The 72,089-nt window shown below is 33.9% G+C and overlaps 4 protein-coding genes and 2 pseudogenes across 4 annotated transcripts; 2 read left to right on the top strand and 4 right to left on the bottom strand.

Moving 5' to 3' along the window:
* Window positions 1-2,062: 2,062 nt before the first annotated feature.
* LOC141562459 (large ribosomal subunit protein eL39-like) lies at window positions 2,063-2,648 on the bottom strand (annotated as a pseudogene).
* Window positions 2,649-2,883: 235 nt separating this feature from the next.
* Window positions 2,884-3,840, top strand: LOC141562458 (olfactory receptor 52E4-like). The gene has a single exon (XM_074302491.1). The coding sequence runs from the start codon at window positions 2,884-2,886 to the stop codon at window positions 3,838-3,840; it is 957 nt and encodes a 318-aa protein (XP_074158592.1).
* Window positions 3,841-27,840: 24,000 nt separating this feature from the next.
* Window positions 27,841-28,770, bottom strand: LOC141559885 (olfactory receptor 52J3-like; annotated as a pseudogene).
* Window positions 28,771-39,158: 10,388 nt separating this feature from the next.
* Window positions 39,159-40,094, bottom strand: LOC141559884 (olfactory receptor 52E2-like). The gene has a single exon (XM_074297540.1). It carries the CDS (start codon window positions 40,092-40,094, stop codon window positions 39,159-39,161), a length of 936 nt encoding a protein of 311 aa, XP_074153641.1.
* Window positions 40,095-49,780: 9,686 nt separating this feature from the next.
* On the bottom strand, window positions 49,781-50,722 carry LOC141559883 (olfactory receptor 52E2-like). The gene has a single exon (XM_074297539.1). It carries the CDS (start codon window positions 50,714-50,716, stop codon window positions 49,781-49,783), a length of 936 nt encoding a protein of 311 aa, XP_074153640.1. The 5' UTR covers window positions 50,717-50,722.
* Window positions 50,723-68,430: 17,708 nt separating this feature from the next.
* On the top strand, window positions 68,431-69,372 carry LOC141559882 (olfactory receptor 52E2-like). The gene has a single exon (XM_074297538.1). It carries the CDS (start codon window positions 68,437-68,439, stop codon window positions 69,370-69,372), a length of 936 nt encoding a protein of 311 aa, XP_074153639.1. The 5' UTR covers window positions 68,431-68,436.
* Window positions 69,373-72,089: the final 2,717 nt, after the last annotated feature.

The raw sequence follows: 72,089 nt of genomic DNA, 5'->3' as shown, positions 1-72,089 counted from the left end.
TTAAGCATAGATTAAGCCTAAAATTGTGGAGAAGTTATGGATCTACACTGGTAAAAGAATGACAGATCCAGTCCTTATTCTATTCTGTCTGTAGCAGCAATATTTCCCAACAAATTAGGATAAGTCAGGACTGTAACTTTGGAGTTACCCTTTATTCTTTTGTCTCTCAAGCTCCATATTCAGCTTATATCTTACAAGTTTTCATCTCTATAGTAGATCTTGTGTACTCTTCCCTTCTAATTTGTATTCCCAATGCAATCAATTTATTTCAAGTCCTTGTCTCTTCTTACATTCAATATATGCCACCATTAGTTTATCCTTTTCAATATTACCCAACTCATAGTCATGATAATCAGTTTACTATATTAATCAAAAAATGGCTGTGGCTCCCCACTGACTGAAAATTATAGCATATAAAGTTTTCATCTTCAGTCCAATAGCTAATCTTAACCTACATTTCCAAATTTATCATGTATAACCATTTTTAACTTTCTATGTTCCTACAGAATTTGCTGTCCTCCCTTCTATTTCTGTTCCTTTGCTAATGCTGTCCCTATATTTAGAATGCACTCTATCATCAATTCATTGAAGTCACTGTCTGTGTCTAGGGTGATCAAATTAGACATTACCATTTTTAGTGACATTTCCCCACTCATTCCATTCTTTTTCTCCTGCTTATGCAACATAGAAGTGATCTCTCAATTTTTTAACTTTATTTTAGCACCTTGCTTCATCCATTCCATGGAATACTTTGTTTTCAGCTTTATAACACAGATAGCTGTATTTATGTCTTTTGACCCTGTCATTAGATTTTTTTGAGTTCCATGATTGTAAGAACTTTATATATTATATGCTCAGTATCTCATGGTTTGTATAATAAAATTCTTGAATTCATTAGAGAGTTATGGATTAAGACATATTTGTGCCCACAGACATGTTTGGCAATAGTTTATCCTTTCCCTGTCTTTATCAGTACAGGAAATGTATATATAGTCAAGATCTCTGTTTGTTCTGGTCTTCTTCTAGAAGTTCTTTTTTTCTAATTAAATAAATTTCATGCTTTACTATTTAGCCTTTTGGATTTTCCACAACATGACATCATCCTGCCTTGTCAATTTTAGTAAATATTTTCTGCCATATTAACATTTGATTCCAGCCAAATCTAGACAGTGTAATGTCTTCCAAACATATCTTGTGCTTTTATGTGTCTATGCCTTTCCTCATGTGGTTTAATTTACTTGAAGTACACTCTTTTGATATATATTCACTTTTTGCAGAAGCCCTTTATTTGCAGAATTGCATCTTCAGAAAATTGTGAAGCCATTCACCTGAACCAGGTTTAGTTCCAAAAAACATTGAGCTATCCCAAACACACAAATAATCAACAACTTATAAGTTTCCAACACTTCAAATATCATTTCTTTTAGCTGGGAACTCACACTGCTTTTTGTGTGAAATAAGCAGGGGGTCAACAGGTTACTTCTCTGACTGTGAGTTTGATAAGTGAGCAGTCAGTTATGAGGAATCTGATTAAGACAGCTCCAGATTAGCAGGCCTGGACTTGCAAATCTTAGATCCCCACAACAACCTTGTGATGTAGGTACTTTCTTATAACTCCTTAGAACACAAAACAAAACACAGAGAAGTTATTGTGATGCCTCATTCAAGACAGGGTTTGAGCTGATTCCTCTTAACAGGAATACCTTGTTTCACTATGATTTTTGCTTCTTAAATATAACTTCAAACATACACATGCTATGCAGAGATGCAGATAGCAGCAATTTAAACTCTATCATAACATACATCATTACCCAAAGGCATGGATGCAATTTATGAAAACATTCAAGGGCAAGACAAATTTTACAGTTTGTTGAGGGTTTTTTTTTATATCTGTGCCATAACAGACAGTTTTAGAAATTAGAGGGTAGTAATAGAATTTATTTTTAATTGTGGCAATGAGGTGATTGAATGATTGATGGATGAGTGAATGGATGGATGATTGGATAAGGAGGTGGGGAGAGATATCTTGGTATAGAATGTGTTTCATTGAGCTAGTTATTCTTTATAACCTGAGCTTGGTCCATCTCCAGTTTCTTCTCTTTGAGTTGTACCTGATCTTATTACCACTTTTCATTCATATCCATTGAAGAATAGGATGATTATGCTTCTGTTTCCTGACCAGGAATATTTTGATTCTGAATGTTTTATGAGAGGATATGATGATGAGATAACAACTGAGCTTCCACCACAATGGATGGATGGACAAAAAAGGGAGAAAAACTGGTAGTAACTCATTATTAGAGAACTTGACACATATTCATTAAAAAATACAACTTGAATATCAATTTTGTTGACTATATTTTGCAGTTATCTTTATATTTATCATGTTATACTATATTATGGTTGTCTGCTTTCACCTAATATTCTTTAGTAAAGAAATGTAAGAAGGTAGAAATAATATAGACATTACAGGTCTTCTGTTACACAACAAAGGACTGCAAAACAGGCACTGGGAAAATATTTGTTGTTTAAAATTGTTTTAAACAAAATGAAGATGTATGATATATCAAAAGGGTATAATCTATTTTCACTAAGCAACTTTCGACATTTTAAAAAGAATGTACCCTTATCCATCTGAACACTAACATGTTTGAAGTGAAGGACATTTCTCAGGAAATGGAGGCTGTGGTTTAATATTTTTATTCTTTATGAGATCAAATGGCAGGCTAATGAAAAGAGGATAAATACTCCAGTGATTAGTTTAAATGAGGAATTTTATCCTTACAGAAGTAACAACTGAAATTTACACCAAGTTCACACTGTCCAGCATAAACCAAGTGTGGAACACAGAAAGAGAATCCACATATAGCCAGTGGGACTATAATGTTTGACTTTAACTCCACTGGGTTCATCAATCCTAGTACATTCATACTTCTGGGAATCCCTGGACTAGAGGCCTTGCACATATGGATCTCCATCCCCTTCTGCTCTGTATATGTTGTTGCCCTTTTGGGAAATGTGAGCATCCTCTTCATTATCAAGACAGATCCTTCTCTTCATGAACCCATGTTCTACTTCCTCTCCATGCTGGCCATCACTGACATTATTCTATCAACATCAACTCTGCCTAAGATGCTTGGACTATTCTGGTTCAGTGATCATGAAATCAACTTCCATGCCTGCCTCACTCAGATGTTCTTCATTCATGCTTTTTCTGGAGTAGAATCAGGACTCCTGGTGGCCATGGCATTGGACCGATATGTGGCCATCTGTAACCCGCTGAGACACTCATCTATACTCACTAACCCTGTGGTGATACGGGTGGGCATGGTGGCACTTTTTAGAGGCGTAATACTCATGACTCCCCATCCCTTCCTGGTGAGAAAATGGCCATATTGCCGGACCAATGTTGTCCCACACACTTACTGTGAGCACATGGCTGTAGTGAAATTGGCTTGTGCTGATATTTCTATCAATAGTCTCTACAGTTTGGCTGTTATCATTCTGATTGTGGGCACAGATGTAACATGCATCTCTCTATCCTACATCCAGATTCTCCGAGCAATCTTCAACCTCCCCTCCAAAGAAGCACGCTTAAAAACCCTCAGTACCTGTGGCTCACATGTTTGTGTTATCCTCACTTTTTATATTCCTGCCCTTTTCTCTTTTCTTACCCATAGATTCAGTCAGCAGATTCCTCATCACACCCATATTCTCTTAGCTAATATGTACTTGCTGGTGCCCCCCATGCTTAACCCCATCATATATGGAGTAAGGACCAAACAGATCCGGGACCGTGTTTTGCTTTTATTCAAAACTAAGACCACCTGGAAAACTTGAACCTGACATCAACTAATAGTTTAATACCCATATCTATGTGTTAGCCTGTACATATAAACTATCAATCAATCAAAATGTGTATTAGATACCTATTATGGGCTAGGCATAATTTTTGTTGTAATTTTCATTTATAAATAAAAAAGCATGAAACTATTTCTGTTCTGATAGATCTTATATTCTATGTGCTATTCAACATTTATTACACTATATAGTGCAAATAAGTATAAATATGCATAAAATGCTTAAATACAAGATACTTTGAGAAGGATATCCTTGTCAATTAAGGTCAAGAAGAGATTTCTTGTAGCAGATGGTAGATATTATTTTGATAATAGATTTTTATTTTCAAAATTCATGCAAAAGTAATTTTTCACATTCACCCTTGCAAAACTTTGTGTTCCAAATTTCTGCCTTCCTTCCCCCACCCCAGCCTTCTCTTCTCTTCTAAGCCATACAATATATGTTAAACAATTCTTCTAAACATAATTCAAAATGTAAAAATAATATTTTGTGATAGACATTCAGTCCCTATAGTCCTTCAACTGGTTGCAGAAAGTTCTCTCCCTCATTGGAATTGGCCTGAATCACCTCACTGTTGAAAATAATTAAGTCTATCACAATTGATCATCTCATAATGTTATTGTTGCTATGTACAATGCCCTATTGGTTCTACTCACTTCACTTAACATTAGTTCATGTAAGTCTTTTTAGACCTTTCTGAAATCATTCTGCTGATCATTTCTTATACAACAATAACATTCTGTTGTATTCACATACCATAAGTTATTCAGCCATAATGAATGGCAACTCATGGGCATCCTCTTAGTTTCTAGTTTTGTTTTGTTTTGTTTTGTTTTTTGCTATTACATAAAAAGGCTACTAAAACGTTTTTGCACATATGGGTCCTTTTCTCTTTTTAATAATCTCTTTGGGATACAGACCTAGTAGACACTGTTGGATCAAAAGGTATGGACAAAGTATGTCTTTTTTTATCTTGAATTTTGTTTTATTTTATTTTTTATTAATTTTATAATTTTTGACAGTACATATGCATGGGTAATTTTTTTACAACATTATCCCTTGTACTCACTCCTGTTCTGAGTTTTCCCCTCCTTCCCTCTACCCCCTCCCCTACATGTTAAATGTGTTACAATATATCCTAGATACAATATATGTGTGCAAAACCGAATTTCTTTTCAGAAGGCAAAAGTAACCTGGGAAGAAGGACAATAGTGCAGACAGTTTACACTCAATTCTCAGTGTTCCTTTTCTGGGTGTAACTGATTCTTTCCATCATTGATCAACTAGAACTGAATTAGATCTTCTCTATGTTGAAGATGTCCACTTCAATCAGAATATATCTTCATACAGTATCGTTGTTGAAGTGTATAATGATCTCCTGGTTCTGCTCATTTCACTCAGCATCAGTTCATGTAAGTCTTTCCAAGCCTCTCTGTATTCATCCTGCTAGTCATTTCTTACAGACCAATAATATTCATAACATTCATATACCATAATTTACCCAACCATTCTCCAATTTATGGGCATCCATTCATTTTCCAGTTTCTAACCACCACAAAAAGGGCTGCCACAAACATTTTGGCACATACAGGTCCCTTTCCCTTCTTTAGTTTCTCTTTGGGATATAAGCCCATAGTTTGATAACTTTTGTGCATAGTTCCAAATTACCCTCCAGAATAGTTGGATTCTTTCACAACTCCACCAACAATGCATCAGTGTCCCAGTTTTCCCACAACCCCTTCAACATTCATCATTATTTTTTCCTGTCATCTTAGCCAATCTGACATGTATGTAGTAGTATCTCAGACTTGTCTTAATTTGCATTTCTCTGATCAATAGTGATTTGGAACACTCTTTCATATGAGTGGAAATAATTTCAATTTCATCATCTGAAAATTGTCTGTTCATATCCTTTGACCATTTATCAATTGGAGAATGGTTTGATTTCTTATAAATTAGAGTCAGTTCTCTATATATTTTGGAAATGAGGCCTTTATCAGAACCTTTAACTGTAAAAAATATTTTCCCAATTTGTTACTTCCCTTCTAATTTTGTTTGCATTAAGAGCTTTTTAATTTGATGTAATCAAAATTTTCTATTTTGTGATTAATAATGATCTCTAGTTCTCCTTTGGTCACAAATTCCTTCCTCTTCCACAAGTCTGAGAGGTAAACTATCCTATATTACTCTAATCTATTTATGATCTCATTCTTTATGCCTAAATCATGGACCCATTTTGATCTTATCTTGGTATTTGGTGTTAAATGTGGGTCCATATATAATTTCTGCCATACTAATTTCCAGTTTTCTAGCAGTTTTTATCAAATAATGAATTCTTATCCCAAAAGTTTGGATCTTTGGGTTTGTCAAACACTAGAATTCTATAGTTGTACACTATTTTGATTGGCATAGCACTAAATAAGTAGATTAGTTTAGGGAGTATTGTCATCTTTATTATATTCCCAGAGTTCTTTTGCTGGATGTAGCTGGTTCAGTTCATTACTCCTCTATTGGAACTGATTTGGTTCATCTCATTGTTGAAGATGGCCACGACCATCAGAATTGATCCTCATATAGTATTGTTTAAGTATATAATGATCTCTTGGTCCTGCTCATTTCACTCAGCATCAGTTCATATAAGTTTCTCCAGGCCTTTCTGAAATCATCCTGTTGGTCATTTCTTACAGAACAATAATATTCCATAATATTCATATACCACAATTTATTTAGCCATTCTCCAATTGAGGGGCATCCATCAGTTTCCAGTTTCTGGCCAATACAAAAAGGGCTGCCATAAACCTTTTTGCACATACAGGTCCCTTTCCCTTCTTTAAAATCTCTTTGGGATATAAGCCCAGTAGTAATACTGCTGGGTCAAAGAGTATGCACAGTTTGACAAAGTTTTGAGCATAATTCCAAATTGCTCTCCAGAATGACTGGATGTATTCACAATTCCACCAACAATGTATCAGTGTCCCTGTTTTCCCACATTCCCTCCAATATTAAGCATTATCTTTCCCTGTCATTCTAGCCAATCTGACAGGTGTATAATGGTATCTCAGAGTTGTCTTACTTTGCATTTCTCTAATTAACAATGATTTGGAGTATCTTTTCATATGACTAGAAATACTTTCAATTTCTTCATCTGAGAATTGTCTGTTCATATCCTTTGACCATTTATCAATTGGAGAATGGCTTGATTTCTCATAAATTAGAGTTAATTCTCTATATATTTTGGAAATGAGGCCTTTATCGGAACCTTTGAGTATAAAAATGTTTTCCCAGTTTATTGTTTCCCTTCTAATTTTATCTGCATTAGTTTTGTTTGTACAAAAACTTTTCAATTTGATATAATCAAAGTTTTCTATTTTGTGATCAGTTATGATCTCTAGTTCTTCTTTGGACATAAATTCATTCCTCTTCCACAGATCTGAGAGGTAAACTATCCTATGCTCCTCTAATTTATTTATAATCTCATTCTTTATGCCTAAGTCATGAACCCATTTTGATCTGAGCTTGGTATATGGTGTTAAGTATGAGTCAATGCCTAGTTTCTGCCATACTAATTTCCAATTTTCCCAGCAATTTTTGTCAAACAGTGAGTTCTTATCCCAAAATCTGGGGGTTTTGGATTTGTCAAACACTAGATTATTGAAGTTACTGGCTGTTTTTTTCTTTGAACCTAACCTATTCCACTGATCAGCTAGTCTAGTTCTTAGCCAATACCAAATGGTTTTGGTAACCGCTGCTTTATAATATAATTTTAGATCTGGTACAGCTAGGCCACCTTCATTTGATTTTTTTTGTCATTAATTCTCTTGAAATTCTTGACCTTTTGTTTTTCCATATGAACTTTGTTGTTATTTTTTATAGATCATTAAAATAATTTTTGGGAGTCTGATTGGTATAGCCCTAAATAAATAGATTAGTTTAGGTAGTATTAGAGCATGTACTTCTAAAGGTCATGTTGGGGACACAAACCTCAACTCCTACCCTGGAAGTCTTGCTTTTGGAGACTTTGTCTGATTGGTGAATATTCCATCTCCAATTCTCTTTTTAATTCTTCCCATTCCATCTTATTGCTATTGATCATGTGGATACATTCTTTACCTATTCCTATCCCTGAGCTGCTTTCTAGGTCTTTAAGAATAACCAAACCAATACTGCCTTTTATACTAGAAAAAGAATTTAAATCAATCTATCTCTGTTAGTACTTACTATCCATATGGCTTTTAAAAATATAATAATATATCCTTTCCTGATTCTATTCTTCTGTTTGTATGATGCTGATCTAGCAGAATGGAAGTTCCTCAAGGACAGTGACTCTTTGTCTTTTATATATATTTTACTCAAGTGCTTAATCAAATTGTTAGCATATTACAAGCACTTAATTAAATTCTTTTATACATCCATTCATTCAAAAAGTAGAAAAGGTAGGATTTAAATTAAGATCTCCTCCTCCAAAATCATCAAGATCACAATTGTGTCTGTATTCGTGTGAATTCAATAATACCATGTTAAAAAGAATAGATAATAGTATTCAAAGTCTTAAGAAAACCATGCCATGAAATGGTAGCAATGGGGTGTTTGTCCAGAAGAAAAAAAAAACTGAACATACAATTTATAATTGGGAGCTGATGATATTTAATGATATTGGGAACAGATATTCCTTCCATCAATCACATTTTTATCACAGGCTAATATTACACATCTAGTTCAACAAAATTCAGCAAAACATTTAATAGTCTTTCATGTAACCCTTATGAATTATATGGAAAATATATAGACTAGATAATAAAGCATTTAGGCAGATTTGGAAGGGGTTGAATAATTTGATTAAAAGAGAACCATTAATAAGTAAAATAACTTTTTAGTGGAGAGGCCCAATCATAAATGTTTGGTTTTACACTGTTCACATTTTAAATAATTATCTGCATAAAAGTATAAATGGCATATTTTTCATATTTACAAATGATTGGAACTATGGCATAGATAATGAACACATTGCATGGCAGGATCAGGATCCAAAAATATCTTGATATACTAGAATAACAAACTGAAGAGAGTAAGATAGAATAGAGTGTGGATAAATATGAGAATCTCAAACTGAGTTTAAAGTAATTTTCACAAATATAACATTGAGGCATATCTAGACAATGGACAACTAGATGGTGCAGTGGATAGAGTAAGAGCTGTAGAGTCAGAGGGATACATCTTTACAAAATCAATTCTGACTTCAGGAACTTACTGGCTTTCCTTATCTACAAAAATTAGCTGGAGAAATGTCAAACCATTCCAATATCTTTGCCAAGAAAACTGCAATTATTGTCATGAAAAGTTGGATATGACTGAAAAGTGATTGAACAATAAATAGCAAGTGTCACCACAGTAATTCTTGTGAGAAAAATCTGGGAAATTTAACAAGTTGTAACTTCAATCTGAAATAACAAGGTTCCATGGCAGCCAAAATATCTAATGATATTTTGAACTGTATCAATAAGCACATGATGCTAATAGTGAATTAGAAAATTCCTTTATGCTCTATCTTGGTCACATCCTATCTGTACAATGATATTTTATTCTGAGAATATTGTAGGAAACACATTAATAGGTGCAGAAGTGAGCAATCGATATGATAAGATGTCTGGAAAACATGTTACAAAAACTGATAGTTCAAGTTTTGCTTGAAGTCCAGTAAATTATCTAGACCATTTTCCAGACAAACTGATATCTAACCATTCTTCCTCTATCTCGTACTTATGAAGTATATTTTTGAAGCTAAGAATAACACTTATCCCAATAGAATTTCATTTTATTAAATTCAGCTAAAAACTCACATCTATCTTTTTGAATATTTACTGCCATTTTTTATATTAGCTCTCCCTCTTAGCTTTGTGTTCACCTGTAAATCTAATGAAGATGCCATTTTGTTTTTATCCAATTTAGTGTTAAAAATCTTAATGAACATCTAGTTAATTGCATTGGCACACACATTGCACAACAAAAATGAAGACTAGTGTTCTATCTAATTTTAAACCTCCTTACTATATTATTATATAACTTTACCTATTTCTATCATTTTCATAAAAATAGCACAATAGATAGTTTCCAATATTTTGCATAAATCTGTAAAGGACTGAAACTCTGAATAGGTGCACTGGAATCAGACAACCAAGCACTTAAGGCTAATTACCTATTGGACAATACTCTATTAGCATATGCTTGGAAAATGGCCCTTCTCACTATTCTGTGCTGGCTCCATATTTTGGTGTATACAGATAATTGTAGGAGTGTAATGTGCTATTGTCTCCAGAAGCTGCCGATCACTCTCCGGGAGGAGATCTGCTGTGTCAACTTAAATCTCTCGGACAGATTCTTCTTCCTGTAGAGAGCCGACTTCTCTTCCTGCAGAGAGCAGCCTCAAGTCTGGTCCAGAAACAACTCCCTTTTTCCTCCAGAGCTGCCCTCTTTATCCTCCCAGAGAATAGGTATGGGATAATGCAAGGGCTTCTGGGAAGAATTACTTCAACCAATGAACTTGCTCCTCCTAAGCATGCAAGCTCTTCCCCAGGAAAGGCTGGAACTAGAGAATTGTCAAGTACCGACTTAGCACTTAGTATGAATCTAATATCTCATTATCTCATTAGCACTTAGTAAGAACCTAACATCTCCCCCTTTCTTTTATTAATGTTAATTAATATCCTTAAGTCTTTTCTTTAGTCATCACCTAAGTGTTGAAATATATAGAGCATCATTGCAATCAAACTTCTAAAAAAATTACTTTGTAGAGCTAGAAAAAATAATAACAAAATTCATCTGGAAGAACAAAAAGTCAAGGATATCAAGAGGACTAATGAAAAAGAAGTGCAGATGAAGTTGACCTAGCCATGCCAGACTTAAACTATATTATTATTTGGTACTGGCTAAAAAATAAAGTAGTAGATCACTGGAATTGGTTAATACACAAGGCATAATAGTCATTGACCATAATAATCCAGTGCTTGATAAACCAAAAAAGAGTACAGCTTCTGGGATAAGGACTCACTTCTTGACAAAAATTGCTGGGAAAATGGGAAAATGGCATGTCAGAAATTAGACATGAACCAACATCTACTATACCTAGCACCCTAAATCATGGGTTCTTGATTTATACATAGTGATACTATATGAAAATTAGGGATAGTCTCCCTGTAAACTCTTTGTGGAAGGGAGGAATTTATGGCCAATGAAAAAGTAGAGAACATTACAAAATGCAAAATAGATAATATTGACTAATTAAATGTAAAAGGGTTTGTGGAATAAAACCAATGCATCTGAGATTAAAAGAGAAACAGAAAACTGGGAAACATTTGTACAGAAAGTTTTTTTTTTTTCCCTAATAAAAGTCTCATTTCTAAAATACATTTACAAATTATTCAAATTTATAAGAATATGTCATTTCCCAATTGATAAATGGTCAAAAAATATGAACAGATGATTTTCAGATAAAGAAATTAAAGCCAATTTTCTACAATGAGATGAATCAGACCAATTCTAATAGATTTGTGACAGAGAGCCATGTGCATCCAGAAAGAGGACTGTTGGACTGTATGTGGATTAAAAAAAAAATAGTATTTTCACCTTTTTTATTGTTGTTTGCTTGCTTTTTGCTTTCTTTCTCATTTTTTTTTCTTTCTGATCTGATTTTTCTTATGCAGCATGATAAATGTGGAAATATGAATAGAAGAATTGCACATTTTAAACATACATTGAATTATTTGTTTTCTAGAGGGAAGGAAGAAAATTTTGGCACACAAGGTTTTGAAGACATGAATGTTGAAAACTATCTTTGCATATATTTTGAAAATAAAAAGCGATTATTTAAAAAAAAAGAAATTCCAAGGGGCAACTAGGTACCACAGTGGATAGAGCACCAGAACTTAGGTCAGGAGAACCTGAGTTCAAATTTGACCTCAGACACTTAACACTTCCTAGCTGTGTTACCCTGGGCAAATCACTTAACCCCAATTGCCTCAGGGGAAAAAATTGTGAATATTTAACCTGTATTATATTGCTTTCTGTCTTGGGGAGACAAGAGGCAAAGAAGGGGGAGAAAAAATTGGAACACAAAGTCTTACAAAATTGAATGTTGAAAACTATTTTTACAAGTACTGTAAAAATAAACTACTATTGAAATTTTAAAAGTAAACATGTGAATAGATCAGTTCTGTATTATATTGGAGCCCTTGCAAGTTGACAGTAATGATTACTCCTTTACTTGTGTAAAATGCAATTCAAGTCAATTTTCAATTAAATCAAATTTAAGCATCTAATAGGTTTTAATAATTGTGCTAAGCACTAAGCATATAAATAATAATTTAAAAAAATAAAGTGATAGTTTATTGCCCCCAGAAAGTTTACAATATAATAAGGGGAGACAAAATAACAGAGGAGGCTGAAAAGTGGAGTTAAAGGGGGCAGGAAGGAGGACAGAATAAAAACCAAAAAATTACCTGACTTGGAGTCACAAGGAAGCTGCTTCCTAGTGGTTAATGGGAAATAACTGGGCTATGAGGCCACTTGGACTTCAATTTGTTTTGTGTGGTCCCACTGGTAACACTATGACCTTTAGGTAAAGAAATCATAAAAAGAAAAATTTGAGCTTCAAATAAAAAAATAATTTCCTAATTATGTGGATTAATATTGAAATAGAATTGCCAGTTTCACTCTTTGGAGAACTTGAAATGAAGTTTGTTTAATAACTAATAAGATATACTGTACGTGGTTCCTAACATTTCTTAGTTGTCTTAGCTATTCAACAATTCCCAAATCCCTCTACAGTTATTATTGTTTAGCATACATGTTTCCACTTTTGTTGCACTAGAACAGCATGTGAATATTTGCTAAATAGCTTGCCATGATCTAATCAATATGTTTTTATAGCAGTTCCTTTAATTAAGACCTTTATGTAACCAACTAGTGCTGAGACCTGGCATAGATGACTCCTGATGAGGCTCCTTTTCAGTGTGTGTGTATTTGTGTGTGTGTGTGTGTGTGTGTGTGTGTTTCTGTTGTGAGGAGTCATTACTTGGGCTTCTTTGAACTGAAAACCATTATGAACAATAGGTTTTCTTTCAAGGGACAACCTGGAATAGACAAGTCACATCACTCCTTCAATAGATCTTAGAATAAGCAGCATAATATAGCCTATTATTTTGTATCCTAATTTAATTTAGCTAAACTAGTATTTATTCAGAATTGAAGCAAGCCACAGAAGGCAAAAAAACTGATGTGGTGGGAGTCCTCACAGATGTTATTCACTATGGGAGATTCATAGTTGGGAAATACATCCAACAAGGTGCTGGAGTCAACTGTTATTGATTCACTAAATCCAATTGTTAAATTCTCAGTGTAAACATTAAAGCTTTGTAAATTCACAAATACGAAAAATCAAGAACTTGGTTAGTTGTCTTGTTTGTTGATATTTAAGAAATAATACATAAAATGTTAATAATATAAATGAAAATTTTAAGTATTACAGTTAAAGCATTATTAGAACATAACTGATTATAACATATCCAGATCATACATGATGAGAGAGCTGTGTGATACAGAGGATAGAATGACAAACTTGTAGTCTGTAGACAGACTTCAAGATTGGAGTTCAAATCCAGCTTCAGACACTTACTATGTAACTATTATTACCTGTAATGATTCAGCATCATTACCTGTAAAACTGGGATAGCAATATCACTAAGTTTTAAGATTGTTGTGATAACAATTGAAGGGCATTTAGCACAATGCCTGCCACATAATAAAACTATCATCATTATCCTTATTTTATGCTTATGTTACAAAATAAAAAGTCAACTAAGGTAAGATTCTGACAAAGGTTGCTAGCAATATTTAAAGAGGAGAACCCCATTAAGTTAGGTAAAAGAACATCTACTAATAACTTCAAATTCTCAGATGAAGAAATTGAAACTATTTCTAGCCATATGAAAAGATGCTCCAAGTCATTATTAATCAGAGAAATGCAAATTAAGACAACTCTGAGATATCACTATACACCTGTCAGATTGGCTAGAGTGACAAGGAAAGATAACGTGTAATGTTGGAGAGGATGTGGGAAAACAGGCACACTAATACATTGTTGGTGGAACTGTGAATACATCCAGCCATTCTGGAGAGCAATTTGGATCTATACTCAAAATTTACCAAAACGTGCATACCCTTTGATCCAGCAGTGTTACTACTGGGCTTATATTCCAAAGAGATTTTAAAGAAGGGAAAGGGACTTGTATGTGCAAAAATGTTTGTGGCAGCCCTTTTTGTATTGGCCAGAAACTGGAAACTGAGTGGATGCCCCTCAATTGGAGAATGGCTGAATAAATTGTGACATATGAATATTATGGAATATTATTGTTCTGTAAGAAATGACCAACAGGATGATTTCAGAAAGGTGTGGAGAGACTTACATGAACTGATGCTGAGTGAAATGAGTAGGACCAAGAGATCATTATATACTTCAACAACAATACTATATGATAATCAATTCTGATGGACATAGCCATCTTCAACAATGAGATGAAACAAATCAGTAATAATAAAGTGAACCAGCTACACCCAGCAAAAGAACTCTGGGAAATCATTATGAACCACTACATAGATTGCCCAATACCCCTATTTTTGTCCATCTGCATTTTTTATTTCCTTCATAGGCTAATTATACACTATTTCAAAGCCTGATTCTTTTTGTACATATATTGTATTTAATTTATACTTATTATACATTTATTATTATTTATACATATTTAACATGTATTCATCAACCTGACATCTGAGGGAGGATATGGGGGGAAGGAGGGGAAAATTGGAACAAAGGTTTGGCAATTGTCAATGCTGTAAAATTACCATGCATATATCTGGTAAATAAAAAGCCAAATAAAATAGTTTTAAAAATAATAATTTCAGAAGAGGTAGTTCTAGAGGAAAACTGATCCCTGATTGAAGGTTAATATTCTGGATCACTCACTCGGAGAAGGGAATTTGTTTCATCCATGGAGAACATCCTGTGCCCAGGAAAGGAAACGACCAGGTTGAGTTTGGGAAGTACTTAACAGGACAGTTGTCTTGGTCTATAGAGTTCTTGGTGGGAAATTAAATAATACTGAAAAAGGTAAGCTATAGATAGACTGTGGAAGATTTTAAACACCAGGCTAAAATGTGTGAATTTTTATTTTATATTGAAAGATAAGGTTTATTGACAATAGATCATTTAGCATATGTTTGAAGAGATGAAAGAAGAGCAAGTTCAGAATCTAATTCAAACAAATTATTCACATCATAGATTTACAATTTGAAAGATGCCTTAGAAAATTTCTCTTCTATCCTTCTCATTTCATGGCTAAGGTGATTAAGGTAAGAAGAGGCAAATGATAACTTGTAGGAGAAGACTCATTCCCATCCAAGCCTTCTGATCACAAATTCAATATTCCACTAATTCTCCCATTCCATGATAATTCTCTCTATGGAAAAATTTAAGATCATAATTTTATGAAGGAAATTCCTGGAAAAGTCAGGCATATTATTACTAGATATAGTAGATGAGAACAGGGAAGAACCATAGTTCTATATCTATATCCCACTCAAGTCATGACTTATATAATCAGCAGTGCCTATATTAAGTAGGACCTCTAAAAAGGAAGAGTATAGCTCATTATAAGAAGACAAAATAATTCGCTAATTTTCTTTTCATGTCTCCAGCATCACGTTGCTTTGTAAACATTATAGTATTACCAAGAAATCATGTTGACTAAGTTAGAATTATACCAAGAAATGGTTCAACAGTGGAAAAGCAATAAGCATAATCAATCATGGTCTTATTTAGCTGTTTCAGACTTTTTGTGATCCCATTTGGGGACTTTTTTGGCAAATAAAATGACAGTGTATTCCATTTCCTTCTCATCCTCCTTTTACAAATGAGGACTTCAAGTAAACAAGATTAAATGACTTACCTCAAAATGGGTAGTTAATAGTTTGTTCCAACAGTCATGAAGGCTGCTGAAGCAGATACTGTTAATTACTTAGAGCTTATTCAGACATTGAAAATAAAAAAAAGTCATCCACTGCATACAGTATAGAAATGGAGAGGTTTTTTTTTTTTAATATTATAAAAATAATATCTAAAATCAAAATTATGTAATGGGAGTATGTCAAAACTTTTTCCAGTTTTTTCTAATATATACAGAAGCAAATCAAGGATGACCACATTCTCAAATATGTCTTGATATATTAACTAGATATATAGATAGATAGATATAGATATAGATAGATATGAAAAGAGAAAATAACTAAAGATATAAAAATGAGGCAGTTATGTAGCATAATAGATAAAATTTTGGGCCAGGATTTAAAAAGACCCAAATTCAAATTCTATCATAGACATTTATAGCTGTGTGGTCTTGGCCAAGTCATTTTACTTCAATAGGATTATTGAGGGGAACAAATGAGATAATATTTGTAAAACATTTAACACAGAACCTGTCACGTTATAGATATGTAAATGGTTATTCCCTTCACATATCTTTTTCCTTCCTTTCCAAAATACAGATAAAAATATTTGATAGTGTACTAATAAAATAGTTGGAAGATTTTAGAGAATTAAAAAAAAAAACTAATTGAGACAATTGATAAAGTTACATGCCCAAAAATAAACCCCTAAAATCTATATTGCTATATAATTATAATGATGATTATGATGATATCCAAAAGTGATTGCATGACAAATAACTACAAAATTAATAACTGAAACCATTTCATGTTGGCTAGAAAAATAGAGGGATAGATCAATAGAAGTATTTAAACCAGCACCTTACAACACACTCCACAATACATCTTAATATTAATGATTATATTTTTTAAATGACAAAAGAAATAGAATACATATATCTTGTAGCTATGGGTACAAAGATACATTCTTAATAAAAGAAGGGAAAAATGTAACTAAAAAGGTCAAAAAGATAACTTTCCTTGAACCATAAATTTCTGTACAGACTAAATTAATACATCTGGGATAAAAAGGAAAATGATCAAATTGGGAAGGAAACATTTGTATCAAGTTTCTCCACTAAAAATTTGTTATCCAAGATACACCATTAAATTATAACCTTCTTCAGGACAGAGACTATCTTTTGCATTTCTGTTTACCTATCATTTAGCACAATGCCAGGTACATAATAGACATTTAATAAATATTTATTGAAATTAATTATTGAATATATAAATATTAATAAATATTTATGATAAATAGCTATCTTTTAAAAGATAAGAAGTCAGAGATTAAGAAAAAATGTTACTCAAAAGAATTGAAAACTACGCAAAATCTCATTTAAGAATTCTCTAAACCACTATAAATGAACTGTAAATGACAATAAGCCCAAAGTTTCATCTCACAGCCTACAGATTGATAGATAAGGGGAAAAAAATATGGAATGATAAGCACACTAAAACACTATAGACCTATACAATAGTACTACCATTTTGGAAATCAATTTGGATTTATGCTAATAAAGGGACTAAAATGCCTATATTCTTTAAATCAGACAATCCAATACTATTCCTATACTCCCAAAAAGCCATTGATAAAAATAAAATCATCATGTATACAAAAACAATTATAGAATTACATGATTATGATAGTAAATAATAGAAAAATGTGGATGCCCATTAATTAAGGAAAGGCTAAACAAATTGTAGCTCATGAATACAATAGAGTACTACTATGTTAAAAGAAATGATAAATGGAGAGAAGCATGTTTTTATATGAATAAATGTAAATTAGTAAGTAGAGCTAAGAAAGCAATAGATGAACAGCAACTACAACAATTTAAATGAAAAGAACAAATACATTTCTACAAAATCTAAAAATGAATGTTACAAAATTATATGAATCAAATAAGACTTAAATGAAAAAAAAAGAATATTCACAATGTATCCCTTCAGTTGAGAATTCTATAAGTTAATATGTCATATTTTCCCAAATTTTCAATATGATTTAGTGGGCTGATTTTCTTTTCTTTTTTCTCTTTAAAATTCACTATTTATTAAATTTAAATGCAGACAAGGAAGTTCAATCCTCTAATTTTGCATTCGAAGAAAATAGAGATTAACTGATTTAAAAAGTTCAGTCAACTAATCAGAAATAGATTTTTGGATTTCAATCTTGATCATCTGAATCCAGGAAGACTTTTCCTAATCTTCCTGTCCCTGTTATCAAAAATATTGTGCAGGTGTCAGGGACAGCAACAATATCTTGGAGCACTGGAACTTTACTTAAAATCTATATCATCAATGACTGCAGAATTTTCTCTTCATCTAAAAGTTGGCATTGTGAGTCTAGGGATCTAAAATATGTTATCCAATGAAGAAGCTCATCAAATGATATTAAGTTTATTTATTTGCAAGGAAATTGGGGTTAAGTGATTTGGCCAGGGTAACACAACTAGTAAATTTTAAGTGTCTGAGATATGATTTGAACTCAGGCTCTCCTGACACCAGGGCCAATGCTCTATCACACCATCTAGATACTACCAACAATATTAAAACTAGAGTAAGAGCTTTTTTTTCAGCTTTTTAATAGTATTTTTTCCAAATACATGCAAAGATAGTTCTCAGCATTTGCCTTTGCAAAACCTTGTATTTCAATTTTTCTCCCTCTACTCCACTAAGCCACCTCCTCAAGACAGCAAACAATCCAACATGTGCAGTTTAAGTTAGATTATTTAGCTGTCACCAAGATGAATCCCCTTCATTTTTCAAAAGATTAAAGTAGGAACACATTGGCCAATTAGTCCAAGACCACACAGATTCCATTACTGTTGGAATTCAAAGCCAGGTCATTTATTTCCAAACCCAGCACTCTTTTTGATGGACCACATTGCTATTAAATGGATACAAAGAGAGTTTTCTGTCTTATAATTTACAGCAGTTTTATTGTTGTTGTTTAAAAAAAAAACTCCCTATTGTACACAATCAGCTATATGTGTAAGAGTCTTGACCATAGAGTTATGGAAGCTCTGAGTTGAAACCCTTCATCATATACAACTAGCACTGTGATCATTGGTCAGTTATTTATTTATTCTTCATCTCATTTTCCTTCTCTGTAGAAAGGAGATAAAAATAAGATCAACCTCCGAGGGTTGTTGTGAGAAGGCAATGACATGGTATTTGCAAAATAGTTTGTAACCTTAAAATGCTAGCTATTATTCAGACACAGTTACACTAATGTTCATACACTTCATGAATTTCCTTTATATGACACTAAAAGCTAGACTGTTGAGGATAGGGAAGAAGAAAAACAGAGAGATGAACAGGGAAACACATAGAGTCTCCAAAAGTCACAAAGAAACAATAACTTAACCTATTAGTTCAGAGTAAAATGTAAGAGACCTGGAAGAGGTAGAATTCCACACAAAAATTCCCCAACTAATCATGTGTGCCATCTTTCTGTAGACTAGAAGCTGGAAACTGGCTAGAACCTAGAGGCTGAAGAATATTACTCTCCTTAGAATTCTAGTTTGGTTAAAATTCTATCATCTTTTTTCTTCAATAGAACAAGAGCAGCCTGGTGGATTTGGGGTGTTTGTCTCTAGCAGGCACTGCTTCTAATATTAATCCCTTCTAAATCAATTTTGATTCTTTCCCTCCCCTCAGTCTTCTATGGGGATAAGGACTCTTAGTTAACTAGGAGCTCTTCCCCTTGCAAGATCTTCATAAATATTACCCAAAATTTCCATCTAAAACTTTTGTTTCACAGGAGGATGGAAAATGGTTTTGTTCCAAAATCAAACAGTAGATCTGATGCTTATCTAAAGCTATGATCAACCTATATTTCTCAGGGTGTTACTGCATTTTTAGGGAGCTCTAAAATTACTGAACAATAAAGAAATTGAATCATAAGTTTAGAATTGGAAGTAATCCCCATAATTCATCAATATTTTAGATATTACCAGCAAAGATCAGAAGCAAAAGATATAAAGAAAAGTCCCATTCAAAATAACTATAGATAATATAAAACAAAATATTTTGGGTCTATCTGTCAAGACAAACCCAAGACCTATAGGAACACAATTGCAAAACATTTTTCACACAAATAAAATCAGATCTAAATAAATGGGAAAATACCAATTTCTCTTATGTAGGCCAAGCTAATATAATTTAAATGGCAATTCTACTTAAATAAGTCTATTTAATTCAGTGCCACACCAATCAAACTGCCAAAAAAAATTTTATGGAGTTAGAAAAAAACAATTAAAAATTAATCTAGAAGAACAAATAGTCAAGAATATCAAGAGAATTCATGAAAAATGACACAAAGAAAGGTGTCCTTACAATATTAGGCTTAAAGTGGCAGTCATCAAAATTATATGATACTAGCTAAGAAATAAAGTGGTGTATTGGTGGAATAGATTAGATATACAAGATAAAATAGTTAACTACTGGAGTTAATTTATGATGGAATAAACCCAAGGACTTTAATTTCTGGGATAAGAATTCACTATTTGACAAAAATTGCTGGGAAAATTGGAAAATAGTATGGCAGAAACTAAACAGACTAACATCTCACACTCTGTACTCAGATAAGATTGAAATTAGTTCATGAATTAAACACAAAGTGGTGATACTATAAACAAATTAGGAGCAATTTATGACAAAATGAGAACCAGAGAATTAAGAAATGCTAAATAGATAATTTTGATTATATTATATTTAAAAGTATCTGCATTGGGCAGCTAGGTGGTACAGTGGATAGAGCACCAGCCCTGAAGTCAGGAGGACCTGAAATCAAATCTGGTATTAGACACTTAACACTTTCTGTGTTACTCTGGGCAAGTCACTTAACCCCAATTGACTCAGGGGGAAAAAAAAAGTTTTTGCACAAACAAAATCAATGCAACTAAGATTAGAAGGGAAGCAGAAAGTTGGAAAACAATTTTTTGAACAGTGTTTCTCATAAAGACTTCATTTCTGAAATATATAGAGAAGTAACTCAGATTTATAAAACTATAAGTAATTCCTCAATTGATAAATTATCAAAGGATATTTTCAGTTGAAGAAATTAAAGCCATCTCTATTCAAATGAAAAATGCTCTAAATTATTATTGATTAGAGAAATTAAAAACAATTCTGAGGTACCACCTCATATCTATCAGATTGGCTAAGATGATGGAAAGAGAATGATAAATGTTAAAGAGGAATGTGGGAAAACTGGGCAATGTTGGAGCTGTGAATTTATCTGGTCTTTAAGAGAATAATTTGGAACTCCAAAGGACTATCAAACCATTACTGATTCAGCAGTGTCACTGCTTTCCCAAACAGAGCATAAAAGAGAAGAAAGGATTCACATGTGCAAAAAGGTCTGCAACACTTTTTCTGGTTTAAAGGAATTGGAAATTAGAATTGGAAAAGCTATCAATTTGGGAATGTTTGAATAAATTATAGTTTTTGAGTGTTCTGGAATATTATTCTTCAATAGAAATGATGAGCAGACTGATTAAAAAAAAAGCCCTGTAAAGATTTACATGAACTGATGCTGAATAAAGTGAAAAGAACCATGAGAATATCTTTCATAAAAAGAACAAGATTATGTAAAAATCAATTATGATAGACTTAGCACTTCTCAGAAATACAGTGATCCAAGATGATTCCAATAGACTTGGGATGGAAAATGCCATCAATATCAAGAAAGAGAACTATAGAGACAATGAATATTGAGCCAAACTATTTTCACCTTTTTTGTTTGCTTGATCTTTTCTAATTTTTTCCTTTGTTCTGATTTTTCTTTCACAATATGACAAGTATAAAAGTGTTTTTAAAATGATTGTGCATGTATAACCTATATCAAATTGCCTGCTGTTTTGGGAAGGGGAAAGATTAGGGAGGGAGGGGAAAAAGTTTGAAACTCAAAAATCTTACAAAAATAAATGTTGAAAGCTATATTTTCATATAATTGAAAAAATAAAATACTATTGAAATAAATCTTTAAAAATCCTGAAATGAACCTTAGAGGAATACTGGTTAACTTATTAGATGATTAGAGTCCACAATCCAGACAAAGTCTGAAAGCCCCCCACAGCCTAGAATAATTCTATGTAGCCATGCCTGTTCAGGCAAGAAAGAGAGGTTTTTAAAACAGGGTGTTAGCCTCCCCAGAATCCCAGCTTTAAAATGAAACTATTTGAAAAATATTTCCTTGTGCTGAGTGAAACGAGCAGAACTAGGGGATCATTATACATTTCAACAATGATACTGTATGAGGATGTATTCTGATGAAAGTGGATATCTTCAACATAGAGAAGAGCTAATCCAATTCCAATTGATCAATGATGGACAGAATCAGCTACATCCAAAAAAGGAACACTGGGAAATGAGTATAAACTGTGAGCATTATTTTTTTGTTTTGTTTTGTTTTGTTTTTCTTCCCAGATTATTTTTACCTTCCGAATACAATCCTTCCTTGTTGTTAAAAAAAAAAAAATTACCTATGCATATGTACTGTCAAAGAAAATGTTATAATTATAAAAATTAATAAGAAAGAAAGAAAGAAAGAAAGAAAGAAAGAAAGGAAAGAAGGAAGGAAGGAAGGAAGGAAGGAAGGAAGGAAGGAAGGAAGGAAGGAAGGAAGGAAGGAAGGAAGGAAGAAAGGAAGGAAAATACTTCCTTGTCTCCAAGCCTCCCAGCCCCTCTTGGGATAACTCACAACTTCTGCCAATGAGACAAACAGAACTAAGAAATAGAAAAGTAAGCGCACATTTATGCGCACCTAGAGTTAAAAAGAGTTAAAAATACAGCAACAAAAAAGATACACATATGTATAAGCATATCCCACAGGTTGCTTAGCAAAAATAGAGCCCCATACTTGGAGAAGGAAATAGCTAAATTTGACTCCTCCCTCAGACTTGCTATGTGGTCCTAGGTAAATCACTTAATCTCTCAATTTTGACTTTCTGTTCTATAAAATTGGGGTAATACTGGAAGCTTCCATAAATTTTATGTAAAGATAAAATGAAATATTTTTAAATTACTTCAAAATATCAAAGTGGCAGCTAGGTATCACAGTGGACAAAGCACTGGATCTGGAGTTAGTAAAGCCTGAGTTCAAACATAGCCTCACATACTTACTAGTTGTGGGGCCCTACCATTTAATCTTTGCCCCATTTTCTTCAGCTGTAAAACATGAATAATAATAATGTTTATTCTTACTCGTGAAGCTCAAATGAGGTAATATTTGTAAAGCTTTGACTAAATTCAGTTTTAAACATAGAGGTCCTTATCTACTCCCCACATAAGCACCAACTTTTGCCAATTGTGGTTACTTTCCCCTTATTTTATTATGTTTTCTTAGTCTCTGGTTTCCTCATCACAAATGATAATTTATATCTTTGATGTTCAGAAAAAAATCTTAAAATATGATTTTCCTATGAAAGGAAAACTTCAAAGGTTGGTAGGACTATGATATGTCCATCATGTAGGATAGAGTCAGAGGAAAGAACAATAATTTGGGTTGATATTTAATATCCCAAATAGACCACCAGCATCTTGAAGGATAATTCCCCCCTATTGGAATATAGTCAGCTTCTTGGTATCATTTGCATTTTTTCATTAATTACTTTGAAATTATTGACCTTTTGTTCTTCCAGATGAACTTTGTTATTATTTTTTCTAGTTATGTAAAATAATTTTTGGGAGTTTAATTGTTATGGCACTGAATAAATACATTAATTTAGGTAGTATTTATTGTATTAACTTGGACTGTCCATGAAGACTTGATATATTCCCAAGAATTTTGACCAGACTTCATTTTTGTGGAAAGTGTTTTGTAATCGTCTTCATATACTTCCTGACTTTACCTTAGCAAGTGTACTTCCAAATATTTTACATTATCAATAGTTTAAATGGAATTTCTCTTTGTAACTCTTGCTGCTGGACATTGTTGATAATTATGAAAATGCTAATGATTTATAGATTTATTTTGTATCCTATAACTTTTCTAAAGTTATGAATTTTTTCTAATAGTTTTTTAGTTGATTCTCTAGATTCCCTAAGTATATCATTATATCATCTGCAAAGAATGATAATTTGGTTTCCTCATTATCTACTCTAATTCCTTTAATGTCTTTTTCTTCTTTCTTTCTTCAAGGATATACAAGGGTCAATGTTATCATTATTCATGCATATGTTTTGAAAATAAAAAGCTTTATTTAAAAAAAAAGAAAAAGAAGGAAAAGAAAATAAAGGCACATTTTCCCATTTAAAAAAAAGCACAGTTTTTTTTCTTCTGTTTATCTTTTGATGTTTCTCTTAGGTCTTATATTTGGTGATCAAAATTTCTGTTCAGTTCTGCTCTTTTAATCAAAAATGATTGAAAAGCCCTATTTCATTGAATGTTTATCCCTTTTCCTGAAAGATCATGCTTAGTTTTGCTGGATAGCCAATCCTTGATTTACCTCTTGGAATACTATGCTTGAGGCCCTTCAACCCCTTAAAGAATCTATCAGGTCCTTGGTAATCTTTACCTTGGCCCTCAAGATTTGAATTGTTTATTTCTGAAGGCTTGTAATATATTCTCCTTGATCTCATAATTCTTGAATTAACTACAATAATCCTTGAAGTTTTTGTTTGGGGGTTTGTTTCAGAAGGTGATTGTTGATTCTTTCAATTCCTATTTCCCCCTCTTTTTCTAGGACAACAGGGTACTTTTCCTTGATCATTTTTTTGGAGGATGTCATCCAGACTTTTTTTTTCCATTGTCACATTTATGTTGTCAAATGATTGTTATATTGTCTCTCTTGGATCTATTTTCCAGGTCAGATGCTTTTTCAATGAGATATTTACATTTTCTTCTATTTTTATTTTTTGTTGTCACTGCTGTCTATTTTTTTTTACTAATTCTTGATTTCTCAATTAAATCATTCACTCTCAATTGTCCAATTCTAATTTATAGTGAAATTTTCTTCAGTTAACTTTATTGCCTCCCTTTGCATTTGGTTAACTCTACTTTTATTTTTTTTTACTTTTTTTAACTATTATTTTTTAAGTATTTGATAATTTTATTAAAAACAAACTAATTAATTAATTAATTTTCAAGAATTCCATTGCTTTATGAATCATAATGGAAAAGAAAAAATCACAATAATAGGGAAGCCATGGGAGAGAAAAAAGGAAGAAGAAGAAGAAGAAGAAGAAGAAGAAGAAGAAGAAGAAGAAGAAGAAGAAGAAGAAGAAGAAGAAGAAGAAGAAGAAGAAGAAGAAGAAGAAGAAGAAGAAGAAGAAGAAGAAGAAAATAGCTTGTGTTGATTTACATTCAATCTTTTTCTGGATGCAGATGGCATTTTCTATTCAAAGTTTACTGGGATTGCCTTGGTTCACTCAACTACTGAAAATCAAGTCTTTCATAGCTGATCATCACACATTCTTCCTGTTTCTGTGCATAATGTATTTCTGGTTCTGCTTGTTTCTATCAGCATCAGTTCATGCAGATTGTTCCTGACTTTTCTAAAATCAGATTGTTTATTATTTTTAATAGAACAATAATATTCTATTAACTTTGTATACCACAACTTATGTGGCCATTCCCCAGTTAATGGGCATCTACTTATTTTCTGATTCTTTGTTTTCACAAAAACAATTGCTACAAACATTTTTTGTACATGTGGATCATTTTCCCCCTGTTATGATTTCTTTGAGATATAGACCCAGTAGTGGATTGCTGGTCAAAGAGTATGTACAGTTTGATAGACCTTTGGTTATAATTCCAAATTGCTCTCCAGAATGGTTGGATCATTTCATATCTCTACCAACAATACATTAGTGTACCTGTTTTTCCTATATTCAGAAGCCATATTTTTTTTTTCAAAGAACCTAGAAATCATTTTTCAAGGAATTATAAAGGAAAACCATCCTGGATATCCTACATGATTAGAATGTATTCTCTCTTCATATTTGTCTCTTAGAATCCCTCTTTTCCTTAAATAATTAGTAAATGATTATTTAATGATGCATTGATTTGTATCATTTATTTTACTATTCCTCACAAATTTTCCATGCCCACAACATTGAAATTCTCCCATCTGATTATTAGCACTTGCTGTTCTAAGCTTTCTTTGTACCTTACTTCTCCAAAATAACCCCTTATCCTCACAACAATTTCAATTAATTTCAACGATCCCCAGTTTCCCAAACTAGAATTGAAATACTGGAACACTACACTTTAAAATACTATTTTGAAAAAAAGATTGCATATTTTTACTGCAGTAAAAACTGAGTTATTATTAGAGAATAAGGTTCAAATGCTTTACAATTATACTTGATATTTAATAAATGTCTGTTTACTCCCTCCCTTCCATATAAATGTAAAAGGTGGTTATTGGCTTGTGAATATTGTTTATAAAATTATTTTTGGAAGAGCATATATACTGCTTGTTATAGTTGAGCAATGAACAAAGAGAGATCATAGGCTGCTACCTAAGAAAATATTTAGGTGAATCTCTTCATCCTGTATATATTTATTTTGGCACAATAGATATGTTCTTGGAGAAGCTATATTATAAATGAGTCTCTATAATACCATATTATAGTAGTTTTGTGTGGATAATCATATATATATTAAAATCAATAAATAAATTTGCATTACATACGAAAGGACATGGCTTCTTTATGTGTTATACAAAACTGGATATTTGTATATGAAAGTTTTCCTCATATTAATTCTACTTATATTGACTCACAAAATGGAAAAGTAACAGTCATTGGAGATGAATTTCAATTTCCTCAATATTTGGTCCTAAACTACATGTATCATTTAAGTAGTTATTTTTAAAAATGCCAAAATTATCCTTCATAGTCACATCAAGTCTTAGAATCCTAGTAATTTCAGAGCTGTCACTTAAAATTATATAGTTTCAACTAAAGCTAAGCTGATATCTCTAAGAGATTCTCCCTTCACACTTGCACCATCTGTTATCAGTATTAATCTCATGCACTCTATCACCAACTTCTCCCTCTATAACTAGTAAAAGCATCACTTCTTCTAGTATAGTTGACTGAACCAATACTCTCAATTAGTATACTTTCTTCTGTCCCTAATAGAAAGTAAGAGGTAAAACTTTTAAGAAATGAATAGTCTTTTTTTAAATATCCATATAGATCTAGATCCCCCCATAAATAACATATTTTTGAAGCTCATTATTTAAAATATAGCAGTTAAGCAATATTTACATACTGGTAAGTAGCTAAGAAACACTAGACCTGGAATTAAGGCCTGACTTCAAATTTGACCTCAGACATTTACTAATTGTGTGACCTAGAGTAAATGATTTAAGCTCCTTTTGTATCTATTTCCTCATCAAGAATATGGGGATAATAACAGTACCTTTTTGCTAGGCTTATTGGGAGGCAACTAACTGGTTCAATGGATAGAATACTAAGATTGGAGTCAGGAAGACCTGAGTTCAGATTTCATCTCAGACACTTACTAGTTACCCGGGTAAACCACTTGACCCTATTTTCCTCAATTTCCTCATCTGTAAAATGAGCTGGAGAAAACAATGGTAAATGTTTCTAGTATCTTTGCCAATAAAGCCTCATGCAGATATAACTGAATCAGATATAACTGAAAAACTGAACAGCAACAACCTAGACTTTCTATGAGGATCAAATGAAATAATTATTACAAAGTGCTTTGCAGTGATTGGAATGTAATAATCATTTTATGAACAATAGTTATTAGGAGCAGTCATAGTAGAAGGCTATGTAGTCATTAGAAGGCTAAGAAAAGGCTTTTAGGCCTGCAGGAGTTTAGATGTTTATGTACACTTAGCTATCAGTCACTCAAACTGCAAACAAATACCAAATGCTCTACCAGGGGGCCTAGCCTATTTTGATCTAGGACACATGCACTCTTTAGGGCATTCTCCATGGTCTTCAAGAAGGTTCTGGGTTCTATTTGATAGTGAAGAACCAGAGTACCTACTCCCGAATCTGCTTGGTTCTCACACCATAGATAACAGGGTTGTGTGCTGGTGGGATAATCATATAAAGATTGGCAATAAGTATATGAACATATATGGGAATGTGGTGACCAAATCGATGAGTGAGGAAGGAGAATATGGCAGGTATGTAGAAGATATGCATAACCCCTACATGTGAACCACAGGTGCTCAGTGCCTTGAGCCAGGCATCATGGGAAGGAAGACAAAATACTGCATGGAGAATAAAGGCATAGGAAACACCAATTCAAATGAGATCCACAACAAGAAAGAAAGCAGCAAAGAAGCCATAGATGGCATTTACACGAATGTTAGCACAAGCTAACTTAATAATACCCATGTGTTCACAGTAAGAGTATGCAATGACACGAGCATGGCAATAGGGCAGGCAGTAGGCCAGGATGATGACAGGTATCATAAGCAAGACAGGGAGGAGCACAGTAACTACTCCAGTGCCAGTCAACACTGGAACTGTTAAGATACTTGTGTAATGAAGAGAGATGCAGATGGCCACATAGCGATCAAAAGCCATGCCAAGTAGGACACCAGACTCCATGCCAGTGAAATTGTGGATGAGGAACATTTGGGCCATACAACCTCCAAAGCTTATCTCATGGGCCTGAAACCAGAAGATTACAAGCATGCAGGGCACAGAAGTTGTTGGGAATGCAAGGTCAATTGTGGAGAGCAGAGCCAGGAAATAAAACATAGGATCACGGAGAGTCTGTACAATCCATATCACTAGTAAGATTGTGACATTGCCCAAAATTATGTATAAGGAGCAGAAGGGCAAAGACAGCCAAGAATGGATATGTTCCAGCCCAGGAATACCCAGCAGGAAAAAAGTGTTTGGGTGAAAGGCAGTGGCATTAGGTTGTGACATCCTGCCATAGACTGAAATGTCAAATGAAATTGTTCCTCCTTGGAAAAAGACCAAAAAAAATCCTATTATTATAATACTAATAGAGATGGCTATGTAATGGTTAACCCAAGTATTATTACAGAGAAGATATTTGCTATGTTGCTATTTCCTTCCCTATTCTTTTTTAATTTTTACCCACCTTACATAAGTTACCTACCACATACTCTATGATTTACTGAAATTGACTTCCTTGCTGTTCCTTACACATGACACTTAATATCTTCACTCTTTGCATTTTCTCTGTTTATCCTCTCAAACCTAGAATGCTCTCCTTCCTTGTCTCTGCCTTCTGGATTCCCTCCAGATTCCAATTATAATCCCTACTTCTATGAGAAGATTTCCTGAAGTCTACCTTCTGTTAATTATCTTCATTTTATCCTGGATATGGTCTGTTTCTATGGAATTGATTATATGTTATGTCTCCTATTATTACATAAGCTACCAAAAAGCAGAAACAATTTTGTCTTTATTTTGTATCCCTAGTGCCTTGTGCAGTGCTGGCACGTAGTAGAGACTTTTAATAAATTTTTGTTGATTTTATTTTACTTGACCTGGAGATAAGAAAGTCAATGTTACTGATTTGATTATGCAAGAATGTATTAGTTAATGAATTACTAAGCAATGTGGTTGTTCAGTCATTTTTTAGTCCCATTCAACTCTTTCTGCCTCTGTTTAGAGTTTTCTTGGCAAAGATACAAGATGGTTTGCCATTTTCTTCTACAGTTCATTTAACAGATGAAAAAATTCAGGCAAATAAGGTAAAAATTAATTGCCCTGGTTTACACAGCTACTTATTGTCTGAGGCTAGATTTAGAACTCAGGAACATGAGTCTTCCTGGCTCCAAACCCAGAATTCTATCCACTCTGCCACTCAGTATCCCTTATCTGGATAAAGATTGAACTTTAAGATCACTGATACTAATCACAGATATACCCATAAGCTTTGTTTTTGATGGTGAATTAATCCTTAACCTGTGTCTCTACTGAACAATAGTCCTGACCTAAGACCTTTATTCTAGTGAGAAAGTATGTCACTGAGCAAGACAATGTGGAAACCTTAAAGTAGTTAACTCCAGTTCAGAAAACTGTGAAGAAAAGTTATAGATATTCTCATGGAACAACAAGCAAACAAACAAACAAAAACTCCATTTAATAATATTATGTACCATTCTAGAGTTACACCAAATCTCTGTAAAGGGGAATTTCTAGTACATACTTTAACATAACAAACAAACAAACAAACAAACAAACAAATAAATAAATAAATAAATAAATAAATAAATAAATAAATAAATAAATAAATGAATGAATAAATAAATAAATAAATAAATGAATGAATAAATAAAAGAATGGATTCCCATATAGTCCAGGGCTAGGATTTCTCAGAATTATTATTCCTAGGTGAATTCTCTAAATGTCAACACTAGAGTTACCACCTTGGGGAAAAAAACAAACAAACAAACTGGGCAATCATTTTTAATAATTTGATATGTATTTATATGCACTTATAAATAAGCTGACCTTTAGCTATGTTGTTATATAACACTTTTTTTTCTTAATTTTCTGACCACTTTCTATTAGATTCTGCTTTTGAGATTCCTCTGCATTTACTTGAGCTTCATCTAGATCTGCCATTTTTTCTGCTCTTTGTGCCTTCTATGTATTTGCTGAACTAGAGACACACCAGCTGTTTCCCACACTGTGATGGTTTATAATATTCTCACCATCATCATCCTAGTGTAGTAAATGCAAATGCTGACCTTTGAAATTTTTATAAAAAGATACCTAAAACTCCAAAAATGATCTCTTCCATTTTTCTGTACTGTCTCTCTATTCTTTACTGAGCTCACTATGATCAAAGAATCACAGAATCCCTAACACTTAAATCTTTTAAGTGAACTGAGAAACTATCCATAGTACAATTCCTAAGTTAAAAGAATTTCCTTCACACAATAGTCAATTTGTCAAACTTCAGTTTGAAAACGTGAGTCTCAGAATCTTGTAGTTCTTAAGAACTCTTATAATCTGTCTGTTCTAGCAAACTACACACAGACATACACATCCATTGCATTTCTCTCAACTTGGAACATCTTCTGTTTCCTCCAGATATATTCATGTTATCCAACTTCTGAGCTTTATCAAAAGTCATGCCTTTTATGGGAAGCCCATCTTGACTACCGAAGCCCACAGTGATGACTTCTGTCTTAGTATAAATTATCAATAATGAATGTATTAAACTTAGATATTTTGGTCCTTAGTTGAAGTCTCTTGGTTTAGCTAGTTACTTCAGATAAAAACAGTCTATAAAAAGATAGGGACAGTAAACTATCACTGTGTCATGGATAGCTAATGACTGTATATTAAATTATATTGAGAGTAGGCAAAAGAAAGTCAGACCTAAAGAAACAAAAGATAAAATATAATGGAAAAAGAGAAGATAGAAACAAAAAAAAAAAGAAATAAATAGAGGTTACAGCTGTTGTGATCAGGATATCAGAAGACAAGGAAAGAATTAATGTTAGAAAAAAAAAAAACTTGTTCACAATTAGAGTTAAGCAAAACACAATTCTCTGCTTTACAAAGAAATGAGTTCCTATTATTTGGTAGTTTTCAAGTAAAAGCTAGTTACCATCTCATGAGGGAATCCTATTCAAGTTCTTTGGACTAGATGCCCTTTGAGTTTTTTTTTTCCTAATCCTTAGATTTTAATTATGAGAGCTGTAATATATGATCACTTCTTGTTTATATAATTTTATCACAGGAAAATTGTCATAAAATGATAACTATAACTGCAACAGCTCATTGCCCTCTACTCATTTTTGTCATGGTATAAAAGGATTGAAGGTTATTTTGACTGATTGATTGAAGGGATCTATTTCTGGCTTAGTTGTTTTATCATAGGGGAGGAAAAGCAAGAGAATTTAAGGCATTGCAAGTGAAGGTATCTAGAACAGGGGTTGGGGAAGGATTCTTGGAAGATGGCAGAGTAGGTCAGAAAAATCCAAGCTCTTCATTATCCCCCACAAATAAACAAACAAACAAACAAACCAAAAAAAAAAAAAAAAAAAATGTGCATCAAGGCATACCGAAAATGGTACAAAACAAATAAGAACAAGGATCCTCCTGGGATGACCAGAGATGACCAGAAGAAAGCCTCTAGGACTCAAGTTTAACTCATGTGAAGTGTAAAAACATTGGAGGATAGCTCCCAAAAGCAGAAGGTGGGGAGGCTTAAGGCTAGCTAGGTTTAGAGGGAGCTTCAAGTAGAATTACAGGAAGTTTTACCACTGAGTCAATTTGTAGAGTTGCGGTCAAAGTTTGGAAAGATTGAAGGAACCTCTGCTGATAAGTAACAACAGTCTCAGCTGTGCTGCAGAGACATGACCCTGAATGAGAAAGAAGAAAAATACTGGCGAGTGGAAGAAGTAGTGAAGCAGGCAAACTATGGGCAATTGTAGGAGGGTGAAGCTTTTAGTTTGGGGTTTTAGGTCAGAAAGAAGAGCTGAAGTGAAGGCTGAGGACTATACTCCCATCCAAGAATCGAAAGTGCTTACACTAATAGTTGTCATTTGTTTAAATAAACACAAAAAGGAGAAAGAACTCAACCATAGAAACTTACTTTTGGAATAAGGAACACTAAGATTCATCTTCAGCAGTAAATATTTAAGTAAAAAAAGCCTCTTCTACCCCAAAGAGTAATGTTGGATGGGTACCTAACAAGGAAAAATATATAAAAGGACTCAAAAAAGACTTCAAAATCAAATGCAAGAAATTGAGGGAAAATTTTTTAAAAGAGAATCATCCAAGAACTAGAGACATCAAGCTGGAAGGAAATTCTGAAGCCATCTAAATCAATTATCATATTTTAAAAATGAGGAAACTAAGATACATTGAGGAAAAGTATCCTCCCCAGGGTCATACCAATAATGTGATCCAAGATATCAATTCAAGTTTTCTTGCTTCAGAGTCATTGTTGAATTGAATTGAATCCAAGAATAAGAGAATATACTTTTTAAAGATAGACTCCTTTAAAAATCTGAGATGATAATTCTAGAGCAGGGATTAGAGAGTGGTGGGATAGCTCTTGTTGATCCTCTGAAAAACAGGAAACAAAGAGGCAAAAATGTTTAATCCTCCCTCAGAAAATTATTATCTTTTTGGCCCTGGGAAGTTATTCTGGGCCTTGATTTCCTTATCTATGAAATAAACAATAATAGCACCTCCTTTACAAGATTATTGTGAGTATCAAAGGAGATAATATTTATACTTTGAAGTGTTATAGAAATGCTAGTTATCATTATTGCCATTTTATGAAATGCATCTCAATATATAAAATATATTAACATAATTGATATAATAATTTTCTTGATTTAAAATCATGTAATCTATTATTTATAAAATAAACTAACACCATTCTTTTATTACCTATATTTTCATTGATTTCAAAATGTCCAAGTGTGTGATCTCACAGTTAGATTTTTGTGAAAAAAATTTTGACAGTCCTGTCAAAATCTCCTTTAGTCTATTTTTAGCTTTTGCCTTAATGATCCTTCTTTTATCTTTAGAGAATTAGATAAGTACCCAAAAGCCTTTTTCTTATTGCCAGGGACTAATTTACTAGATCTGGTAGCAAAAGGTGTCTTTTCCAGGTTTCTATCAGCAATCCCATTTAATCAGTCTCAGAGAAGGAGGTTTTATACTGGAGCAAAAGCCCTCTATGGTGTGATGTTCACATGAGCCAGGCATATTTAATAGGGAGGGATGTGAGTATCAGGACCCAGATATCTTAAGCTAACCTTAAAACTGCTGAAAGTCTTTGTCACCAGGAACTAAGATTTGGCAGTTGGGAATTTAGTTGGTTATGGATATTGTATCTGCGGCAAATGAAATTTTGTTTCTTCTTCTTTTGCGGTTCATGAGGAAGGAAAACCGTCATGAGTGGTGATTGGGACATTGCTGAATGTCTAAATCCAGCTGCCTTATGGTTCAAAGAATGAAGCTGGGTGAAATCAAGTCATATTCCTTTCTTCACTCTGACATGGAAGATATGTGACCCCAGAAAAATAGGACCCAGTTCCAGGAATAAAGGGGACATTGTTAGATAGGTATATATTTTAAAGCTTCAAAAATGATGGAAGAAAGGGAAGGAGTAAGAACAGTATTCATTCTTGTATGAAAAGGTACACAATAAGTGAAAGGATTCCCTGGGATTTTTCCAAGTACAATTAGCTTAATTTGAACAAAAAATGCTAAAGAAAATTCACTAAAATTAGAATGAGAAAGCATATTGGTACCATGGAGCAATCTCTCTTCCTTCTTCTGGAAAATTTTCCTGATTCCAGGTTTAAACTTAACAAAAGGCTTCCAGCTGATTACATCAAATTAAAAAGCTTTTGTACAAACAAAACTAATGCAAACAAGATTAGAAGGGAAGTAACAAATTGAGAAAATATTTTTACAGTTAAAGGTTCTGATAAAGGCCTCAGCTCCAAAATATACAGAGAATTGACTCTAATTTATAAGAAATCAAGCCATTCTCCAATTGATAAATGTCAAAGGATATGAACAGACAATTTTCAGATGATGAAATTGAAACTATTTCCACTCATATGAAAGAGTGTTCCAAATCACTACTGATCAGAGAAATGCAAATTAAGACAACTCTGAGATACCACTACACACCTGTCAGATTGGCTAAGATGACAGGAAAAAATAATGATGAATGTTGAAGGGGTTGTGGGAAAACTGGGATACTGATGCATTGTTGGTGGAGTTGTGAAAGAATCCAACCATTCTGGAGGGTAATTTGGAACTATGCGCAAAAAGTTATCAAACTGTGGGCTTATATCCCAAAGAGATACTGAATAAGTAGACTCATTTAGGTAGAATTGTCATTTTTATTATATTATCTTAGCCTACTCATGAGCAATTTGGTATATACCTAATGATTTATATCTGCATTTGTGTGAAAAGTATTTTGTAATTGTGTTCATATAGTTCATATAGTTTGTCTTGAAAATGAAAAGTGGGGGGAAAAAGCCTGAAGTTCCCAGAGGTAAAATTGCCTCATTGTAAAGTCAGTTAGTACTTTACCTATTTCACAGAATAGTTCTGAGGAAAGTATTTTCCAATTCTTAGAAATGATATTTAAAAGGAATTATTTTATATAATTATTGTTAGAAAATTTGCTTTATCTCTCATCCTAACAGAAAGAATTTTAAGTTCTCATTTATTATACTGAACACTTGTACTTTAATTTGAATAGTCATAGGTAGCATTAAAGATACAAAAGTTTTGATGTAACTAAATAAATTCTATTGCATTAAAGGGAGAAATGTTTGAATACTGTGGTTTCAGTGTTTCATTTTGTTTCACTTAATATAAATAAATAAAAATAAGTACTTAATTCTGACGTATATGTGGATACTATAGGCCTAATATTTTGTTGGGTCAAACAATTTATCCATTCTATTATCTATTCCTTTTTTTATAAGGGAATGCAATTCAAGTGCTATAAAAGATATTGGCAACTAATTAGATGAGTGAAAAAGAAGATACTGTGATTACTTGATGAGAATAATGATAGCTGAGGAAACCAATAGAAAAAAAAAAAAAGTTCCTGAGCACACAGGTGAGAAGATTGTTGTGAGCTTTTATAGGATGTGCAAAATAGTTTCATGGGATGTACATGGAGAGGATACCTGGCATAAATTTCACACATATTATATTCTAGGCTTATTATACAGGTAGAGTGTTATATTTAATCAATAACTGGGAGAATTTGATGTTCTATAAAAAGATATTCTCCATGCTTTTGTCTTGGAACTGTAAGTTTATCATTGAATAATGGCATTTGGTAACACATAATAAAACCAAATGAATACCAAATTGCCAGGTGGCACTTAAAATTTTAGGGTATCCAACAGGAATTTCATAGTCATTAAAAGACTATGTCAAAGATCCTTTTGTGATAATTTCTGCATGGGTCACTATCTATAGGAAGTTTCACTGAGACCTCTCATTCTTTTCCTGGGAGTTCTATAAATTTTACATATATATATGTATATATATATATACATATATATACATAAATAATTGTATTTTCATAAATGTAGTTTCATTTATAATTATCTAATATGGCATATTATTTATATATTTTATATTTATAGTGTATATATATAAAACATAGATAGATAGATAGATAGATATGGATAATATTTGATATATATCTATGTTATATATAATCTTCAAGAGATACATGCCAGAAAAAAAGAACAAAAACATCTGAAATCTATATTTCTAACTCTATTCTCTTATGTCAGTGGGATTAGTGATTGCCTATGAATTGTGGCAGAGAATGAAACAATGAAGTATCTATCACTAGTTATTCATTTTCCTCATAACAAACCCCCACATTTTGTATTTATATGCATGTGTGTGAATGTGTGTACTTATGTATATCCTTAAGGATATGTGTATTCTTTTTGTGTATATGTATTTTAAATGAGCATTAACTCCCAAATACCCCAATAGCAACGACTTTTTGAAAACACTTGATAGGAGTCTTGAAATGTGATAGTACAAAATTATTCTCCACTAAGTTGTCAAAGGGATTTTCCCAAAGCATGGTCCAGACTATGTTACACAGATATCCATCTATACTTCTCTATGCACAGATACCCATTCTTATTCAACAAAATCCAGTGACTTTTTATCCCCTTCATAATCAAAATCAAATACAAATGCTCCACTGGGCTTTCAAAGCCCTTCATAATCTTTCTAGTATTCTTATAACTTATATTATCCTCTTCATTCCACGTGTAACTAGCCATCCAAAGACACTGGACTCCTTACTATCTCTTTCACAACACACTTTCTATGTCAATGTTTTCCCTGTCTGTCACTCATGTCTAGAATTCTCTCCTTACTGATCTGTGTCTAATGACTTCCTATGCTCCCTTTAAATTTCAACTAAAATCATATCTCCAAAAGAAGTTTTACCTCACTCTTTTTAATAATAATGCCTCCCCAATATTTTTATTTACAATTAACTGTATATATTTTTCCTTTGCACATAGTTATTTGTATGTTATCTCTCACATTAACTTGGGAGTTCCTTAAGAAAAGGAACATGATTTCTCTCTCTCTCCTGTCTGTCTCTCTATTTCTTTCTCTCTTTCTCTTTCTCTCACTGCCTCTCTTTGTCTCTGTCTCTGTCTCTGTGTGTGTGTGTGTCTCTCTCTCTCTTTCTCTGTGTGTCTCTGTCTCTCTGTCTCTGTCTCTGTCTCTCTGGGGGTGGGTGGGAGTGTGGGGGTGTAGGTGTGGGTAGGTGTGGGTGTGTGTTTTAACTTTCCTTATTTCTGCATAGGCATGTAATAAATATTTACTTGTTATTTATTGACTGTCTTGCAAACATTGTAGAAAAAAGTACAGTTAAAATCCTTGAAGATCTTTTTTAAAAGTTTTGCAAAGTTTTTACATATTAACTCATACAAAATGGGAGCATGGCAACAGAGGCAGGAGATGATTTTCACTTACCTCATAATTGTTATCAAAATATTTAGTCCATGAAATCATCTTTCATACTTGCCTTAAATGCTAGAATCTTAAAATTGCAGGGTTGTCATTTCAGGTTATATAGTCTCAACTAAAACTCAGCCAATATTCCTTAAAAAGATTCTCCTCTTAGACTCGCACCCTCTGGCATCAGCATCAATTTCACAAGTATCCTAATCAGCAACTTTCCCCTACACAACTAGTTGAGAAAACATTACTTTTCCCAGAATAGTCCTCTAGACTTTTTCACTCAATTACTGGTCTGTTTTCTGTCTTTTATAGGAAGTAAGAGGTAATCCTCTAAGAAATGAATAATCACTTTTTAAGTATTCACAGGCCATGTAGAATTAAGCTGTCCAGCAATGTAGAAATCATGATGTTCACAATTATTTGAGATCCAGTAGTGAGGCTACAGAATACTAGTAGGCAGCTAATTGGTACCAGGCCTGTAGTTTTCAAATTTGATCTCTGACTTATTAGCTATGTGAATCTAGGTTAATTACTTACCCTTTATTTGTTCCTGTTTCTTTACCTATGAAATGGGGATAATGATAGTATCTTCTAGACTTATTAGTAGAAAGCTAGAAGATCTCAAGAATAGAGAAATGGGTTTGGAATTCAAATTTAAAATCAGATACATACTAACTGGGTGACCCTGGGTTAGTCATTTAATCTCTATTTGCCATCAATGAAAAATCTGCCACAATGAAAAAAAAAAAAAAAAAAAAGCACTCCAGTATTCTTGCCAAGAAAATCCCATAAACAGTATGAGGTGAAGAATCAAACATGACTAGTGATTGAACATTGGACTTATGATCAATACTTAGGATAATAATTAAAACATGTTTAACATATTTCCTGGAATGTAGTAAAAAAAAGTATAAACAAATAATAGTTGTGGTAGGCCATGAGATAGTTAAGGAAGATCAATCAGGTCTGCAGAGCCATGGATGCTCACCTGTCCTTGGCTATCCTTTAGCCACTTAAACATAGAACTAACACCAAATGCTCTACTAGGGGCCTAGATTATGTCAGAATTCAGTACAAATGCACTCTGTAGGGCATTCTTTCTAGGCTTTAAGAAGGTTCTGGGATCTATTTGTCAGTGACAGCCCAGAGTACCTGCTCCTGGATCTACTTACACTTAAAGGACAGGAATGAGTGCTTGTGAGCTGATCAAATAGAGGTAGGCAATAATAAACATAGATATATTAAGGGATACATCAACCAAACTGAAGAATGCAGAAAGGTAAAAAGGCAGGTGTGTAGAAGATACATATAACATGTACATGTGACCCACAGGTGCTCAAGGACTTGAGTTGGGCATCATGGAAAAGAAGAAAGACTGCATGGAAAAAACAGGCAAAGGAAATACCATTAAGAATGAGATCCTCAATAAGAAGGAAAGTAGCAAAGAGGCCATGGATAGCATTAAAATGAATGTTGGCATAGGCCAACTTAAGAAAACCCATGGGTACAAAGAGTGCAAAATTAAATGACATTGGTAGACGAGACGGCAGGAAGCCAGGGTGATGACAAATATCATGAGTAAGATAGCATGCAGCGCAATAATCATCCCAATGCCAGCAAACATCTGTGAAATCAAGATGGTTGTGTAGCAAAAAGGGGTGCAGATGGCCACACAGCAGTCAAAGGACATGATGAGTAGGACACCTGATTCCATGCCAATGAAGCTATGGATGAGGAGCATTTGGACTATTCAGCCTCCAAAGCTGATCTCATGTGCAGTGAACCAGAAGATTCCAGGCATGTGAGGCATTATACTCCAAAACTTATTTTTGTGAGAATATCTTTAGCACCCGTTCCCGGATCTGCTTGGTCCTAACACCATAGATAACTGGGTTGAGCATTGGTGGGACCACAACATATAAATTGGCCAGGATGATGTGGATATAACGAGGAACATTGTGCCCAAAGCGATGAGTCATGAAGGAGAAGAGGGCTGGGGTATAAAAGGCCAAGATGACACACACATGGGAACCACAGGTACTCAGAGCTTTGAGACGGGCATCCAGGGAGGGGAGACGAAAAACAGCTTGTAGAATCTGACCATAAGAGACAGCAATGGCTATAATGTCAAATACCAAAAGAGAAATAGCACACAGACCATAGATGATATTGATCCTGATGCTTGCACAAGCCAAACGGGCCAGGCCCATATGCTCACAATAAGTGTGAGGAATGATGTTGTGTCCACAGAAAGGCAGACGCAAGATCAGGAACACAAAGGGAATCACTGAAAGGAAAGATCTCACTAGCACTCCAAGGCCAATTGCTGCCACCACTCTATTAGTGAGAATGATGCTATAGCGAAGTGGGTTGCAGATAGCCACATAGCGGTCATAAGCCATGGCCAGGAGTACAGCTGATTCCATCCCAGTAAAGTTGTGAATGAATAACATCTGTGTCAGACAGGACCCAAAAATGATCTCTCTTAAGCTGAACCAGAAGATGCCCAACATTTTAGGGATGGTGGCTGTTGACAAGCCCAGATCAATAGTGGCCAGCATGGCTAAGAAATAGAACATGGGCTGATGGAGACTCCTCTCAGTTTGGATCACAAACATTATGATGATATTCCCCACCAGTGCAATCAAATACACTATGCAGAAAGGGAAGCCAATCCAGGTATGGATAGATTCTAGGCCTGGAATGCCTAGCAGCAGGAAGGAGGAAGGGTGAAACTGTGTATCATTGGATGTGGACATCTTGCCTCTGGATGGGTATGTTCATGTTCAACACAGGGTGCTCACCTTATGAATGGAAGCCCAGTAGGATCCCGCTTTACTTGGCGATCCTACAGAGAAATAAAGAGATTAGAATTTTTTTACATTTGCTAAATAGTCTATGAGTCAAAGACTTATACTGGTCATCTGCCAAGTGCATATCCATATGCTGAAAAAGAAAAAGATATAGAAATATATAATCATGACATTCCCATGATATGAAAGGACTATTACAAATTGAAGTACTAACAACAGACATAGCCCACTGTAGATACATAATGAATGTTTGTTTATTAGACTAAAGAATAAAGGAAATTCAAAATAATGATAAATGTTTAAGGAAAAAAACAGTTCTAAATAACCTGATCATATTCGTTATCAGCTTTATCATTCTCTGAATCAATTCAAACAAATCCTGTTTACATTTAATTTAGTACCTATACTTATGTATTTATTAATATGGGAACATAACTAAGTGAATGAATGGATGGATGGATGGAGGGATGAATAAATAAATGAATATACAGATACAATATAGACCCTAATCCCAAGAGTTTGCTATCAAAAATGGGAAAGAACTACAACTATAAAATACAAGTAGCTATGAAAAGGTGACAGCAGTATAAAAACTTTTGTAAGATCAGTGTAAAGTGCTATAAAATTATATAGTTTCACTTTGGAAAGTAAAGAAAGCAATGAGTAAGTCAAATGTGGTTTGAATTTTCAAGAAAGGAGCATATACACATGGATAGTAAATTGGGGAGTTGATTTCAGGCTTGAGGAATGGTATGAATAAAGGCAAGGAAAGAAAAAGTCAAGATAAGAAAGAGCAATAGAGAGTAGTTCCGTTATCCTTTAATACAAAGTATATTAAATAGTATGTCTGGAAATGTTAACCCCCTGCCTAGTTAGTCTCTTCATGTTCATAATTATTATTATCATTATATTATCTCATCCTTCTCTTCTCCCATACAAGAAGCAAGGAAGAATGTCCTTCAAATTCTATTTCTTGCATTATGTTGCAATGGAAAAATTACTTGCAAGAAAGACTTGAAAATTTAATTCATGTTATTAAAATTTTCTCCATCACTTTTCTTAATATTATATAGTAAAAACCTCATTAAGCCAAGTACTTATTTAAACTATCTATTCTTTTCTTTTTTTTTTCTTTTTCATTTTCTGCTGAGGCACTTGGGATTGTTACTTGTTAAGGATGACACAGATAGAAAATGTGGTGTCTGAGACTCAGTTCCTCTTGACTTCAGGGCCAGTGCTTTATCTAATGCACCATTTAGCTGCCCCACATTTATTGATTTTTCTAGGTTTAAATGTTCACAATGGAAACTTAATATTCTACTCTCTCAAATGGTAAGAATTAGCTTATGTACAACCCTGAATTGCTGTGAACTTCAAATTAGATTATAGAGGGATAAAGAAGGATGCTTTTTAAAAATTCATGTTGGCAATGAAATTGAAATAGAATGTTCCAGAAAAGATAAATAACTCACAAAATCAAGATAATTAAAAGATATGTAGAAAAAGAGGAAAGTAGCCTGTACAGAAACATGGACTATGCCTGCATGTAGAGACTGTATGATTGTGAACCTGAAAAGGACTGGCAAGGAATCATTTGGGTCAGTACAAAGAGAACCAAGAAAGAAAAATGCTTTGAAAACCCATGGAGCAAATTACATAAAAAAGAATGATGATCAGTGATGTAAATTACTTCTGAGACCAAGAAGGATAGAGATAGAAAGAAATTAATAATGAAGAAATAGTTGGCAACTTAGCAGAGTGGAAATAGAAGCAAAAAATGTAAAAGGTTGAAAAATCAGTGGATGTGAGAAAGAGGAAACTAAAAATGTGTTCAGCTTTTTCTAAATTTGGCTGAGAAATGAAGACAAGTAAGACAATATCTTGAGACCATGGTAGTGACATGTGATGTTTTATAAAGAATGAATGAAATCTGGGTTTAATTGTATGTGATGGAGAATCAGACAGTGGAAAAGAAGTTTGAAAATTAGTGAGTATGGTAGTTCAAAGTGTTTATCCTCCTTAGGAGCTAGGAGGGGATAGAATCAATAGGAGAAGTAGAGAATTTAGCCTTTGTAAGAATGATACTAAAAGGGGCAGCTAGGTGGCACAATGGATAGAGCACAAGCCCTGAAGTCAAGAGGACCTGAGTTCAAATTTGGCCTCAGACACTTAACACTTCCTAGCTGTGTAACTCTGGGCAAGTCACTTAACCCTGATTGCCTCAGCAACAGAAAACAAGAACAAGGAAAACTGGCAAGGAATTTCTTTGAAAACCTGCGGAGCAAACTCCATAAAAAAGAGTGATGATCAGCAGTGTAAATTACTTCTGAGGTCAAGAAGGTTAGAGATAGAAAGTTAGTAATGCAGAGATCACTGGCAACTTAGCAGAGTGGAAATAGAAATAAAATTGTAAAAGGTTGAAAAATCAGTGAATGTGAGAAAGTGGAAACTGAAAAATGTGTTCAGGTTTTTCTAAATTTAGTTGTGAAATCAAGACAAGCAGGACAATATCTTGAGAATGTGGTAATGATGTGATTTTTTTTAAAAGCATAAATGAAATCTGGGTTGTATGTTTTGGATAATCAGACAGTGGAAAAGAAGTTTGAAAATTAGTGAGCATAGTAGTGCAAAGTGTTAATCTCCCTTAGGAACCAGGAGGGGATAGAATCAATAGTAGAAGTAGAGCATATAGCCTTTGTAAGAACGATACTAAAGAAAAGTAAAAGAGCATAAGAGATATAGAATGCTCAGAGAAAAATTAGGAGCATTGAGTTAAAATCGCTGAGTGACCAACTTATAGAGTGTCAGATTCATTATAGAAAAAACACTTCCAAATATTTGTTAGAATGCTATGAAAAAATAATTGACTCTCAAGAGATTATGGCATTCCCATCACTAGACATCTTCAAGTAGTTGATGTATTCCCTCTGTTGTTCCTTCCTACTCTGAGAATTTTTAATTTTGTATATTTTGAAACTGTCCTTATAACTGAATACTTTATCAGATTTATAATTGAGATTTCCAGTAAAAAAAAAAATTTGCTATTGTATAGCTTAGGTCATAGTGGCTACATGAGGATTTTGGAGAAATGGGTATTGCTAAGAATATGAAATTCCCAACACAAACTTTGCAGGACCTTAGCTAAATTATACCAATATCTACCCTCATCTAGACCTAAATTTGGCATTTTGTTTCACTGGATTAATGACCAAACTGAAGCCTCTACCTCTCCCATCTTGGATTTTTGCTAGTTTCAACTTGCTACTGATATACCGACCACAGCTGCTGGGATTTGATAACTCCTACATATACCACTTATTCTTCTAATCTTCTAGTCGTAGGGAGAAGCCACAGAATATATAGTTAATGAGTTTCAGTAAAGGGAATTCTTCATGGATTTTTCATCATTATAAAAATAGCTTGTTTTTTTTATTTTTTTCTTAGCAATCTATTATTCAATTACAAGGTGGTTACTCTTTTTTTTTTAGGATATAAAGAACCAGTCCTTCATGTTCCTCTCATCCATAAAGTGAGACTTCTTCTTTTTGTAATACTGTGTAAAATAAATCTGCTCTTCTAGGGACACAAAATGTATATAAATTCCAGCAAGGGAGATGTACACAAAAAATTATCACCCAATGAAAAATAATGAATTGAATAGCAAATGATATAGGCCAATATTTCTGAAGATTGTGATTTGAGTCCACTCAGTGTCAAGAACTGAAATTAACACTCTGAGAAATTGTACCAGGAAAGATAGAGAAGTGTTGAATTTTTTCTTATTTCTTTACAATTGTAACTCAATGTAAATGCACAAGTGAGTTAGTCTTTGAATATACTTTATTAGATACAGCTATTTTATAGTTGTTTATCTGACCACTTTTGCATAAAATCTCATTCTGAGATTTTTTCTAGCTTAGATGAACTTCATCTAGACACTTTCTTGTCTCCTCTCTACCACTGCCAGATTAGAGACTTCTTGTCCTCTTTAATTCATTTTTGGATTTCCCCTAGTCACTATTCATTGTAGTATCAGCAAAAGTATCCTCATGCATTTTCCTCAATTACTGACAGTGAATTTTCCTACATACATCCTTATATGTATGTATACATACATATATATGTATAGAGATATGTATATGTGCATACATGCATGCACATACTTATATACACCAGCATAAAATTAATCTTCTCGTTATCTTTTATATTATTTTATCTCCCTTTCTTTATATCTACCTCCATTCTGATTCAAAGAATAATATCCTATAAAGGAACTCAGAGGTAACTTAGTCTAATTGCACAGGGAGCAAAGTCCTGTTAATAATTTGCCTGGTCTTTAAGCTTCAGGGGGAAGATATTGATTAATATAAAGCTTAGGCTGTTCATTTCATTTTTGAACCACTTCAATTGCCAAATAGTCAACTTGAATAATTTATACTTCCATATCTTTGTTCATTGCAATTTCCATACTAAATAATATTGTCCCTTTCTCTTTAACTAGTCAGGGATTCCCATATTACAAGTCACTGCATTGTATGAAGCATTTCTGGCCATTCTACTTCATGTTATTCTTCCATATTGTCTGTTATAAATTAAATTCCATTAAACTTTTTGGCCAAGTGCAAGGTGCCCAAACTAAGTTGTAGCCTGGTTGCTGTAGTCATTTTGTTAGCTATATGTAATGATTCTGGTTGTCTGGGGTCAGGAGTCTGTATGAAGACAGAAATGTGGTAATCAGAATTATGTGAACAAGTACACAAGGTGTTTAGTGATAATGTTGAAGAAGGAAGAGAAAGAGGAAGGAAGGAAGGAAGGAAGGAAGGAAGGAAGGAAGGAAGGAAGGAAGGAAGGAAGGAAGGAAGGAAGGAAGGAAGGAAGGAAGGATAAAAGAAGATGAAGAAGGATGAAAATCAAAAGCAAGAGAAGAGAAAAAAAAAAGATTATTTTTCTCTCACTTCCATGATTTTGCATAGGGTATCTTCTGAAACTAAAATGAATTTGTTTTTCCCAAATTTTAGGCTCTGTAGCTTCATTTAACGCTTACCTTATTGCCAACTCCAATGAGAAAAGTGTCTGTCACATATAACTCTCAATGACCTTCTCTGATGATATTTTATTTATTTATTCTTCTAAATATTGTCCAACTTTCCAAGAGGAATTAAGGTCCTAGAAGACATGTACTATTTTCTAACTGTTTTTGCACTCACCCATGACCTATCAGAGACTCTTGTTACTTAGTAAACACTTAGGAAATACTTCTTGTATGAATGTATGAGATAACATATTTCAGGGGGTGGTTATGAGGATCAAATGAGATAATCACTGTAAAAAAGATTTGAAAATAATGGGGGTAAACCCTGAAACTGTGTCCCCTTTAATCTGTAGAAGAAGGGAGATTGGGGTCTCAGATTCTACCCTGAAAGAGCATTTGGTCACATACTCTATTGAGTTGAAAATTATCCTGGGATCACTCCCAGCTTGAACTCCCAGTTAAGTGGTCTCATTTAGTTGGAGATCTTGACCTGATATTCTTATTGAGTGGCTTGAAACTCCAAGATAAGTACTCTTTTTTCAACTGGAAATTTAGGCCTGGAGGCATTGACAGCATTGAGGGACTCTCATTCAATTTTGAATGGAAGCCCCAGCCTCAGACTGATAATAAAAGACAATTCTGAACTCTAAATCTCTGCCTTTGCTATTTCTATTATAACTGCAGGAAAGTAAGTATCTTTATAGTAATACAACCAGGATGTTTTCTTCCTTCTATGGTTCTCTCAAAACTTTATTTACCTGCTTCCTTTAACTTTCCTTCATTTATTTATTTATTTATTTGTCTAAATGCACTGCACCTTAAGTATACATTAAACAGGTTCCTTGAGAACAATGTATTTATATATATATATATATATATATATATATATATATATATATATATATATATATATATATATATATATATATATATATTTTTTTTTTTTTTTAACTTTTCATCCACATGACCTAGCAGAGTACCTTGCACAGTTTAGGTATTTTACAAATCTTTAGAGACTAAATGTTATGAAGTTCTTTTATTTTTTTTAAGGAACAGACTATTGGTCTGATTGTAGTCTCAGGAGCACAGTTCAAAGGAAGAATGATGTAAGTATAATCTCAGGGATACTGTACCAAAGCTCCAAGTAGTCTCTATCATTTCAATTGTTTTAAGTATATAATTTCTGACTTCAAGATATCTGCACAGATTCAGTTTATAAATGCTGGCTCTGGGAAGTCAACTAACTTTTACTAAACCATAAAACCAGGATGTTAATAGAATCCTAGAACTAATCTATTAGCATATCAGTAGTTTTCAAAAAATTAACAAATTAAAATTTAAAAAATCAAAATCTTTATTTGAAACTAAGTTCAAAGTTACTATTCTAAAATTAATAATCTAAACAAACTTCTAAACTGCACCCCAAAACATTTTAACTCTATAATTACACTGTCTATATTACATCCCTATATTTTTTTTTTTATAGAAAGTTAGCCAGCTACTAACAACATAATAATAAAATCTTTGCCTTTTGAATTGGGGATAGTCTAAGCCTAGAAAAACTTTTGAGAAATTTCATAACATTGGTCTAGAACCTGAACAACATTTTGGGGTTCAACTTTAAACCCCAAAACTAAATTGACAATGTGGTGTAGTTGACAAAGTAGAAAATATTGTATGTTCATGTCAGGTAAAGCAGAAACCAATAATATAGATCTAGTCATAGAATCAACACAGCTAAAACAAATGAGAAACTTCTAGGAATATTGGAGACCACTGTCTAATATGTCTTCTAAAAGTGAGGAATAAAAGAAATTGTAGATGTTTGTCTTATGTTAGAGGCCTTATATAATCTATTTTGTACAAAATATATGAATAATGAATCTTTATTCTATGACTATGAATGTTTGTATGTCATTTCAAACTAAGAAAACCAACACCTTTCAAGTGAAATACTTTATGTCTTTGGGTAACTTGCTCCTCTAGCTTTGTTCCAACCCTATCTGCCTGGTATCTCTCCAAACAGGAAAAATTTCAGGAGGCCCAAAGTTCTGGATATAAGTTAGAGATTTACTTACCAATTTGGGGAGCAGAAGTATTCCTGTGTGGCTCTCATCTACAGGCGGCACCCTAGACTATGCAATCTCAAAGAAGGAGAGTTTATTCTAAAGGCATATCCCTGTATGAGTAACTTCCTTCTTCAGGTTCCCCAACCCTGGCATTTGGGAAGAGGAACTACAGTCCTGAGGTCTAGAGCAGGCTTTATTCTAGGTTAATCGCTTTATTACTGAAGCAGATTTTCAGTCACTAGGGAATGATTGGACAGGTTTGGAGTTGAGGGATTCCAAATTGCCTGTGGGAATCTATTGACACTTTGGTTGAGCCTGAACCAACTACCTCTCTGTTTATGTTATTCCTTAAGAAGGAGAGGGACCGCAGGAGGTTGTTATCTTTCAACTCAATTATGTGATTCAGGCCTATGAACTAAAGACCAGAGGCTCACTAGAGATTGCTGGAATAAATGTAGTTAACTCATCTCCTCCTCCCCAACACACAAATATCCTCTAGGAATAGGGGAGAGTTGGTCTGAGATGAAAAAATAAAAATATTAGCCTGCAAAAAAATGAGCCTTTATTAGACCATTCTAATGTGGTGTGGGAAACAGTAGACAATGGACAGGAAACAGTATCATAGTTTAGATAGACAGAGGCTGGTCTATCAGAAGGACAGCAGAAGCTTACTTTGTTTGTTGATAGTTGAATGCAAATGGTTAAAATAATTCCAAAAATTAATGGATGTATCTATTGTTGAAGTTTTCTAAATTTCTGGTACAAAAATCAATTAAAATCTAAACCTTGATATACTTCTTGGCTCACATAAAGACAACTTTCATGACTTCTCTAACCTTGACAAAGCATGCTTTGTTCTCTAGATGCAAACCTCTATCTTCCTGTTCCCCACCCACTTTTTATATCTCCATTCCCTTACCAGCCCCAATTTTTCACTTTTTCTAAGATTCCATAGGGTTTCCTAATGGATAGCTCAATTTTAATTTTTAATTTCGAATTCAATTTCCATAACCTCATAATCTACAGCTCTCTCTTTATCAGGTATCCAACAACAACATAAACATAAAACCAAAAATTAAGACTTCTAAGTCTGACTCATTCTTGGAAGTGCTGCTAATGGAGGGGAAAGTGAGGGCAAGCCCATGTCAGGGCCTGGTATCTCGCTCTCCTGAAGTATCTTCCTCCATTCTCAAGATGGATAGAAGTAGTGAAGCTTGAAAGAATTTGATCTTTAATTGTGAACAAGACTTAAATTATACATTCTTCCAAAACTTCAAAGTATTCTGTAAAGGGACAGTGTTTCATCAAACTTGAAGGAGAAGCCAGAGACAGGAAGGAAAAAAAAAAAAAATGGTGTGTGAAAATGGGCCAGCTTCTTTACTCATGAAACCTAAGGGGCTATTTGACCAGAAATGTAGGGATCCTTCACTTACTCATTTAATGTATATTTATTAAGCACTACAGTATATTTAGAATACCATGGAAGATTCTAGAGGAGAATAAAAAATATAAAAATGAATGACTTAACTAACCTGTTATCATGAGTCTAACATTTTTATGAAGGGGATAAAATATATATGTAGATAAATATAAAACTCTGTATTATTATACCACAAGACAGAAATTTGTAAGATGTTAAAGGGAATCTCTGAATAAAAATATAATTCTGACAGTAACATAAAAGATGAAATGGAAGGAAAATGCAGAAGGATTTTCTGCATGTTTTTCAACCTGAACAATATCTACTTTCTAGATGTAATCACAAAATAGACCACTTTTTTCAGCTTTCTAGATTTTTATGACATTAATCTCTCTTCATTCTCCTCCCAGCTATCTCCTACATATTCATTTGCAAGTTGCCTCCCCCATGAAGCTATGAATTCCTTAAAAGCAAGGATATCTTCTGCCTTTGCTTTATATATCCAGTGCTTATCACAATGTCTGAAATATAGTAGGTACTAAACTAACAACTATAGGGAGTGGAGGATGACAATGTGGACCTTCATTAGATCTGTATTGGTGGGAACTGAAAAGAGAGGATGGATAAAAATATTAAAAAGGAAAGAATATAAAAATCAAAGGAGAGGAAAGACAAAAAATAGAGAGTTGTTATAACTGGAATACTGGAGAGAAATTGTTGCCACTGTCATAAGTGGTGAAATCAAAAGAAACAATTTTAGAAGGAAAAGTAACAAACTCTGGTATAGTTAGGTTCTCTGATGTGAGGATATTTGAAAGCCAAGTCTGGAGTTCCATTGTGTAGAATCAATATACATCCTTCAATGATATGCCAATTAAACTTTGGATCTGGAAAAATGAATTGCAGGAAAAAGCAACCAGTAAGGTCTAAAAATAATGTATACAGTACATGCTGAATCCAAAGATGGGTGGATTTTCAAGAAAGCAGATAAAATTACTTTTTAAAAATTATATCCTGTTACCATAGCTAGGCTGAGCCTATTTCCATTTCTTGGGAAGCCCAGAATCCTATTGAGGGCAAACAAATGGATTGAGGTTGTTGATCTATTAGATCATTTCTGAAAAAACATTTTCAGTACTTTCTCTTGGATTTGCTTGGTTCTGACCCCATAAATGACAGGATTAAGAGCAGGTGGGATCACTACATACAAATTGGCCAGAAGGATATGGATGTATGGAGGTACTTTCTTTCCAAAGCGATGGGTCATAAAGGAGAATAAGGCAGGTGTATAAAAGGCTAGGATGACACAGACATGGGATCCACAGGTGCTTAGAGCCTTGAGACGGGCATCCTGGGAGGGGAGGCGAAAGACAGCTTTAAGGATTTGCAAGTATGAAAAAGCAATGGCTATGATGTCCAAAAAGAGGATACAAATAGTGCCCAATCCATAGATAATATTAACTTTGATGCTGGCACAAGCCAATCGAGCAAGACCCATGTGTTCACAGTAAGTGTGGGGGATGATATGGTTCCCACAGAATGGTAGTCGAAGGATCAAGAACACAAAGGGAATCACTATGAGAAAAGGTCTGGCTATAATCCCAAGCCCCATCATAGTAATCACCCTGTTGGTAAGGACAGAGTTGTAATTAAGGGGGTTACAAATAGCCACATATCGATCATAAGCCATGGATACTAGCACAATTGATTCCATGCCAGTAAAATTGTGAATGAAAAACATCTGACTGAGACAGGCTCCAAAGCTAATTTCTCTCAAATTAAACCAAAAGATACTCAGCATCTTGGGGATGGTGGCTGTGGACAAGCCCAGGTCAATACTGGATAACATAGCCAGGAAGTAGAACATAGGTTGATGGAGGGTCTTCTCAGTCTTAATAACAAACAAGATAGTGATGTTCCCCACAAGTGCAATTAAATACACAATGCAGAATGGGAAGCCAATCCAGATATGGAAATCTTCTAGTCCTGGGATACCCAGCAACAGGAAGGAGAAGGGATGGAATTGTGTGTTATTGGTAGAGTGCATTCTTTGTGTAATTGCAAATGGCCACAGTCACAGGAGAATTATTCTTATTTAATTTATTGAACCCTGCTTCATGCACCCTGTCTGTTATCCTAGAGATAAATTTAAAAAAAAAATGTAAGCTTTTTTCATTCATCAAACATGCAAGTATTAGAATCATATAATCTTAAAACAGAATGAAAACTCAGAGGCTTATCCAATTTGTACCTCAGGATATAGATTCCCAATGATGGTAATCCGGATTCTATTTGAAGTTCTCTAGAAATGAGTAGTTCAAAATCTATTCTGTATAGCTGTATAGCATAAAGAAATATTCAGGAAATATTTCTTTATATAGATTTAAATGATCACTTTCTGTAATTTTCTTGCAGTTAATCTACTTCTGTGCTTTGGGATCAATTGATATCCACCATAAATTTCAACATATCTATATGCTATTCAGGACTTCTACAGGTTAAATGCCCTGAATTCCCCTATTCTTTTTATGTATTATCCTGATTATCCTTCTCTGATTGTTCTTCACATTTTTAAATTCCCTTCTCTCTATATGTCTCCAAGAACTAAACACCATTCTCCAGATACCCCCTAACAGAAGCAAAGTGTAACCATCCAAATCATTTCTATATACATTTATTAAGCACAGGATATATACATGGCATTATATGTTTGGTGGAAGGGATACAAATTAAAACAAAAATAAGCAAACAATTAAAAATAGTCTCTATTGTCAAGGATTATGCATACATTAGTGAATACAATAACCACATATAAATGAAAGGAAAGAAGAAAGGAAGGAAGGAAGGAAGGAAGGAAGGAAGGAAGGAAGGAAGGAAGGAAGGAAGGAAGGAAGGAAGGAAGGAAGGAAGGAAGGAAGGAAGGAAGGAAGGAAGGAAAAAGAGAGAGAAATGAAGAGAGAAATTAAGAACTAATTAATTAATGATGACTGGACAAATTTTACTGCATTAATATAATGGAATAATATCATAACACAAGATCAGAACACAAGATATTATTCCATTATATTAATATAGTAAAATTTGTCCAGTCATCATTAAAGAATTAATTAATTAATGATGATTGGACAAATTTTACTGCATTAATATAATGGAATAATATCATAACACAAGAAAAGATAAATGAAGAGTTAGAGAAACATAGAATCATCCATATGAACTGATGCATCTTGAAGTAAGTAGAACCATAAGAATAACAGAAATTGTAATTTGGATTATGAAATGCTTCAGTACATAGAGAGGGTAATCAGGAAAACTCATCTTCCTGAGTTCAAATCTACTTTAAGCAAATTGCTTGACCCTATTTGCCTCAGTTTCCTCATCTGCAAAATTATATGGAAAGAAAATTGCAAATTATTCCAATGTATTTGCCAAAAAAAAAAAAAAAGTCACAAAGAGCCATATGTGAATGAAAACTGACTTAATTGAATGATAATACTTTAAGCACTCACATGCTAAAAGGCAACTTCTCTTTGACCCAATATAATAACTAATCTTAGCCCCAGAGAGAAGATAATGAAACACTTGTTTCATCCTTTTACCCCACCCTAAGCTTTACAGTGGAAAAGTAGGAAACTATAAATTATTATTGTTGCATTTTCTGGCATCTGGTTATTGTACTGTTCATTTTTTAAACCGTTTTTCTTTGTCACAAATTGATGGGGAGGGGCAGCTAGGTGGCGAAGTGGATAAGAGCACCAGCCTTGAATTCAGGAGGACACAAGTTCAAATCTGGTCTCAGACACTTAACACTTCCTAGCTGTGTGACCCTGGGCAAGTCACTTAACCCCAGCCTCAGGGGAAAAAAAAACAAAAACAAAAACAAATTAATGGGGGCATATATATTTGGAAATAGTTAAACAGTTACAATAATAATAATATTATTAGTATATATATATAAATGTATATATATATATGTTTTAACATTTGTAAAACATTTTTTTAAAGACTATTACCTAATTTAATCCATAAAAAAAGATATTTGTGAATAAGGTACTTCTATGATTTCCATTTTATTGAGGAGAAATGTCCTATTGTTTAGGAGGCAGACCATGTAGCACCCACATATCTATTGTCGTAAACACTGAAGATGACTAAATCTTCAGGCTGAATAGTGATCAAGATAAAATGTAGCTTTTTCTCCGTTAGACCTGAAATAAAAAAAAATAATAATAAAGTCAATAAGAAGCTTCAAACAATAGGTAATCTCCTAGCAAATCTGGGACCAATACTTCCTACTGCAAACAAAGATAAAGATCCATCAGAGAGAATAGCAAAAGCAGAGACCTTCCCTAAGATACTACCAAGTTAATTAGATAGCTACAAGAGAAGTTGGACAGTCAAAGGAGCAACTAGCTACCAGAATCCAGGAGTCTACTACAATACTCACACTTACACAGCTTGAGTGTAGAAAGAGGGGAAGAAATTGGAAAAGAGAATTAGCATTGTTATAGCACCTACTGATGAGAGATAGGAAAGAGGGAACCCTGTTGGTCGGCACAAAGGTGGTCGCTGGGCAGGCAGGAACACTTACATGGCCAGAAAGATAACATATTTTGGGGGGAAGGGCTTCTGCAAAGAGAGAACTCCAGATTGGCTCTTTTATACCTAAAAGGGGCTTGTGGACGGTGCCCCAAGTTCTGGCAGGCTTTTCAGATAAGGAAGAAACTGTTTGTGGGAGGTTGGGGAAACCTGAGCAGATAGTGGGGGCTGAGAAAACCCAAGCCAGCTCAGATCTGGTGGGGGCTGGGCCCGGATATTGAAAAGGGTGCTTTTTGACCAGGATTTGTGAATCAAAGGTCAGTTGGGAAATCAGAAAGGAAATCTTAAAGGGACCTCAATCCCCATCACTACTATGTGTCAGGTACTGTATCAAACACTTTCTACAAATGTCTTGTTTAAGATTTACAACAACCAAGAGATTTGGTTGGTGGTAAAACTCCATTTTATAACTGAAAAAACTGAGGCAAACAGAGGTGAAAGAGGCCACATTTAAATTCAATCTTCCTAACTAGAGCCTCAGAGATCTATTGATGGCTATACCATTCAGTTATACTAGAAGATTGTGAGTTTTTAATATTCTGTACTAAGTTGACAGAGAGAGAGCTCTGAAAATCTATTGCTCAGAAACTTAATGATCCAAAAGACTTATCCTTTTTAAATGGAAGAGAGTGGAAGAACCTGAGAGAAAAATGTAGGCATGATTCAGGACTGACCACCCTACCCAAAAAGTATAACAGGCAGCAGGCCAAGTCCTGGGTCTGGCAGAAAGTCTTAATTAAGGGAATAAAAATGGAGAGAATAATAACTAATATTTATATAATGGTCTACTATGTGTCAGTCATAGTGCTAAGTATTTTCTTTACAAATGTAATTTTATTTGATCCTTATAATATCCTTGGGAAGTATGTATAGCAATTATAGCCATTGCACCAATGAGAAAACTGATGCAAACAGGTAAAAATAATTTGTTTAGAATCATACAACTAGGAAATGTCTGAGAACAGATTTTAATTTAGATCTTTATTGACTTCAGACATATACTCTATACACTATGCCTTCTATTGATCACAATGAAAAATGACTGCAAATCTAGAGAAATTAAAAAAAAAAAAAAAGGATTTTCCCATAAGATTACATAGAAAAAAATGAAGTAAATTGTTTTTTGGGGTTTTTTGGTTTGTTTGTTTGTTTGTTTTTGCTGAGGCAATTAAAGTTAAGTGACTTGCCCAGGGTCACAAAGCTAGCAAGAGTTAAGTGAATGAGACCAGATTTGAACTCTGGTTGAAGTAAAATTTTTAAAAAACAAATATGATTCTTAAAATGTGCACATGTGGGGTAGAAATTGGAGAGAGGGCTTAATGAAGAATATCAGAAAGAGGGAAAAAAAGAAAAAAAATTAGAATCTAAGGAACATATCTTAAAGTGTCTCTTAGGCAGCTGGGAAATATATAAACAAAATGTGGTATATTAATGTAATGAAAGGTATTCATAAAAAAAATGACAAAAGATACAGTTTTAAAGAATGACAGGTTCTTTGTTCTAAGTGAATGTTAAAATGAACAGAATGAGAGTAACAATTTATATAAGGACAGTAACATTGTGAAAGAAAGAAAAAACAAATTTAAAAGACTTAAGAACTCTAAAATACTATGACCATATGATTTTTAATGAAACATGTTATCTGCTTCCTAACAGAAAAGTGATGGACAAAAAGGTGGAAAGTCATATTTTTTTGGACACAGTCATTTTTCTTGACTAAGCTTTTTCATCACATTGAATTTTTTTCTCTTTCTTTAATTTGATTTTTATTTTAAAAGGAGGGACAATATAGTATCTGAAAACAAAAGGAATAATAATGCTTCTTAAAAAGGGAACCACTGTAGTTTTTTAATGTAAATTTTAAAAATGAAATTTTTTATGAAAGCTGGGAATATTTTGAGAATAATTTTTCAAAGTACTAACCTCACAAGCTTTTGAAAAGGAAAATGTTTAATGAAACTGAAAATTATTATATTGTGAGAAAAATTAGGAAGGCTGTTATGAACATTTTTTAATGATTCAAGAGTCTGATAAGATTATATCCCCAATATGGCTAACAGGACATGTGTCATGATATTTATTTAAAGACTTGCCAACAAGAATGACCAAAGACTGAGAATCTTGTTTCCCAAAACTATGGAGAGAAGGAGGAATTTTGGAGTGACTTCTAACGAAAGCACTACTTTTTTTTTTAATCTACCTATGATAAATAATGCATTTGTATGGACAATCTACTTTAGCCTCCTAGATTCTCACTAGAAAACACAATGAAGGGCGAAGGTAGCATTTATTAGATCTCTAAGTTATCACATAAGTGAGGAGATCCTTTTCAATTGAACATATAATAAACACTCATCAATCATCTACTATGGGCCAGATATTGTGCTAATCTATAATCAAAAAAAAAAAAAAAAGATACAAAAAGCAATCTTACCTTAGATGATAACATCTAATGTAAAAAATAATATGCAAACAAATATATACAAGGCAAGCTACATAGAGAATAAATAGCAAATAATTAATAGAAGGAAGGAACTAGAATTAAAAGGGATTGGGGAAGTCTCTCTGAAGGAGATAGGATTTTAGTTGGAAATTAAAGAAAAGAAAGACAGTCGGTTATTAGAGTGAAGTAGGGAGAGAATCCCAGGCATGATAGATAGTCACAAAGAGTACCAGGAGACAAAAGATAATGTCTCATTATGGGAACAGCCAGCAAAATAGTGCTACTAGATCAAAGAATGAGTATTGGAGAGTAAGAATTTTTTTTTTAATTGAAAGATAAGGGGTCAAGGTTATGAAGGGCTCTGAGCACCAAAAAGAACATTTTGCATATGCTCTTGGAGTTGATAAGAAGCCAGTGGAATTTATTAACTAAGAAAGTGATGTAATCAAAGTTTTGTGTAAGGAAAATGATGTTAGTGGCTAAATGGAAAATAGATTACAATGGGGGAAAATTGGAAGCAGGCAGACCAAATAACAGGCCATTACACTAATAATGGTGTGAGGTAATGAGACCCTGTTCTCAAATTATATGATGATATAGAGAAGAAAGGGAAGAGAAAGGCTTATTAAATATGTAGAGTTGTTTAATATTTATAAAATTATTTCTCTTTAGAAGACAGTAGGACCATCAAAGGAAGATTTACTTTACTTTGTTTCTAGTGCAGTAAATGCCTCACTTTGTAATCTCTTCCATTTCAAAGAAATTTGGAAAAAATAGAATGGAGATTCCTGGTCTTGCCATAAGATTTATTTTATGAAATTGTGATATTTAAGGGATAAGTGCAAGCAGAAGAGAAGAAGAAGATAAAACAGAAGAGAGAAGGAGGTATATTTGGAAGATACTACAAAGGTGAAATTGTCAACCCTTGGTAGCAGTTTGGCTATGAAGAATGACAAAAAGTGAAGATTTCAGGATTACTGTTATGTTGTGAGCCTAAAAGATTGGAAGGAGGGTGTTGTCCTCTACAGAAACAGAGGAAATACCAGATGGGAGAACTAGGTAATGATGTATTTTTGGTTATGATATCTACTCTTTAAAATGATAAAGAGGAAGTTGGTGATGTGAGATTAGGATCATCAGGAACAAGAAGGTAATGATTTCATGTGAGCTGATGAGATCACCAAGTAAAAAGAGAGATCCTTGAAAGAATAAAAATGTTTTAAAAGGTAAAGAAAGAATCAGAACTAATGGGAAACAATTCATGTCATGATTTTGTCAAGTGAAATTATATGATGACATAGAGAAGAAAGGGAAGAGAAAGGCTTATTAAATATGTAGAGTTGTTTAATATTTATAAAATTATTTCTCTTCAGAAGACAGTAGGAAGGAATTTCTCTTCAGAAGACATCAAAGGAAGATTTCTCTTCAGAAGACATCAAAGGAAGATTTACTTTACTTTGTTTCTAGTGCAGTAAATGCCTCACTTTGTAATCTCTTCCATTTCAAAGAAATTTGGAAAAAAATAGAATGAAGATTCCTGGTCTTGCCATAAGATTTATTTTATGAAATTGTGATATTTGAGGGATAAGTGCAAGCAGAAGAGAAGAAGATAAAACAGGAAAAACAACTGGAAGGAAAGACAAAGTTAGGGGTGGCCATAGGAAGGGCTCTTCACTTAGCATAATTTCAAATCTACATTCCCATTCTTTGAAAAGACCTATGTCCTGGAAATACAGATGCTAAGCATTTCATTGGGGGCTTGCTGGGTACTATGATTAAGCAATCATATCAATAAAGTATTGAAGAAGTCAAAAAAGATAGCCCAGCATGCAAATAATTAACAGAGAAACTCCTGAATTAGAAGAGGTCAAAGGAGATAACCTTAGACACAAATGATTAATAGAATTTAACATTCTTAAGAGAAATTCCAGTCTTATTTACAATCTTCTCAGGAATCTCTTTGATGAACAAACATCTCTATATCTGAAGGAAGCAGAAAAGTCATTTGCAAATACAAACTTTGTTTTATGATCCTGTTTCATGTATAAAATGAATCTCCAAAATTCTATTCTTTGCACTAGACTTTTCTCTGCCTTATGCCCCCTGACTTTGCTGTGGTGTCCCCTTTCAAGCAGTTTGGCCTTTCTCCCTGGAGGCCAATTGCCTGCCTGTCCTTTCCTAATCAATAAAGATTTTGTTTTATCACAGCATTGAGTAAGTGAATTCATTTGCTAACAACCCGACCTTGGTATTTTGGAGGAAGAGGAGGAGAGAGATAATTAGACAGCCAGGGAAAAGGAAGCTCTGACCCATCTTGGCCTTAGAGCATCATTTTGCCCCCATCAGTAATATGTTTTATTTCCTATTTGTCTATTAATTCCTTAGGTTAATTAATCTGGATGTCTTATGTGCTACTTGCTCCAGAGTTGTATGAAATTGTCCAGAGCAGCTGGATCCTGAAATCACTGACATTGAGTCATTGGTATGAATTGATCAGTGACTTTTTCAATCTGGGAGAATCTATACGCAAATAGTACATATAATATGCATTGTATTCTTTCTTGCTTGCTTTCTTTCTTTTTCCCCTGAGGCAATTAGAGTTAATTGCTACACAAACAGGAAGTGTTAAGTATCTCAGGTCACATTTGAACTTAGATCCTCCTGACTTCAGAGCTGATATTCTATCCACTACACCAACTAGCTGCCTGTATTATTTCTTTTATTGATCCCAGGCAACAAAATAAAACATTGTTTACACTCTGTGAGTGTCTACCTGTTTTTAGAAATGGCCTACTCAATTCACCTATTGACAAAATAGATCTTACAGTTCTTAAAATTAGGATGGACCTCTGAGAAAGATTGGAGGAAGGATATTGGGGAAAACTATGGTGATGTAAAGAAATATATCAATAAAACATATTTTAAAGAAAACTAACCAAAAGTAGAATGGGCAGAAAAGATGAAAAGCTCCCCTCATCACAGCACTTCTTTAAGCATAGGATGAATGGCCTTTGAAATCCTTTCCAACTTTAAGGTTATGTTATCTTAACTATTGTAAAATGTGCTCCTAGAGCTGAATTCTTTATAAATATAAATGTGATTTCTACTATAATCTAGCAAAATTCCATGTATAATTGCATGATTAATTCTGCAATATAAAAGTTGAGAACAGAATTAGGAATTGAAATTTTGCGGCAACTAAGAAGGAGAAAACTGAGGATCCCAGGGATGATTTGGAAAAGTAGCTGAATTTTGCCTAGACCTACCCTGATCTGGTCCTATTGTGTGTATTACATAATTTTATGGGACTAGGAACCAAATGATTGTTTCTACAATTTATTTCTTGGAATTCCCTAATAGTAATGCTTTACCCATCAGCAGCCTGAAGTGCCACAGTGACTACAAATAAATTTCTTTCTTAAATATAACATTAACTCTACAAGTCTAGCAGCAGAAGTAGATTTAAGTAAGTGGCCATGGCTTCTATCTAACCATCTTAAGTGAGAATGCTCTTTTTTTAGTTGATCTTTACCATGCCTTTTATATCACCTCAATAAATTGCTTTTTAAAAAAGATTCTAACTCTCATTCTAATATTTTGAGATGCAATGAATCAGAAATGGCTTTTCTTCTCAGTAGAGCATTATTTTCCATGTGACACTACACAAAAGATGCCTGTTTTCTTAAATACACAAAATGTACTAAAGAGGTAGTCATACAAAAAGTCTGACTGCACCATATAAAATTACTCTCATAATACAGTCTCTGAAAATCATTCTTCCTCAGTTGAACTTCAATTGGTCCCTTCTCTTTTCCTAGAGTTTTATCTAAAGATTATCTAATTTCTTCTAATATGATTTCCTCCTTGTGTTCCCCCAAGGATTATTTCCTATGCTACCATCAATCACATTTTTTTTTCCCTGAGGCAAATGGGGTTAAGTGACTTGCCCAGGATCACATAGCTATCAATCACATTCTTGTGTGACTTTCTCTATTGTTGGGACTTGATATTGTTACAGGTGCTCAAACAATATTTTAAGTTGGGTTCTCATTAAGCCCTCATTAAGATAATATAGGACATTAAGTCCTACATTATCTCCTATCCTATCAGGATAATAAATCACTATCTGCTGCATCAAAATAGAACTTCAAAACCTCTCCCATTACCCCCATATTTGAAGAATTTTCTCTATATCTGACAGATTATTGACCCACTCCTGTAAGGAGATACTGTTTTCTATTCTAGCTTTTAATAAATGTTTTTAGATAAATATGTGTGTATTAATGAATAAAAGACCATGATTAATAACCTTGAATAACTCAAAATATTTTGGAATAATAATTTCTCTCTCAGAAGGATATTAATTCCTAAAAAAAAACATATAGGGTGGTGATGAGGATCATATGGGATGAGAATAGAAAAAATGATTTGAAAAAAGAGTATATTATAGACGTTTGATGTACAAAAAGTGGAAGAAGGAAAGATGTTGAATGAGGGAGACAAGGTCATTGGAAGAAACATAAAAGAAGGAGGACTCCTGGTCAGGAGTTAACAAATGCAGATGAGAAAAAGAACCAGAAAATGCATGACTTCACAGGACCTCTAAAATAAGCAAACAAAAGAAGTTGTGGATACTTTCCTTATCATAGAGAACCTAAGCAAATGACTGAATAATGAGGTTGGTTGGTTCTCTGCCTTTTTCAATCATATTAGTTGTCTTTTTTGAATTGACTCAAATTGTGACTTTGAAGAATTTCCAAATAAAATTCTTCATACCTTTCCTAATCTCTGCTTTTAACTTCCCATGATTTCCCCTGAGTATTCTGTATCTTATCTCTGCTTAAATGTCTTCAGGTTCAGAGTTTGGGGAGTGAGTTAAAAACTGACTCACCAGGCCCTGTGCCACCAGCTGTGGAGCTCCTGTGACTTTCTTGGCTGCAGTATGCAGTATGTAGCAGAATGCTACAGTCTCTGGAACCTAAAGGAGAGAGATTTTATATCAAAATCACATATCCCTGGGAATAGCCTCCAGAATTTAGATAAGAGGCCCTAGGGCCCAGAGCAAACACTGCTCTAAATCCCTTGATTACCGAGGCAGATTGTTCTTCTTTGGGGAGTTACTGGATAGACTATAGCTGACAACCATTTGCTGTTCCTGTGAGGCAAACTTGTTTCTTCTTACATGGGAAGTTGCTGGCCAGTCTATACTAGCCTCTTCACATTTTATAGCAGTCTGTTCTAACCTTTATTTATTAGATTTGTTTTTGTTCTAGATTTAGGTCAAATTACAGCTGTAAAAACTGCTTCTAGGACCTGGATCATCCCATTGATGCTTTTAGCACACCACACTCATTCCCCTCCATGGACTAAGAGCCAGCCCTTCTCCCCTTCTTAGCAGAAAGCAGTTTTGAATGAGAGACTTTGCCCCCTGCCCCTGATGAACTTCAATGGAGGAATTGGAAATGATTGCTAAATTATTGTTAAAATTTAAACTGTATTACTGTGTGTTTAAGATTTGGGATGGAAATTGTTAAAATTGTGTAAATATTGTTGTTAAAGATGTTTCTTTCAGAGCATGTAATTATCCTAAGGACTATACTAATCTATTATGTATAGGAACTTTAATTCACTGTCAAAATTTATATTGACAATTTATTTACTTCTCTTCAGATGATTCCTTCCATAAGAATAAAAAGGGAGGAAGAGATAAGGAATCATGAAAGTTTGTGGATTTTTCTCAAAAGTACCTGAAAGTAATCCCTAGTTTTCTATTCACTTTGCCTCAGGCACTTCTGTCCCATCCTTGTCATTATGTCCCTTATAACTGAAGCTCTTCTAGTTTTGTGATGTCCATACTAGTTCTCTGGAGGGCCTCAGGATCAGTCAAGAGTCAGGATCAGTCAAAGTCCTTGGTCTTTAGGAGGAAAAGTGAAGAAGGCAGGCAAGCTCTCACGTGGCTCCTCAAAGATGGATTCTGGACTCTGGAGTCTGAAGCCTGAAGTCTTCCCTGCTAAATGTGCTGTGGCAGAGAAACTCCGACTTTCTCACTCAGCCCTCCAATCCTTCCCTACAATTACCTCAACACAATACAATCAGCAAGTGGCAATCTGAGGAGAACCATCACATCACCATATCACCTAAGTATATATTTATAGAACCATTATCTCACATTGAGTAGGTATTTAGCTTTATGTACTCCACTGGCTTAGATTCAAGTACACCTTTACAGAGTTCCATCCCTCTGTAATTATTCTAGCCCTCTACACTTTTTCCTTTTTTACTCCTTGCTTGGCTAATCATTTAAATCACTACTGGACTGTGATTGCTGGTTATGTTTTAGCTTTGAAACCCCTTATTCTATTGGAATTGCCATAACAGACTCAGTTTTGGGGATGATTTTCTGATTGCCTGTTTTTAGGAAATCTTCAAGATATAGGTACCTTGTGATTCAGTCTCTCTGATCCATTTCTCCAGTCCTGTATCCCCAGTTCCTTAATTAGTATTTTAGCATTTTCAAAGGACATTGCAGTTTAATATCAGGCCTCTAAAAGTTCATGGATTTGCCTGCTTTGATGGTCTAACTGTGTATTCTCTGACACTCTTCTCAGAAATCCAGATCCTTCCTGTATCCTAGTAGCAGCACCTGCCTGTTTTTCTGAGCAGGGATAGGTGGATCTACTCCAGGCCTCACCTTTCACCCTTTGGAATCTCTGACAATCGTGGGGTGCCCCTCTTAAGATGGGCACCATAATTGTCTTGAGCATTGCTGCTGCTCTATAATCAGGGGCTGAGTTAAGTGCACAAATGACCACAGGTCTAACTTAGATCAAATTGTCCATCTCAAACTGGATTTCCTGGTTGAGATAGTGCTCCAGAACTGAAGAGTACCTGACATGTTTGCAAAAGGGAGCCTTTGTATTGTTAATTAATTCTGGGGTTATTAGAGAGAGACTTGTCTTTGCCATAAGTCCTTGCATTTTTCTAGTTTTATTTTGGCTTATTTGCTTCACATAGGGTTGGTTAAAATTATGGTGCTAAAAATTTCCAAGTATCCTGCCTCAGTTTCCCTGAACTGTTCTGCCTCAGTTCCTTTAATTGTTCTGCCTCAATCCCCCTAGTTGCACCCCCCCCACCTCCTGACCATCAGGACTGATATAACTTAAGGCTGGTTACTCTGAGGTTATAAATTGTAAGTGTATAATCTCAAGATAAGGAGGAGTTCAGACATCTTGGCTCCTAAGTCCTCCTAAATTATCAAGAATTTCATATATTTGAACATTTATCAATGAGAAAATTCCTTGAATTCTTATAAATTTGGGTCAGTTCTCTATATATCTTAGAAATGAGGCCTTTATCAGAATATTCTTATTATCATGAAAAGATAATGACTAATGTTGGAAGGGATGTGTGGAAAAATGGGACACTAATCATTGTTAGTGGAATGGCAAAATAATCTAACCATTCTGGAGAGCAATCCAAAACTATCAAACTGTGCATACTCTTTGACTTAGAAGGACTTACTGGATCTTTTCCCAAGGAAATCATAAAGGAGGGAAAGAGACCTACATGTGCAAAAATGCTTGTAGCAGCTTGTTTTGTGTAGCAAAGAATTGGAAAAGGAGTGGATGCCCATCAGTTGACTGAACAAGTTGTGGTATATGAAAGTAATGAAATTATGATGAACAAGCTGATTATGAAAAGCCTGGAAAGATATACATGAACTTATGCTGAGTGAAACAAGCAGAACAAGGAATGTATAGTACATAATAACAAGAAGAATATGTGATGATCAACTATGAAAGATTTGACTTTTCAGTATTTCAGTGATCCCAAGCAACCCCAATAGATTTTGGACAGAAAATAGCATCTGCATTCAGAAAAAGAACTAAGATGGAATGTAAATCAACACATGCTATCTTCACATCTTTTTTCTGTGTTTTTTTTCTCCCATTTTTTTTTTTTGCTCTGAGTTTTCTCTCCCAATATGATCCATAAAGCAATTTGTATTAAAAATAAATAAACTTACTACAATATGAAAGAGAAAATATATGCCCTGATAATCTGAAAACAAAATAAAGTTCTCTAGGAGATGATTAGTTCCTTATTATGATGAGTTCAGTATAGGCTGACTTATGACAACTCTGGAACCTTATTTGGAGGTTCCTTGGCAAGGATATTGGAACACTGTGCCATTGACTTCTTCAGCTCATTTTACAAATGAGGAACTGAGGCAGAGTCAAATGGCTGACCCATCACCCCTCACCTAGTGTCTGAGGTCAGATATGAACTCATAAAGATGAATCGTCTACTTCCACATCCAATCCTTCATCACTACCTACAGGCTTCCACTATACCGTGTCCAATAACATTATTATCCCACAAGTATAGGTATATAATTCTGCTCCATATTTAGGATACATCATCATCTACCTGAGGCCTAGGTTGGTAGTTTGATTATTCCAGCCCCTGTGATCCTCCCAAAGTCCTAGGCCTAGCATACTTAAATTCAGGATCAATTTTATATAACTTTCCCCTAATTGATGAAGTATGTGGGTAAGAAAAAACCTCATTCAGGTGCATACAGTGTCACTAGTCATCCCTCCCACACACAATTTAAAATCCTGTAGTCCCCAGTATGCCCAATAATTCCCTGAAGATGGACAATCTGCTTTGGTAATCAAGGGATTAACCTAGAGCAATGCTTGCTCTGGGCCCTAAGGCCCAGTCTATTTAGACTATTTAGAAATCTAAATTCTGGAGGCTATTCCCAGAGATATGTGACTTTGGTATAAAGTCTCTCTCTTTGAAGCTCCCTCGACTGTGGTGTACCCTGCAAAGTATAAGAAGCTCAAGAGACCTTCTAGTATAGGGCCTGGTAAGTCAATCTTTAGCTCAATTTCAGAGCTCTGAATCCCCAGACATTTAATCAGAGCTTAGATACAGAATTGATAGGGAAATATGTGGAAATTAAAGGCACAGATTAGGCAGAATTTGAAGAATTCTATTTGAAAATTTTTGAATGTCATAGTTTGACAAAATATATATAGACTTAACAAGTGTGATTTTAAAAGGCACAGAACTAAACTCATTATTCAATTATCTTTTGCAGTATAATTTATTTAGTATCCACTGCTTCTTTTATTTGATTATACTTATACATCAACTCCCCCAATATCTTTTATCACTCTGCCCCCATGCTATATCCCTTTCCCCTCATATTTTCCTACAAGGTAAGATATAGTTCTATACTTCTAATTACATACATACATATATATATATATATATATATATATATATATATATATATATATATATATATATATATATATATATATATGTTATATGTGAATGTGTTATTTCTTATTTGAACCAATTCTAATGAGAGTAAGGTTCCCTAACTCACCCTCTCCTTTCCCTCTTCCCCTTCACTGTAAAAGCCTTTTATTGTCTCTTTTTTTTAATGGCAGATAATTTGCAGCATTCCCTTTCTCCATTTCTTTTTCTTCTAGTTCATTCCTCTATCATCCCTTAATTTCATCATTTAAAAAAAAAAAAAAAACTATTATCCCCTCATATTCAACTCACACCCATGCCCTCTGTATATATACTTCTTACAACCATTATAATAAGGAGAATGTTCTGAGTTACAAGTATCATTCTTCCTTGTAGGAATGTAAACAGATAAAACTTATTAAGTCCCTTATGATATCATTTTCCTGATTACTTCCTTATGATTTTCCTTATTCTTGTATGTAAAAATCATATTTTCCATTCAGCACTGGTCTTTTCATCATTAATGCATGAAAATCCTCTGTTTCTTTGAATGACCACATTGTCCTCTGAAGGTTTATACTGAGTTTTGCTGGGTAGGTGATTGTTACAATCCTAATTCCACTGCTCTCCAGAATATCATATTCCAAGTTCTCTGGTTCTTTAATGTAGAAGCTGCTAAATCTTGTGTTATCCTGACTATGGTTTCACTATACATAAATTGTTTCTTTCTGGATCCTTGGACTATTTTCTCTTTGACCAGAGAGTTCTGTAATTTGACTATCACATTCCTAGGAGTTTTTATTTTGTTACTTCTTTTAGGAGGTGATCAGTGGATTCATTAAATTTCTATTTTATTCTCTAGTTGTAGAATATAAGGACAATTTTCCTTGCTAATTACTTGAAAGATGATATCCAGGCTCTCTTTTTGTTCATGACTTTCAGGTAGACAATTTTTAAATGAACTCTCCTGTACCTATTTTCCAGGTCAGTTGTTTTTACACTGAAATATTTCACATTTTTCCTATCTTTTATTTTATTTTTTTTTGTTTTCCTTTATTGTATCTTGATCTCTTATATGATCATTACCATCCATTTGTCAATTCTATTTTTTAAGGAATTATTTTCCTCCGTAAACCTTTGTTCCTTTTTTTCCCAATTTGCCAATTTTGCTTTTTTAAGAATTCTTCTTCTCATTAACTTTTTGCACCTCTCTCAATTCTTTCCCTAATTTTTCCTCCATTTCTCTTGCTTGATTTTCAAAGTCCCTTTTGAGCTCTTCTATGGACTTCTATAGACTGATTTTCTTTGAAGCTATTTCCATAGGAGCTTTGGCTTTATTATCATTTTCTGAGTGTGTGTTTTGATCCTCCTTGTCACCATAATAGCTTTCCATGTTCAGAATTTTTTTTTCATTTTCTGCTCATTTCCCTAGCCTATTACTCTGCTTTTAAGTCTTTGTTAAAGTAGCTCTGTTTCCAAGGTGAAGGGTACAGTATCCCAAGCTTCAGGTGTTTTGTGCAGTTGTTTTCACCTTTTCTGATGAGATTTCCTGTTGATTTGCCTTTGGCTTGAAAATTTTCCACTCCATCTTTTTGGGTATACTAATGATCTAAAGTTTATTTAGAGTCATTATTTATGGAATTTGGAGCAGTTTGGGGGAAAGGTTAGGCAAGGTCCAGCCATTGCTCTCATATCAATACCTCCTTGAACTAATAATTTTTAATTGGTTTGAGCCATTTGAAATTAGTTTTTTCCTCATGTAGATAAAGAAGGATTTCAATATTGTTTTAAAATATGATGCCCAGCATTAAGCACATATTCAAGATGTGGCCTGTACACAGTATACTATGAGTAAAACTCTTATAATTTGATCCATGCTTCTATGTACTAGCTTTGACTATTCCCACATAAAAGATAGAGATTTGGGAGTGGGGGGAACAGAATTTCCCTATCACTTGCTGGACAGGTGATTTTATTGAGGCTTGCAAATTTACAGATCTTCCTGGCTTTTGATTTTTGAAGGAAATTAGTAGGAAAAAAAAGGAAAAGAGTATATATTGGATTTATTATTTTGTTTTTCCATGTGTAAATGTGTGTTATGTCTGAGATATTATGGTGATGTGACCTCATATGAGGCACCCTTTTCCCACTCATCTATGTCCCCTTTCCCTGATACACTGGTGATTTATGCTTTAGATTATTGATGGTAATACAAAACCAAAGAGGCATTTCCACCTCTCCTAAAATTGCTGTCCCTTTCAGGTAATGTTGTATCAAAACAGATCTTCTGCTGTTATTGTCATACTAGTATAGACTACTGATTCTGATCATTACTTAATAATATTTGTTGATTATTGAATTAAATGGAGGTCTCTGAATGTTCCTGATAAATTCTTTGGATCATGTACTATTTAATATGCTTTATCAGTGAAAAAAGGTGAAGTCATGGTAGTAGGTTTGCATAATTAAAAATGATTCAGAATTAAGAGACTAATACTAACTGCTAAATAACGCCAAATGATAATTACATACCTAAAAGAATTTAAGATGAAAAAATAGTCAAATCTACTATGATAATAATTTTTTAAAATGTAAAGTTTCATGATAGTCCTAAAAAAAAATTTCTACAACTATAGTTAATGTAGGATGTGAATGAATAATAATCATTTTTAAAAATAGGCATTTTTTTCTACTTGACCACAAGTTTATTATACAACATTGTAATAACATAGAAACAAAAGTTAGTCTTCAACTTTAAACTGATTTAATCAAAATATGAAGGAAGTGATAATCTACCTGTACTCTATTCTGATAATGCAAAATTTGTAATACCCTGTTCAATTTTAGGTATCACATGTAAGAATGGACATTGACATTGTGTTGACATTATCATATTGGAGCACTTTCAGGAAATATTGACAAGACTTGAAGCCTTTCCAAGCTACACTGAAGAAAGAGGCTATTTAGGTTGGGGGGAGGGGGAGACTTGGGACAATGTAATTGTCTTCTACTGTTGGAGAACTGTCTTTCATAAACTATCTTTTTAAATGGTCCTAACTAGCAAGAATTGGTAGAGATTCAATAATTTTAATCATTTGAATTAATTTAAGTGACACATTTCTAAGAATTAGCCTAATTGAAGGAGGAATGGCCTCATTTGGGAGCAGTGAATTCCAGATCACTTGAGCCCTATACTTATATGCTACATGACTACTTGTTAAGTAAATCATGGAGCTGATTTCTGTTCAGGCAAGTATTTCATGAAATACTGATCACTGATGTTTTGTCATGTTATGAGATTGTTTTATTCTAAAGGTATTTTGAAAAGAAAAAAAAAATGCCTTTTCTATATGTCTTCAGAATGTAGAAGTATGAAGTGATAGCATCTAAATCCCTTCCAGCATTTGAAGGTCCATATACAATGACTATCGCCTTCAACAGTTATAAAAAGGATGCCCTCTTCCAATAATACTCAATTCCATCCCCCCTTTTTCATCTTACTGGGAATTCCAGGTCTGGAAAATTTCCACATCCTCATTGGTTTTCCTTTTTGTGTTGTGTATCTCATTGCCCTCTTGGGAAATATCACCATATTGTTTGTGATCAAGACTGAGAAAACACTTCATCAGCCAATGTTCTACTTTCTGGCAATGTTGGCCACTATTGATCAAGGCCTATCTACAGCTACCATTCCCAAAATGTTGGGCATCTTTTGGTTCAGATTTAAGGAAATCAGCTTTGGTGCATGTCTCATTCAGATGTTCTTTATACATATCTTCACTGTGATGGAATCAGCTGTACTATCATCTATGGCCTATGATCGCTATGTGGCAATCTGTAATCCCTTGCATTATAGCACGGTCCTCACTAACAGAGTGGTGACAATGATGGGCATTGGAGTGGTGGTAAGATCTTTCTTCACAGTGCTTCCCTTTGTGTTCCTGATCCTTCGACTTCCTTTCTGTGGAAATCATGTCATTCCTCATACCTATTGTGAACACATGGGCATTGCTCGATTGGCCTGTTCTAGCATTAGAGTCAATATGATCTATGGTCTATGTGCTATTGGAACTCTAATGTTGGACATTGTAGCTATTGCTGTATCTTACATTCTGATTCTCCAAGCTGTCTTTAACCTCCCCTCCCAGGATGCTCGACTAAAAGCCCTGAGTACCTGTGGTTCCCATGTTTGTGTCATCCTGGCCTTTTACACTCCAGCCTTATTCTCTTTCATGACCCACCGCTTTGGACGGAATGTTCCTCGTTATATCCATATCCTCCTGGCCAATTTGTATGTTGTTGTCCCACCCATGCTTAATCCTGTCATCTATGGAGTTAGGACAAAGCAGATCAGGGAAAAGGTATTAAAGATTTTACTGAATACATAAATCAGAAGTGAAGCTCCCACATTTTAATTTGCACTTTCCAGGAATCTTTAGAGAATATCCACAGGATAAACATAGAAATCATAGCAGAAAATGGCTCTACCTAAGAATAATAACCCTTCATCTCTTTTTATACTTTTAAAAATCCTCTGATGATAAAATTTTTTAAATGACTAATTTTCACATTACTGGTGATGGGTACTCAAATGTTGGAGCTTTTGATGCATGATCCTTTACTCTAATTTCTAAATCCTTTTGCATCTTTTGTGCCATCATAATCTTTCACATATTTCCCTTTAGCTCCACTAAAGAAAAATTTAAAACTTTCCCTAATATGATCAATTTTGATTTTTTGTTGTTTGTTTTTTAATCTTTTTTTAGGCAAGTTGGGACTAAATGACTTTCCCAGGATCACACACCTAGAAAGTGTCAAGTGTCTGGATTTAAGTGTGAAGAGGCTGGATTTAAACTCAGGTCTTCCTGACCCCAGGGCCAAGGGTTTATCCACTAAGCTATCTAGCTTCCCCCTGTGTGATCAGTTTTGCAGACCCTTCTCTGATTCTTGTTTATATATAACTATTTGGATCCTATTAGCACATAGTATTTTTTTTTCCTTTCTCCATCATAAAAATTTTTCATGTGGATGAGTGATATGCAGTCTTTGATATCCTTTACATTTGCTCTTTACTTCTACCTAAGAGGGCAAAGTTAGGAGCCTTTAGTCAGCTTCTGGGATATTCTCCAGGCAAACATGTGTGAAGTGCATTGCTAAAGAATAAATTGAGGAGAGAAGAGAAGTGTTTCTAAAATTCCTATTGTGCTCCAAGTCCTGTGTTAAATGCTGTACAAATAAAATCTTATTTGGTCCTAACAATAACCCTGTGAGGCAAGTGCTTTTCGCACAATTTTAAAGTTGAAAAAGATCAAATAGAGTTTAAGTTACTTGTCCAGGGTCACACTGCTAAGTCTGTGATTAGATTTGGATTCATATGTCCCTGCCTCTGAACTTAGAATGCCACCTGGCTCCCCAAGGATTAAATTTCCCAAGAATTTAAAATTAGGATACTTTAAATCTTTTAATTTAAATATCCTAAAAAGGATATTAAATACTGTATTAGACTATAAAGTCATGGGCACCAATCAAAGAGAAGTTGAAACTGACACAGACTTACTAAAAAGCTCAGAATGTTTTAATAGATAGGAAACCCAAGTTGAAAAATGTGGAAGAGGAAGAAGGTGATAAAAAAAAAAAGTAAGTTATGGATGATTAGGAAGGGCTATGTAAGTAGTGAAAGTAAGATAAGGAGATTTTGGGCAAAAGAAAACAGTGTAGTTATTATTTACTACAATATAGTCAAACAGGATGTTTATGTGTTGATGAGAAGGCTCTCTATAAAACTAAATAGAGATTAATCTTAAGCTGTACTTCAACAAAATAGAAACCTTCTCTATTTGACAGTTTCATGAAGTCCAAATCACAGAATCACAGAACCTCAGAGTTAAAAAATGTCTCTGTGGCTACCTAACCCAAATCACAACTAGAGAAGAGTCTTAGTCATTTAACCTCCACTTGAAGATCTACAGAGAGCAGGATTCTACTTCCCCTTTCACTATATCACATAGACAGTTTATATTTGTTGAAAGTTATAATTATTTGTTCTCACTCACCTGAAGTATTATTTTCTGTAACTTCTGCCCATGACTCTACCTCTTGGGGTTATGGAACCAGCGGATCCTAAAGTTGATTATATCAAGTTTAAAAGCTTTTGTACAAACAACACTAATGCAGACAAGATTAGAAGGGAAGCAATAAACTAGGAAAACATTTTTACAGTTAAAGGTTCTGATAAAAGCCTCATTTCCAAAATATATAGAGAATTGACTCTAATTTATAAGAAATCAAGCCATTCTCCAATCGATAAATAGTCAAAGGATATAAAAAGACAATTTTCAGATGATGAAATTGAAACTATTTCTACTCATGTGAAAAGGTTTTCCAAATCATTATTGATCAAAGAAATGCAAATTAAGACAACTCTAATACCATTATATACCTGTCAGATTGGCTAAGATGACAGGAAAAGAAAAGAATGAATGTTGAAGGGGATGCTTCTACTGGGCTTATATCCAAAAGAGGTCCTAAAGGAGGGAAAGGGGTCCAAATGAGCAAAAATGTTTTGGCAGCCCTTTTTGTAGTGTCAAGAAACTGAAAATTGAATGAGTACCCATCAGAATGGCTGAATAAATCGTGGTATGTGAATGTTATGTAATATTATTGTTCCATAAGAAATGATCAGCAGGATGACTTCATAGAGGCCTGGAGAGATTTACATGAATTGATGCTATGTGAAATGAGGTTTTTTTTGTTGTTTGCTTGCATTTTGTTTTCTTTCTCATTCTTTCCCCTTTTTGATGTGATTTTTCTTTTGCAGCTTGATATGTGTATAGAAATATGTATAGCAGAATTGTACATGTTTAACATATATTGGATCACTTGCTGTTTTAAGGGAGGGGGTGGGGGAAAGGGAGGGAAAAAAATTAGAACACAAGATTTTGTAAGATTGAATGTTGAAAATTATCCATGTATAAATTTTGAAAATTAAAAGCTTTAGTTAAAAAAAATTCACCTTCCTCTTCTCACACACTCCCCATTGAAAAAATAAAAGAATAGAAAACTACTTTTCATTAATGTATCATAAAGCAAAATAAATTTCCATATT

This window comes from Sminthopsis crassicaudata, chromosome 3 (assembly GCF_048593235.1).
Source record: "Sminthopsis crassicaudata isolate SCR6 chromosome 3, ASM4859323v1, whole genome shotgun sequence".
Taxonomy (NCBI): Eukaryota; Metazoa; Chordata; class Mammalia; order Dasyuromorphia; family Dasyuridae; genus Sminthopsis; species Sminthopsis crassicaudata.
Note: the sequence above shows the minus strand (reverse complement) of the source record. Positions and strands in the feature narration are given on the sequence as shown.

Coding starts and splice junctions, on each gene's coding strand:
- LOC141562458 (XM_074302491.1), top strand. CDS start 2,884: ATGTTTGACTTTAACTCCACTGGGTTCATCAATCCTAGTACATTCATA.
- LOC141559884 (XM_074297540.1), bottom strand. CDS start 40,094: ATGTCCACATCCAATGATACACAGTTTCACCCTTCCTCCTTCCTGCTG.
- LOC141559883 (XM_074297539.1), bottom strand. CDS start 50,716: ATGCACTCTACCAATAACACACAATTCCATCCCTTCTCCTTCCTGTTG.
- LOC141559882 (XM_074297538.1), top strand. CDS start 68,437: ATGCCCTCTTCCAATAATACTCAATTCCATCCCCCCTTTTTCATCTTA.